The sequence below is a fragment of the Heterodontus francisci genome, chromosome 32 (genome assembly GCF_036365525.1).
Source record: "Heterodontus francisci isolate sHetFra1 chromosome 32, sHetFra1.hap1, whole genome shotgun sequence".
Taxonomy (NCBI): domain Eukaryota; kingdom Metazoa; phylum Chordata; class Chondrichthyes; order Heterodontiformes; family Heterodontidae; genus Heterodontus; species Heterodontus francisci.
In genome coordinates this window covers 52,358,483-52,430,571 of record NC_090402.1, presented here as the reverse complement: position 1 = coordinate 52,430,571, position 72,089 = coordinate 52,358,483, and the positions used below count along the sequence as shown (strand labels likewise).

The 72,089-nt window shown below is 44.3% G+C and overlaps 1 protein-coding gene and 1 non-coding gene across 3 annotated transcripts; both read left to right on the top strand.

The window, feature by feature from the left end:
* Positions 1–15,379: 15,379 nt before the first annotated feature.
* On the top strand, positions 15,380–40,168 carry LOC137347804 (uncharacterized). 2 transcript variants are annotated; one of them, XM_068012801.1, is made up of 3 exons: positions 15,380–15,422; positions 28,489–28,654; positions 32,171–40,168. In XM_068012801.1, the coding sequence occupies exon 3, from the start codon at positions 33,702–33,704 to the stop codon at positions 34,386–34,388; it is 687 nt and encodes a 228-aa protein (XP_067868902.1). In that variant the 5' UTR covers positions 15,380–15,422; positions 28,489–28,654; positions 32,171–33,701; the 3' UTR covers positions 34,389–40,168. The 2 variants fall into 2 exon arrangements, with proteins under 2 accessions (XP_067868902.1, XP_067868903.1); XM_068012802.1 differs by having other exon boundaries at positions 15,383–15,422; positions 28,539–28,654.
* LOC137347865 (small nucleolar RNA SNORA53) lies at positions 20,347–20,554 on the top strand. Its single transcript, XR_010969038.1, has one exon. It is a non-coding gene; the product is annotated as a small nucleolar RNA SNORA53 (small nucleolar RNA).
* Positions 40,169–72,089: the final 31,921 nt, after the last annotated feature.

Below are 72,089 nucleotides of genomic sequence, written 5' to 3'. Positions count from 1 at the left end.
AGTCGGCAGGCAGACCTGGGAGGAGGCGGATCCAGAGCGGGACCTATATAATAAAGAGTGGGGCACGAGGCCTACACCTACCTTGGACCGGAGTGGCGGCAGCAGTCGGCAGGCAGACCTGGGAGGATGCAGATCCAGAGCGGGACCTATATAATAAAGAGTGGGGCACGTGGCCCACACCTACCTTGGACCGGAATGGCGGCAGTCGGCTCTCTCTCTCTGTCTGAGTCTCCGCGCGCTGAGTTTCAAAGGAGGAAAAAAAGACTTAAAGTGACATCACGGGAAATCTGTAAGCTAATTGGTTGGTAAGTAACAGCCGTTAATGCCGAGAAATAGCTTAAAAAAATCAGGGGGAAGAAAGTTCTTTTTTAAAACAAAACCTCAAGACCTACCTTCTAAGTGATAAGGTTAGTACTACTAAGGGATGCTTCCTTTTTAAATTAGTGCAATTTATTTATAATTACTAGTAATTATAACTATTTTTTCATATATATAGTAAGTAGTGTTTTTTAGGGAATCAAGGTCCCTAGTGTAAATAATTTCAAATTTTTGAGTAATTTAAGGGAGTAAATTAAGGGTAAGTCATGGCAGGGCAGCTCGGCAGCATGGAGTGCTCTCCCTGTGCAATGTGGGAAATCAGGGACACTTATAGTGTTCAGGGCGAACATGTGTGCAGGAAGTGGCTCCAGCTGCAGCTACTTGAAATCCGCGTTTCAGATCTGGAGCAGCGGATGGGGACACTGTGGAGCATCCGCGAGGCTGAGATCATCGTGGATAGCACGTACAGGGAGGTGGTCGCACCGCAGGTAATGACTGCTCAGCTAGAAAGGGAATGGGTGACCGCCAGGCAGAGTAGAAGAACTAGGCAGGTTGCACTATTGCAGGAGTCCCCTGGGTCCATCTACCTATCTAACAGATTTTCCGCTTTGGTTACTGTTGGGGGAGATAGCTTCTCAGGGGAATGCAGCAAGAGCCATGTCTGTGGCACCACGGGTGGCTCAGCTGCACAGAAGAGGAGGAAAAAGAGTGGGAGAGCTATAGTGATAGGGGATTCTATCGCAAGGGGTACAGATAGGCATTTCTGTAGCCACAAATGTGACTCCAGGATGGTATGTTGCCTCCCTGGTACTCGGATCAAGGATGTCACGGAGCGGCTGCAGGACAGTCTGAAGGGGGAGGGTGAACAGTCAGAGGCCGTGGATGACATTGTTACCAACGACATAGGTAGAAAGAGGGATGAGGTCCTACAAAAAGAATTTAGGGAGCTAAATGGCAGATTAAAAAGCAGGACCTCAAAAGTTGTAATCTCTGGATTACTCCCGGTGCCGCGTGCTAGTGAGTATAGGAATAGGAGGATAGAGCAGATGAATGCGTGGCTGAAGACATGGTGCAGGAGGGAGGGCTTTAGTTTCCTGGATCACTGGGTCTGTTTATGGCAAAGGTGCGACCTGTCCAAGTTGGAGGGGTTGCACCTGAACCAGAGTGTGACCAACATTCGTGATGGAAGGTTTGCCAGTGTGCTGTTGGGGGGGTTTAAACTAATTTGGCAGGTGAATGGGATACAGAGTGGAGGTACAGTAGGGAGTGATGCACAGTCAAATATAGAAGAGAAATTAAGTCAGTCTAGAAGGCAGAGCAAATATAGACCTGTTAAGACACAAGCAAATAATGCAAGGCTGGATTGAATCTATTTTAACGCAAGGAGTTTTACAAGTAAGGCAGATGAATTGAGGGTGTTGATTAACACATAGGAATATGATATTATTCCTATCACAGAGACATGGTTGAGGGAAGGGCAGGACTGGCAGCTCAATATTCCAGGGTATAGAATCTACAGGCGTGAATGGGGGGGGGGGGTGTAAAAGAGGAGGTGACATTGCACTATTGATCAAGGAGTCAATTACTGCAGTAGGGAGGGATGATATCTAAGAAAGTTCCTCAAATGAGGCCATATGGGTAGAACTTAAAAACAAAAAGGCGGCCATCACTTGGCTGGGGGTGTACTACAAGCCTCCAAAAAGTCAGGGAGAGATACAGGAGCAGATCTGAGGCAAATCTCAGCGAGGTGTAAAAATAATAGGGTAATAATAGTAGGGAATTTCAACTTCCCCAATACTAACTGGGATAGTCAGATAAAAGGGCTTAAAGGGGACAGAATTCCTAAAGTGCAACCAGGAGAGCTTTTTGAGCCAACACGTAGAAAGTCCTACAAAAGAAGGGGCGGTACTGGACCTAATCCTAGGGAATGAAGCCGGACAGTGAGTTAGGCAGAAGGTTAAAAAGCAGGACCTCTAGGGTTGTAATCTCAGGATTACTCCCTGTGCCACGTGCTAGTGAGGGTAGGAATAGGAGGATTAGACAAATGAATGCGTGGCTGAAGAGCTGGTGTAGGCGGAAGGGCTCAGCTACTTGGATCATTGGGATCTCTTCTGCTGCAGAGGTGACCTGTACAAGAAGGACGAGTTGCATCTAAACTGCAGGGGAACCAATATCCTTGCGGGGAGGTTTGCTAGTACTACTCGGGAGGGTTTAAACTAGTCTTGCAGGGGGGTGGGACCCAAAGTAGTAGTCTCTCAGATGAGATAGTTGAGGCAAATGTCGAGGTTAAAGCAAGCAAGTCCAGTAGGCAGGCCAGGCAGGGGCAGGACAGGGAGCGTGGAAGGTCTGGTAGGCTAAACTGCATTTACTTTAATGCAAGAAGCCTTACAGGTAAGGCAGATGAACTCAGAGCATGGATCGGTACATGGGATTGTGATATTATAGCTATTACTGAAATGTGATTGAAGGATGGGCAGGACTGGCAGCTCAATGTTCCGGGGTACCGATCCTTACGGCGTGACAGAGGTGGAGGTAAGAGAGGAGGGGGAGTTGCACTATTGATTAGGCAGGACATTACGGCAGTACTTAGAGAGGATATCCCGGGGGGCATGTCCAGCGAGGCCATATGGGTAGAACCTAGAAATAAGAAAGGGATGATCATTTTGATGGGATTATACTATAGGCCCCCCAATAGTCAGAGGGAAGTGGAGGAGCATATATGTAGGGAAATCACAGGTATGTGTAGGAATTATAGGGTTGTAATAGTAGGTGATTTTAACTTCCCTAATATTGACTGGGACTGCCTTAGTGCTAAGGGATCAGATGGGGAAGAATTTGTTAAATGTGTCCAGGATAGTTTTTTGAAGCAGTATGTGTATGGCCCTAATAGAGAAGGGGCAACACTCAACCTCCTCTTAGGAAATTAGGATGGGCAGGTGGCTGATGTGTCAGTGGAGGAGCACTTTGGGACCAGTGACCATAACTCTATTAGCTTCAAGATAGTTATGGAAAAGGATAGGACTGGTCCTCAGGCTGAACTCCTAAATTGGGGGAAGGCTAATTTCGATGGCATCAGACAGGAACTCTCAAAAGTTGAATGGGAGAGGCTGTTTACAGGTAAAGCGACATCTGGCAAGTGTTTTAAAAGTGAGATAGGAAGAGTTCAGGGCTGGCATGTTCCTGTTAGATGGAAGGGAAAGGCTGGCAAGTTTAGGAAACCTTGGTTGACGAGGGATGTTGCGGGTCTGGTCAGGACAAAGAACGAGGCATATGTCAGGTATAGGCAGCTAGGATCGAGCGAGTCCCTCGAGGAATATAGGGGATGTAGGACTACACTTAAGAAGGAAATTAGGAGGGCGAAAAGGGGCCATGAGATTTCCCTGGCAGATAAGATAAAGGAGAATCCTAAAAGATTCTATAAGTATATTAAGAGTAAAAGGGTAGCCAGGGAGAGAGTAGGTCCCCTTAAGGATCAATGTGGCAATCTATGTGTGGAGCCACGGGAAATGGGCGAGGTCTTAAATAAATCTTTCTCGTCCATATTTACTGTGGAGAAGGTCATGGAAGCTAGTGAGTTCAAGGGAGGGAACACCGATATCCTGGAGCATATCAACATTACAAAGGAGGAAGTGTTGGAGATATTGAAGCACATTAAGGCAGATTAATCCCCAGGGCCTGACCAGGTGTAACCTAGGATGCTATGGGAAGCAAGGGAGGAGATTGCTGGGGCCCTGGCAGAGATTTTTGTATCATTGTTAGCCATGGGTGAGGTTCCAGAAGACTGGAGGGTAGCTAATGTTGTGCCATTATTTAAGAAGGGCAGCAGGGATAAGCCAGGGAACTACAGGCCGGTGAGTCTTACATCAGTGATGGGAAAGTTACTGGAAGGGATTCTGCGAGACAGGATTTATATGCATCTGGAAAGGCATGGTCTGATTAGGGATAGTCAGCATGGCTTTGTGCGCGGGAAATCATGTCTCACGAATTTGATTGAGTTTTTCGAGGAGATGACCAAGAGGATTGACGAGGGCAGGGCGATGGACGTTGTCTACATGGACTTTAGCAAGGCCTTTGACAAGGTCCCGCATGGTAGGCTGGTCCAGAAGGTTTGAAAACATGGGATCCAGGGTGAGCTAGCAAATTGGATACAAAATTGGCTTGGTGATAGGAGGCAGAGGGTGGTAGTGGAGGGTTGTTTTTCAGATTGGAGGCCGGTGGCCAGTGGTGTGCCGCAGGGATCAGTGCTGGGCCCTCTGTTGTTTGTCATATATATTAATGACTTAGATGTAAATGTAAGGAGCATGATTAGTAAGTTTGCAGATGACACCAAAATGGGTGGTATAGTGGACAGTGAAGAAGGTTGTCTAAGGTTACAACAGGATATAGATCAACTGCGAAAGTGGGCAAGGGACTGGCAAATGGAATTTAATGCAGACAAGTGTGAAGTGACGTATTTTGGGAAGTTAAACCGGGGCAGGACATATACAGTGAATGGCAGGGCCCTGGGGAGTGTTGTTGAGCAGAGAGACCTTGGGGTGCAAGTACATAGTTCCCTGAAAGTGGCAACACAGGTAGACAGGGTGGTGAAGAAGGCGTACGGCATGCTTGCCTTCATCGGCTGAGGCATTGAGTACAAGAGTTGGGACGTCATGTTACAGTTGTTCATAACGTTGGTTAGGTCGTATTTGGAGTACTGTGTGCAGTTCTGGTCGCCGCACTACAGGAAAGATGTGATTAAGCTAGAGAGGGTGCAGAAAAGATTGACAAGGATGTTGCCTGGTTTGGAGGGCTTGAGTGAAAGAGAGATTGGATAGGCTGGGTCTGTTTTCCCTGGAGCAAAGGGGGCTGAGAGCGGACATGATAGAGGTATATAAAATTATGAGAGGCATAGATAGGGTAGATAGCCAGAGTCTGTTTCCCATGGTAGGGGTGACTAAAACTAGAGGGCATAGATTTAAGGTGAGAGGGAGGAGGTTTAAAGGGGATCAAAGGGGTAAATTTTTCACACAAAGAATGGTGGGTACCTGGAATGACCCGCCAGAGGAGGTGCTGGAGGCAGGAACAGTAACGACATTTAAGAGGCATCTGGACAGGTACTTGAATGAGCAAGGCATAGAGGGATATGGAATTAATGCAGGCAGGTGGGATTAGTATGGATAGGCATTATGGTCGGCATGGACGCGGTGGGCCGAAGGGCCTGTTTCTATGCTGTACGACTCTATGACAAATGGTAGAAGTGTCAGTGGGAGCATTTCGGGGATAGTGATCATAACTCTAAGATTTAAGGTAGTTATGGAAAAGGACAAAGAAGGACCGGATGTAAAGGTATTGAATTGGAGGAAGGCCGATTTCAATATGATAAAACAGGATCTGGCCAAAGTGAACTGGGAGCAGCTACTTGTAGGAAAGTCTACATCAGATCAGTGGGAGTCATTCAAAAAGGAAATAGTGAGAGTTCAGGGTCAACATGTTCCTGTAAAGGTGAAGGGTAGGACCAGCAAGTCCAGGGAACCCTGGATGTCAAGGGATATAGAAGATTGGATAAGGAAAAAAGAAGAGGCTGATGGCAGATTCAGAGCACTGAGCAAGCGGAGGCCCTAGAGGAATATAGGAAGTGTGGGGGGGGGGTACTTAAAAAAGTAATTACAAGAGCGAAGAGGGGGCATGAAAAACACTGGCAGGCAAGATAAAGGAAAATCCCAAGGCATTTTATAAGTATATTAAGGGCAAGAGGATAACCAGGGAAAGAGTAGGGCCCATTCGGGACCAAAGTGGCAATCTGTGTGTGGAGCCGGAGGACATAGGTGAGGGTTTCAACGATTACTTTTCATCTGTGTTCATTATGGAGAAGAGGCCAGGGAGGGGGTTTGTGATATACTTGAACAAATTAGCATTGAAAGGGAGGAGGTATTAGCAGTTTTAGCGGGCTTAAAAGTGAATAAATCCCCAGGCCCAGATGAGATGTATCCCAGGCTGTTATGTGAGGCAAGGGAGGAGATATCAGGGGCTCTGACACAAATTTTCAAATCCTCTCTGGCCACTGGAGAAGTGCCAGAGGACTGGAGGATAGCGAATGTGGTACCATTATTCAAGAAAGGTAGCAGGTATAAACCAGGTAATTACAGGCCAATGAGTCTAATATCAGTGGTTGGGAAATTATTGGAAAAAATTTTGAGGGACAGGATTAATCTCCACTTGGAGAGGCAGGGATTAATCAAGGATAGTCAACATGGCTTTTTCAGGGGGAGATCAGGTCTAACAAACTTGATTGAATTTTTCGAGGAGGTGACGAACTGTGTAAATGAGGGTAAAGCAGTTGATGTAGTCTACATGGGCTTCAGGAAGGCTTTTGATAAGGTCCCGCATGGAAGATTGGTCAAGAAGGTAAGAGCCCATGGGATCCAGGGCAATTTTGCAAATTGGATCCAAAATTGGCTTAGCGGCAGGAGGCAGAGGGTGATGATCGAGGGTTGTTTTTGTGATTGGAAGCCTGTGATCAATGGTGTACCGCAGGGATAGGTGCTGGGACCCTTGCTGTTTGTAGTATACATTAATGATTTGGGGTGAATAGAGGAGGTATGATCAGTAAGTTCGCAGATGACATGAAAATTGGTAATGCAATAAATTGTGAGGAGGAAAGCCTTAGATTACAGGATGATATTGATGGGCTGTAAAATGGGTCAAGCTGTGGCAAATGGAATTTAATCCTGAGAAATGTGAGGTGATGCATTTTGGGAGGACTAACAAGGCAAGGGAATATACAGTGGATGGTAGGACCCTAGGAAGTACAGAGGGTCAGATGGACCTTGGTGTACTTGTCCATAGATCACTGAAGGCAGCAGCACAGGTAGATAAGGTGGTTCAGAAGGCATATGGGGTACTTGCCTTTATTAGCCGAGGCATAGAATATGAGCAGGGAGATTATGATGGAGCTGTATAAAATGCTAGTTGGGCCACAGCTGGAGTACTGTGTACAGTCCTAGTCGCCACAGTATAGGAAGGATGTGATTGCACTGCAGAGGGTGCAGAGGAGATTCACCAGGGATGTTGCCTGGGCTGGAGCATTTCAGCTTTGAAGAGACACTGGATAGGCTTGGGTTCCAAGTGCTGGAAAATGGAATTAGAATAGTTAGGTGCTTGATGGTCAGCACGGACACGATGGGCCAAAGGACCTATTTCTGTGCTGTATAACTCTATGACTCTAATGGACGTCCCTCCAGCATAAGGTCAGATGTGGGGATATTCGCTGTGATTGCACAGTTTTCAGTACCATTTGGAACTCCTCAGATACTGAATGCAGTCTGTGCCTACATGCAGCAAGACCTGGACAACATTCAGGCTTGGGCTTCTCAGTTGCAAGTGACATTCATGTCATACAAGTGCCAGGCAATGAACATCTCCAACGAGAGAGAGTCTTACTACATCCCCTTGACATTCAACAGCATTACCATCTCTGAATCCCCCACAATCAACCTGCTAGGGGTTACCATTGACCAGAAGCTTAACTGGACAAGCCATATAAATACTGTGGTACAAGAGCAGGTTAGAATTCTGCGAGTAACTCACCTCCTGACTCCCCAAATCCTGTCCACCTCTACAAGGCACTCGTCAGGAGTATGATGGAATACTCTCCACTTGCCTAAATGAGTGCAGCTCCAACAATGCGCAAGAAGCTCGACATCATCCAAAACAAAGCAACTTGCTTGATTGACACATCACCCACCACCTTAACATTCACTCCCTCCATCACTGGCGCATAGTGGAAGTAGTGTGTACCATCAACAAGATGCACTGCGGCAACTCACCAAAGCTCCTTCGACAGCACCTGCCAAACCCACGACCCATGATGATGGAGACCTCAGGAGGAGGCCAAGGTGGATCATCCACTCGACACTTCTGGCTGAAGATAGTTGCAAATGCTTCAGCCTTGTCTTTTGCACTGACATGCTGAACTCCCCCACCACTGAGGATGGGGATGTTTTTGGAGCCTCCTCCTCTGGTTAGTTGCTTCATTGTCCATCACTAGATGTGGCAGGACTTCCCATGCATGCACAGGAGATGCAGGACCTGCCCTTTTAACTCCTTCCTTCCCACGTGCATGGTCCCAAATGCTTTGTCCCAGGTGTACTTCTTTCAATTTAGTATTACTTATTGCTACTTACAATGCAGTCTTCTTTACAATGGGGTGAACAAATGCAGATTGGATGACCACTTTGTGGAACACCTCCATTCAGTGCATAAGCTTCCGGTCGCCTGTCATTTTAGGAACATGGGAACAGGAGCAGGTTATTTAACTGCTTGAGCCTGTTCCGCCATTCAATGAGACCATTGTTGATCTACGACCTAATTCCACATACCTACTTTTGCCCATATCCCCTCATACCTTTGATAACAAAAACCTATCAATCTCAGATTTAAAATTTGCGTTTGATCTAGTATCAATTGCTGTTTGCAGAAGTTCTAAACTTCTACCACCCTTTGTGTCCAGAAGTGTTTCCTAATTTCACTCCTGAAAGGTTTGGCTCTAATTTTTAGACTACTTTCTTAGTCCTAGACTCCACAACCAGCAGAAATAGTTTCTTTCTATCTACCCTATCTGTTCCCCTTACTATCTTGAAAACTTTGATCAAATCACCCCCTAACCATCTAAGTTCCAGGGAATACAAGTCTAGTTTGTGTACTCTCTCCTTGTAATTTAATTCTTGGAGTCCAGGTATCATTCTGGAAAACCCACGCTGCATTGCCTCCAAGGTCAATATATCCTTCCTAAGGTGTGGTGCCCAGAACTGCTCATAGAACTCCAGGTATGATCTAACAAGGGCTTTATATAGTTATAGACTTCTATCGCCTTGTATTCTAGTCCTTTATATATAGAAGCCAGCATTCCATTTGCCTTTTAGATTATTTTCTGGACCTGTTCATGATATTTTAATGATCTATGTACCAGGACACCCAAGTCTCATTGGATCTCCACTGTTTCTAGCTTTTCACCATTTAGAAAGTACTGTGTTTTGTTCTTTTTAGGTCCAAGGTGGATAACTTCACATTTTCTTTCACTAAAATCTATTTGCCACAGTTTTGCACATTCACTTACCCTTTCAACATTTCTTTATAATTTTATGATTCCATCTACAATGCTTACAATGCCATCTATCTTTGTGTCATCATTAAATTTGGATACAGGGTTCTCAATCCCATCAATTAAGTTGTTAATGAATATGGTGAATAGTTGAGGTTTCAACACTGGTCCTTGTAGGACACCATTCGTCGCATTCTGCCAATTACAGTACTTGCCCATGAACAGTACTCTCTGTCTCCTCTCTGCTCAGTCAATTTCCTAACCAGGCCAATAATTTGCCTTTAATTCCATGGGGTTGAACTTTAGCTGACAGTGTCGTATGAGGGACTTTCTTACATGTCTTCTGAAAGTTATTATAATTAACATGTGCAGACATTTCACTACTTTAATCATCTCTTCAAAAAATGTAATCAGGTTCATCAGGCATGACCTACCCTTTACACGCTCATTATGGCTCTCTGCAAATTTTCAAGCTGTTCAGTCACCTTACTCTTAATTATACATTCTAGTAATTTCTCGCCAACAGACGTTAGGTTAACCATTCTGAAATTCCTTGGTTTCTCTCTGTCGCTTTTCTTAAATAGCAGAGTGACATGTGCAATTTTCCAATCTAAAGGAACAGTTTCTGAATCAAGGGAACTTTGGAAGATGAGAGCAATTGTCAGGGGAGGTGGTGGCATAGTGGTATTATCACTGGACTAGTAACCCAGAGACCCAGGGTATTGCTCTGTGGATGTGGGTTCAAATCCCACCTCAGCAGAAGGTGCAATTTGAATTCAATTAATAAATCTGGAATTAAAAGCTAGTCTAATGATGGCCATGAAACCATTGTCGATTGTTGTTAAAAACCCATCTGGTTCACTAATGTCCTTTAGGGAAGGAAATCTGCTGTCCTTACCTGGTCTGGCCTACATGTGACTCCAGACCCACAGCAATGTGGTTGACTCTTACATGCCCTCTGAAATGGCCCAGCAAGCCACTCAGTTGTATCTAACCGCTACGAAGGCAATAAAAAGGAATTAAACCGGACGGACCACCTGGCATCGACCTAGGCACTGGAAACGACAACGGCAAACACAGCCCTGTCGACCCTGCAAAGTCATCCTTTACTAACATCTGGGGGAAGTCCTCCTTACTAACATCTGGGGGCTTGTACCAAAGTTGGGAGAGCTGTCCCACAGACTAATCAAGCAACAGCCTGACATAATCATACTCACGGAATCATACCTTACAGACAATGTCCCAGACACTACCATCACCATCCCCAGGTATGTCCTGTCCCACCGGCAGGACAGACCCACCAGAGGTGGTGGCACAGTGGTATATAGTAGGGAGGGAGTTGCTCTGGGAGTCCTCAACATCGACTCTGGACCCAATGAAGTCTCATGGCATCAGATCAAACATGGACAAGGAAACATCCTGCTGATTACCACCTACCGCCCTCCCTCAGCTGATGAGTCAGTACTCCTCCATATTGAACAGCACTTGGAGGAAGCACAGAGGGTGGCGAGGGCACAGAATGTACTCTGGGTGGGGGATTTCAATGTCCATCACCAAGAGTGGCTCGGTAGCACCACTATTGACCAAGCTGGCCATGTCCTAAAGGACATAACTGCTAGACTGGGTATGCGGCAGGGGGTGAGGGAACCAACAAGAGGGGAAAACATACTTGGCCTCATCCTCACCAATCTGCCTGCCGCAGATGCATCTGTCCATGATAGTATTGGCAGGAGTGACCACCACACAGTCCTTGTGGAGACGAAGTCCCGCCTTCACATTGAGGATACCCTCCATCGTGTTGTGTGGCACTACCACCGTGCTAAATGGGATAGATTTCGAACAGATCTAGCAATGCAAAACTGGGCATCCATGAGGCGCTGTGGGCCATCAGCAGCAGCAGAACTGTACTCAACCACAATCTGTAACCTCATGGCCCGGCATATCCCCCACTCTACCATTACCATCAAGGCAGGGGACCAACCCTGGTTCAATGAAGAGTGCAGGAGGGCATGCCAGGAGCAACACCAGACATACCTCAAAATGAGGTGTCAACCTGGTGAAGCTACAACACAGGACTATCTGCATGCCAAACTGCGTAAGCAGCATGCGATAGACAGAGCTAAGTGATCCCATAACCAACAGATCAGATCTAAGCTCTGCAGTCCTGCTACATCCAGCCGTGAATGGTGGTGGACAATTAAACAACTAAGTGGAGGAGGTGGCTCCACAAATATCCCCATCCTCAATGATGGGGGAGCCCAGAATATCAGTGCGAAAGCTAAGGCAGAAGCATTTGCAACAATCTTCAGCCAGAAGTGCCGAGTTGATGATCCATCTCGGCCCCCTCCTGAAGTCCCCAGCATCACAGATGCCAGACTTCAGCCAATTCGATTCACTCCGCGTGATATCAAGAAACGACTGAAGGTACTGGATACTGCAAAGGCTATGGGTCCTGACAATATTCCGGCAATAGTACTGAAGACCTGTGCTCCAGAACCTGCCCGCCCCTAGCCAAACTGTTCCAGTACAGCTACAACACTGGCATCTACCCTGCAATGTGGAAAATTGCCCAGGTATGTCCTGTACATAAAACGCAGGACAAGTCCAACCCGGACAATTACCGCCCCATCAGCCGACTCTCAATCATCAGTAAAGAGATGGAAGGTGTCATCAACAGTGCCATCAAGCAGCACTTGCATAGCAATAACCTGCTCAGTTACGCTCAGTTTGGGTTCCGCCAAGGCCACTCATTTCCTGACCTCATTACAGCCTTGGCTCAAACATGGACAAAAGAGCTGAACTCAAGAGGTGAGGTGAGAGTGACTGCCCTTGACATCAAGGCAGAATTTGACTGAGTATGGCATCAAGGAGCTCGAGCAAAACTGAGGTCAATGGGAATCAGGAGGAAGACCCTCCGTTGGCTGGAGTCATACCTAGTGCAGAGGAAGATCGTTGTGGTTGTTTGGAGGTCAATCATCTGAGCTCCAGGACATCACTGCAGGGGTTCCTCAGGGTAGTGTCCTAGGCCCAACCATCTTCAGCTGCTTCATCAATGACCTTCCTTCAATCATAAGTTCAGAAGTGGGGATGTTCGCTGATGATTGCACAATGTTCAGCACCATTCGTGACTCCTCAGATACTGAAGCAGTCCATGTAGAAATGCAGCAAGACCTGGACAATATCCAGGCTTGGGCTGATAAGTGGCAAGTAACATTCGTGCCACACAAGTGCCAGACAATGACCATCTCCAACAAGAGAGAATCTAACCATCTCCCCTTGACATTCAACAGTATTACCATCGCTGAATCCCCCACTATCAACATCCTAGGGGCTACCATTGACCAGAAACTGAACTGGGGTAGCCATATAAATACTGTGGCTACAAGAACAGGTCAGAGGCTAGGAATCCTGAGGAGAGTAACTCACCTCCTGACTCCCCAAAGCCTGTCCATCATCTACAAGGCACAAGTCAGGAGTGTGATGGAATACTCTCCACTTGCCTGGATGGGTGCAGCTCCAACAACACTCAAGAAGCTCGACACTATCCAGGACAAAGCAGCCCGCTTGATTGTCACCCCATCTACAAACATTCACTCCCTCCACCACCGACTCATAGTGACAGCAGTGTGTACCATCTATAAGATGCACTGCAACAATGCACCAAGGCTCCTTCGACAGCACCTTCCAAACCCGCGACCTCTACCAACTAGAAGGACAAGGGCAGCAAATGCATGGGAACACCACCACCTGCAAGTTCCCCTCCAAGTCACACACCATCCTGACTTGGAACTATATCGCAGTTCCTTCACTGTCGCTGGGTCAAAATCCTGGAACTCCCTTCCTATCAACACTGTGGGTGTACCTACCTCACATGGACTGCAGCGGTTCAAGAAGGCAGCTCACCACCACCTTCACAAGGGCAATTAGGGATGGGCAATAAATGCTGGCCTGGCCAGCGATGTCCACATCCCATGAATGAATGAAAAAAAACACCCCTACCTGCCAAGACTGAGGCACATATGATTTTGCCACAGGAACATTAAAACTTAAAATTGCAAACCCCTGACTGGAAAGACATTTGCATAGTTACTAGCAGAGTTGGAACAAGGGACAAAGGACTGACTCATTCAACCAACAATTGACATTTGATCACCAGACGTTCAAGGTGCGGGGACTAGTATTGCAGGTTGACTGCTGAGATAGCAGAATCCACAAACACAGAAGAAGTGGTCAGACCAGTTTTACTCACATGACTAGCTGGCTGTTGAGATTTGAACTTCCACCAAGGGATTTGAACTCAAAAAGCCGTGTGCTCCTGGAACTGAAACAGAACCCTCTCCTGTCTGCTCTCATCTCGCTCACACCAGCATCGGAAATCTCGTGAAAATACATGAACCTCAAAGAGAAAAAAGTCTCCTGCATGAACAAGGATTAAGAAGAACACTGGGCCCCAACGAGCAGCAAGACTACCTACAATCAAGTGAGCTCAAAGCACAGTAAACAAGAAACTATTCTGATATTGCCTCAAACCCATCTACTATATTTTGCTCTCCTCTTTTCTGTCCCTATTTGCATGTGTGTATCACGTGTGCATATTAGCATGTGCATGTTGTATATCTGTAGGCGTTATTGGTATTAGAGTTTAAGTTTAAGGTTTAACAAATTTCACTTTCCTTCTTTAAACCTGAGAAAGCCTGCTTATGCTAATTTCTTTACCTTATAATTGGAAAGCTGTGAACAAGGATTCACAAACGGGAAGCTCAAAACACAAAAAATCTGTTACAATAAGACCAGGTGAAGACTAAAAGGGACCCCTAGACACCTTTCTCACCTGCTCGGAACACAAATCATTCAAATTCTTCATTATACTCCATACGTTTGTATAAAGAATGCTTACTTGGGCCACACACTTGAACCTGTCCTTCAGCTCCAATGTTTTACTCATATGTTTCTTATTTCTCTCTTTCCTTTACCTGTCGTGCCCAAAGCACAATTTCTGACTGTTACTCTACTTCCTTTCTTTGCTTGTTTTGGAACTATTATTCATACTAACTTTTCCACCTGAAAGTTTATGGATGTAGCACTGGAGGTCCTGGTGGAGGAGGTTCAGAGGAGGAGGGATGTCGTGTACCCCCAGGGAGCAAGGTCGCCACCTTGCCCTCCTCACCGTCCTGTTCCTCTTTCCTGCAGCAGCTGGTGTCGCTCTGCTTCGTTCATGTCCTTCTCCCATTTCTTATCCAGACAAAGGAAGACCCAAGAAAGATGCCCATAACCAAGCACTCCCTTTCTCCTGGTGAATTGTATAAAGATGTCCAATAAGGTGAAGTAGCACAGCACTTACTCTTTTTAGATGAAATCCTCAGAGAACTTCTGGAATAAATGTTGTTTCAGTGTCGATGAAGTCTTGACAAAGTCTCCCAGAAAGTCTTTCGATGTGTTTCAGAGGTCCTTTCCACAGCCCCAGCAGCAAAAACCATGAAATGATATCTCCTCAGGTAGCCCATGAAATTGACATCAAGGCCATGTTTGCTCCCAAAAGCTGGTTGTTATTGAAGCGTTCACCATCAAAATGCTGTGCAGTCTCTTTAATGAGCACTAGCAGGCATTTTAAGTGGCAATCAGCCGTTTAACAAGCTTCTGGATGGCCAGTCCTAGTGATGGATTCATTTCCTTTACTAAGATGGCATCTTATGCCAAATATGGGCTGAACCAGAATTTCAGCTTAGGATTCCATCTTGTCCACTTCTTCACCTCCTTAGGGCTTTTAGTGTCAGAGGCTGGGTTCCCAGCACCAGGCTAAAATGACAGGGGGAACCAAGCCTCTGCATTTTCGCAACACCCCCGCCCTTCACCCCAGCTGGAGTGATCCTCCAGTCTTTTAAATCAAAGACAAGGATCCTGCCACCATGAGCTGCTGGGAAATCAGAGAGCTTGGCTCAGCAGCATCACTGGGAGTGGTGGCCACTGCCGGTACTGCAGAGGCCACAGACTCAGGCCCAGTGCTGGAACCCTGGCGAAGAAGCAGGTGAGGCGGGGTCACCGGGGCAAGTCCAGAAGGCCCTATGGGGGTGGGGGGAAGTTGTGAATTGTTTCCCAGTGGGGGTCCTCCATGGGCCATGAATTTCCCACGGAGGAGGGACCACCCCCAAGCCTGCAGGGAAATTGCTTCGTTTACAGGACAACCTCCCTGCATGGTGGAGGCCCCCCTCCAGCGCTGGTAAGAACCACTTAATGGCCTCAATTGGCCTCTGGGCAGCAAGGCTGTTGTCGGCCTATCCCACCCCTGGGAAGACCACTCCATCCTGCTGCTCCCCCCCCCCCCCCGCCACCATCCATCGTGACACTCCATGCACCCTCACCTCCTTCCCTGCCTGGGGTGGGGGCATAAAATCCTGGTTAAAGCTTTCAGTGAAAATTATGACCATAAAGAAGCAATGAAGTTATGCCAAACATTTATAAAAAATGGTTAGGCCTCAGCTGGGGTATTGCGACCAATTCTGGGCACCACACAAAACCCTTCAGTTATGTCAAGAGACCAGAGTATTTGGGGTTGTTCTCATGGAGCAGAGAAGGTTAAGGGTAGATTTCATGGAGGTGTTCAAAATTCTAAAACTTTTTGATAGATTAAGAAGAAACTGTTTCCACTGGTAAAAGAACTAGAATGGAGATGAGCAGAAATCATTTTCTCAAAATTGGCAGGACTCTGGGTAGAGAGCAGGAAAGTGGGACTGATTGCACAGCTTTTTTGATTTGGGGCCGCAGCTTATGTAGTGCAGGGAGAACTCTGGTTGTTGTTAGCAGGTGAATATCAGTGGGTTTCAGGCAGGCTATCAGGATGTTACTCTTACTACTACCAGTTATGTATAGACTATCCATGAGTTGTTTTATTACTGTTGGTTCGGAGTTCAATCTGTTACCAGTGTTACTATTAGTTATCTCATTGAGTTACTATAAGTTACTAGCAAATCAAAGTTTATCCCACCTTTGGTTTCCCTCCAAAAATCCTTGCTTGACCTTCAGTTTTCCCTTCGCCCACCCTTGCTTTGTCTCTCCTTCTCCCTGGGTAATCATCTTCAGCTGCTTATTGGTGGCCTCATGGAATGTCTCGCACACAGTAGCTGGTACGAAACCACCAGCAAAGATAAGGGACCCAACCTTGATAAAGTAAATGTGGTAACATTTGCAGACATCACATGATCAGATGCCACATGATAAAACCTCCTTCAACACAGTTAGCATCCCAACCTGTCAATGGGTAATCTAATAAAATTACTAGTTCGACACAGAATGTATCTACACCTTGCTTGATGGATTTGTGCAGAGCTGTTCAGCTTATGACAAGCAACCCAGTGATGTTGGTAAGACGAACAGCCACTGGCAGAGAAGTGCAGATGATCGAGGCAAACTGTAGGTTCATTTACGGATGTTGCTGATATCCCTGTGAGAGCTGCCTTTGTAAATGTAAACCCTGAGACTCCTGACTCCCAGGCTTCTGCCCCACAAGTTGCCTCTCCGCTGGCTCCAACAACCAGGTTCCCCAATCCTAGCTCCCACATTGGAAAATTATATGCTCAATATTGTGGGAACGAGGGAGCAAAGTGCAGGATCAGCATCACTGCATGAGCTATTCACAGGACAGTGTGAAACTGACCCACTGATCAACTACATGAGGAAGTGCTACTGGAGAAAGGACTGAGAAGTGAGAAAATAATCAAGAAACAAACAAGATAAAATATCTTACTATAAAATATCATCTTTGTTGCAAATACTAGAAATTAAAGTCAGTATTCTCAGACAAGAATTGCGTAGAAATTAGAACATGAAAAGTGATTCAATCACCATGTGATTTCCTCCACGTCCAGTATTCCTAATCCCATGTACCCATATCATAAATAACAACTTGTATTTATATAGTGCTTTTAACACAATAAAACACTCCAATGTGCTTTACAGGAGCATAATAAAGCAAAATTTGGCAACTAGCCAGATAAGTTGATATTAGGGCAGATGGCCAAAATGATGGCCAAAGTGGTAGGTTCGAAGGAACCTCTTAAAGGAAGAAAAAGAGGTAGAGAGGTGGAAACAATTAGGGAGGGAATTCCAGCAATTAGGGCCCTGGCTGTAGAAGCTGATATGGGTAGTATAATGGTTATGTTGCTGGGCTAGTAATCTAGAAGCCTGGACTAATGCTGTGGGACCATGAATTCAAATCCCACCAAGTCAGTTGGGGGTATTTAAATTCTACTAATTAAGTAAATCTGGAATAAAAAGCTAGTCTCAGTAATTGTGATCTTGAAACGACTGATTTTGATAAAAACCCATCTGCTTCACTAATGCCCTTTAGGAAAGGAAATCTTACCTGGTCTAGCCGACACATGACACCAGACCCATAGCAATGTGGCTGACTTTTAACTGTCCTCTGAAATGGCCAGTTTTTTTTAAAACACTGCTTAGATCCACCTTTGGGATGTATCAAAAAGAGGTGCAAAAATAACAGGGTAATAATAGTTGGGGATTTCAACTTCCCCAATATCAACTGGGATAGTCAGTGCAAAAGGCTTAAAGGGGGTGGAATTCTTAAAATGCATACAGGAGAGCTTTTTGAGCCTGTACATAGAAATTCCTACAAGAGAAGGGGTGGTACTGGACCTAATCCTAGGGAATGAAGCCAAACAAGTGATAGAAGTGTCAGTGGGGGAGCATTTCGGGAATAGTGATCATAATTCTGTAAGATTTAAGGCAGTTATGGAAAAGGACAAAGATGGACTGGAAATAAAGGTACTTAAGTGGGGGAAAGCCGATTTCAATATGATAAAAAAGGATCTGGCCAAAGTGGATGGGAGCAGCTACTTGTAGGAAAGTCTCCATCAGGCCAGTGGGAGTCATTCAAAGAGGAAATAGTGAGAGTTCAGAGCCAACATGTACCTGTTAAGGTGAAGGGTAGGACCAACAAGTCCAAGGAACCCTGGATGTCAAGTGAAATAGGGGATTGGATAAGGAAAATAAAAAAGGAAGCTAATGGCAGATTCAGAGCACTGAAAACAGTGGAGGCACTAAAAGAATATAGAAAGTGTGGGGGGGGGGGGTACTTAAATAAGCAATTAGGAGACCGAAGAGGGGACATGAAAAAACACTGGAGGGCAAGATAAAGGAAAATCCTAAGGCGTTTTATAGGTATATTAAGGGCAAGAAGATAACCAGGGAAAAAGTTGGGCCCATTAGGGACCAAAGTGGCAATCTGTGTGTGGAGCCGGAAGACAAAGGTGTGGCTTTAAATGATTACTTTTCATCTGTGTTCACTATGGAGAAGGATGATGTAGGTGTAGATATCAGGGAGGGGGAATTGCGATATACGTGAACAAATTAGCATTGAAAGGGAGGAGATATTAGCAGTTTTAGCAGGCTTTAAAGTGGATAACTCCCCAGGCCCAGATGAGATGTATCCCAGGCTGTTATGTGAGGCAAGGGAGGTGATTGCAGGGGCTCTGACACAAATTTTCAAATCCTCTCTGGCCACAGGAGAGGTATTAGAGGATTGGAGGACAGCGAATGTGGTACCATTATTCAAGAAGGGTATCAGGGATAATCCAGGTAATTACAAGCCAGTGAGTCTAACATCAGTGGTTGTGAAACTATTGGAAAAAATTCTGAGGGACAGGATTAATCTCCACTTGGAGAGGCAGGGATTAATCTGGGATAGTCAGCATGGCTTTGTCAGGGGGAGATCATGTCTAACTAACTTGATTGAATTTTTTGAGGTGGTGACTAGATGAGGGTAAAGCAGTTGATATAGTCTACATGGACTTCAGTAAGGCTTTTGATAAGGTCCCGCATGGAAGATTGGTTAAGAAGGTAAGAGCTCATGGGATCCAGGGCAATTTGGCAAATTGGATCCAAAATTGGCTTAGTGGCAGGAGGCAGCAGGTAATGGTCGAGGGTTGTTTTTGCGAGTGGAAGCCTGTGACCAGTGGTGTACCACTGGGATTGGTGCTGGGTCCCTTGCTGTTTGTAGTGTACATTAATGATTTAGACATGAATACAGGAGGTATGATCAGTAAGTTCGCAGATGACACGAAAATTGGTGGCGTCGTAAATAGTGAGGAGGAAAGCCTTAGATAACAGGACGATATAGATGGGCTGGTAAGATGGGCAGAGCAGTGGCAAAAGGAATTTAATCATGAGAAGTGTGAGGTGATGCATTTTGGGAAGACTAACAAGACAAGGGAATATACAATGGATGGTAGGACCCTAAGAAGTACAGAGGGTCAGAGGAACCTTGGTGTACCTTGTCCATAGATCACTGAAGGCAGCAGCATAGGTAGATAAGGTGGTTAGGAAGGCATATGGGATACTTGCCTTTATTAGCCGAGGCATAGAATATAAGAGCAGGGAGGTTATGATGGAGCTATATAAAATGCTAGTTAGGCCACAGCTGGAGTACTGTGTACAGTTCTGGGCACCACACTATAGGAAGGATGTGATTGCACTGGAGAAGGTGCAGAGAAGATTCACCAGGATGTTGCCTGGGCTGGAGAATTTCAGCTATGAAGAGAGACTGAAAAGGCTAGGGTTGTTTTCCTTAGAGTAGAGAAGGCTGAGGGAGATATGATTGAGGTGTACAAAATTATGAGGGGCATTGATAGGTTAGATAGGAAGAAACTTTTTCTCTTAGCGGATGGGTCAATAACCAGGGGCATAGATTTAAGGTAAGGGGCAGGATGTTTAGAGGGGATTTTAGGAAAAGTTTTTCACCCAGAGGGTGGTTGGAATCTGGAACACACTGCCTGAAGAGGTGGTAGAGGTAGGAATCCTCACAACATTTAAGAAATATTTAGATGAGCACTTGAAATGTCATAGCATATAAGGCCACGGGCCAAGTGCTGGAAACAGACACGATGGGCCAAAACGCCTGTTTCTGTGCTGCATAACTCTATCTGTTCTGCATTGCTGACAGATCTCTTTGCACCGTGGTGTTGGGTTCTCCAGTCTGCTGGCAGATAACAGTCATCAACTTTAGTGGTTGTACAGTCGAAGGTGCTTGAGTAATTGGTGTGTAAGAGTAATATACCTGCATGGTAGCCCCTCTGTTCTGATGTGAGACCTGTGTTATACCAGGCTATTTTTCTCCCATCAGGACTTTGCTGCTCTGTGGACATGTTTATTAAAATCAGTCTGGTTTAAATGTTGCAATAAAATGTGATGAAATGGCCGAACAAGCCACTCGGTTGTATCAAAAACTGCTCTGAAAAAGTCAAATAAGAATAAGATAGGACGGACCACCTGATTTTGACTCTGGCATAGGAATTGACAAAGGCTGGCCCAGCTCAATCAACCCTGCAAAGTCCTCCTCACTAACATTGGGGACTTGTGACAAAATTGTCCCACAGACTGGTCAAGAAAAAGCTTATCATAGTCATGCTTACAGAATCATACATTACAGCCAATGTCCCAGACTCCTCCATCACCATCCCTGGCTATGTCCTGTCTCACCAATAATACAGACCCACCATAGGTGATAGCGCTGTGGTATATAGTTGGGAGGGAGTGTCCTCAGGAATCCTCAACGTTGACTCCGGATCCCATGAAGTCTCATGACATCAGGTCAAAGGTGGGCAAGGAAACCTCCTGCTGATTACCACCTACTGCCCTCCCTCAACTCATGAATCAGTACCCCTACACTTAAAATACCACTTCGTAGAAGTACTGAGGATAGCATGGGCACAGAATGTAATTTAGCTGGGGAACTTCAATGCCCATCATCAAGAGTGGCTCAGTAGAACCACTACAGGCTGAGCTGGTCGAATCCTTTTTCTGCCTTTTCTTTCATGGGATGTGTCACTGGGAAAGCCAGCATTTATTGCCCATTCCTAATTGCCCTTCAGAAGATGATGGTGAGCTGCCTTCTTGAACGCTGCAGTCCGGGTGGTGTAGGTACACCCACAGTGCTGTTAGGGAGGGAGTTCCAGAATTTTGACCCAGCGACAGTGAAAGAACAGCAATATAGTTCCAATTCAGGATGGTGTGTGACTTGGAGGGGAACTTGCAGGTGGTGGTGTTCCCATGCATCTGCTGCCCTTCTAGGTGGTAGAAGTCATGGGTTTGGAAGGTGCTGTTGAAGGAGCTTTGGTGAGTTGCTGCAGTGCATCTTGTTGATGGTACATACTGCTGCAACTGTGCACCGGTCATAGATGGAGTGAATGCTAAAGGTGATGGATGATGTGCCAATCAAGCAGGCTGCTTTGTGTTGGATGGTGTCGAGCTACTTGAGTGTTGTTCGAGCTGTACTCATCCAGGCAAGCGGAGAGTATTCCATCACACTCCTGACTTGTGTCTTGCAGATGGTGGACAGGCTTTGGGGAGTCAGGAGGTAAGTTACTCACCGCAGAATTCCCAGCTTCTGACCTACTTTTGTAGCCACAGTATTTATATGGCTGGTCCAGTTAAGTTTCTGGCCAATGGTAAATCCTACGATGTTGATAGTGGGGGTTCAGTGATGGTAATGCCATTGAATGTCAAGGGGAGATGGTTAGATTCTCTCTTGTTATTCATCACTCAGCCTCTGACCTGATCTCATTTGTTGAAGCCAGTTATTGCCTGACATTTGAATGTGTGAATATTAATTGGCACTTACCCATCACCAAATTGGATTGCCTTGAAGCTAGCCACCTTTCTATAATCAAACATTTTAATGGGCACTTTGAGGGGAAGTCTTCTTAAACGGGTGGCTGGCTCTCCCATCAGTGTATTGCTCAGCCCACCTTGTATCCCTAAGGGATGAATGAGAAAGTAGTGAGTACCTACATAAAGGGGAGGCCAATCATCTCAGCCCTAGCACAGGAGCTCCTTAGGGTAGTTTTAGGCCCAACCATCTTTAGCTGCTTTATCAATGACCTTCACTCTAACAATGAGGTGTCAGGAAAACTCTCCACTTGCCAAGACTGAGGCACACATGATTTCGCCAAATGAACATTAAAACCTAAAATCGCAAGCCCCTGACTGGAAGGACAGTTGCATAGTATTAGCAGTGTTGGAACAAAAGGGACCTAGTCATTGCTTCCCCAATACACAGAAGAAGTGATCAGACCAGTCTTAATCACATGACTAGCTGGCTGTTGAGATTTGAACTTCCAACAAAAGATTCAAACTCGAACGGCGTGCGCTCCTGAAACTGAAGCAAGAATTACCTCCTCTCCTGTCTGCCTGCTTCCATCTCCTTCCCACAGAACTGAATCTTGTGAAAACACGAGAAACTCAAAGAGAGAAAAGTCTCTTGCGTGAACAACGTTTCAGAAGAATACTGGGCCTGGATGAAAGCAAGACTACTTACAAAAGGACTAAACCGTGAGCTTGAAGATATTGAAGATAACAAGATATTGCCTCAAACTGTTCCATCTTATCTTTTCTGTCCCTATCTGCATGTGTATATCGTGTGTGCATGCTAGCAGGAGCACATCGGATATCCGTAGGCGTGAACCATATTAGAGTTTAAGTTTAAGCTTGAGGTTTAATAAATTTCATTTTTTCTTCTTTAAACCTGAGAAAACCTGGTGTGCTCATTTCTTTGCCTTATAATTGAAAACTGTGAACAAGGATTCACAAAAAGTGAAGCTCAAAACACAGTATGTTTAAAATTAAACCCTGTTACAATAATACCAGCTGACGATAGTAATAGACCCCTTGACACATTTCTCACCTGGTCATAACAGAAATTGGGTACTAGCATCCGGAATCTTATCCATAGACAAGCAAGTGAAATTGGAAGTGGGAAGCCAAATTGTTACCAATCAAAAAGAACAAAATATAAATAAAGGTTTTCTTGCAGTTGTGTGTGATTGTATACTAACATATATGCAACTGAAGCGATTAGCTCTCCAAGCCAGGGTGAGGTAACTTGGGATAAGTTAAAAGCACTGTCTATGGAGGAGTTGAGAAAAATGGCTGACCAGTGTGCGGTCACTGTACATGGCAAGTTTAGAACGTCTGAACTCCTGAGGCTAGTGGCCAACTATTTTTCCCTTGAATCTGAAGAAGCAGAAGCAGTGTTAGAAGTAGACCCAGACAGGGTACTGCTAGCAAAGATACAATTGGAACAAAAGAAACTTGAAGTAGAAGGCAGGGAAAGAGAAAGGGAGAGACAGGAAAAAAGAGAGAGAGGCAGGAGAAGGAGAAAGAGAGAGCCTTCCAAAAGGAACGTGAAGAAAAAGAGACAGGAGAGGGAACGAGAGAGAGAGAGGAGAGAGGGAGAGAGAGAGAATATTCCAGAAAGAATGTGAACAAAGAGAGTTGAAGCGTCTTGAGTTAGCATGGGGGCGACAGTGTAACCCTAGTGAAAGCCTGGCCAATATGGAGGAGCACAATTCAGGACTGGGTACAAGATTGCCAAAACATGCTCAATTAATTCCAAAATTCAATGAGGAAGATTTGGAAGCGTTTTTTGTGTCTTTTGAGAAACTGGCAAAGCAGCTAAAATGGCCAGCTGAGACCTGGTCTCTTTTACTGCAAAGCAAACTAATCGGAAAAGCCCATGAGGTTTATTCCTTGTTGCCAGATGAGAGTTCATCAAATTATGAACTGACCAAAAATGCTATCCTCGGGGCATGTGAATTAGTACCTGAAGCCTATCGCCAAAAAATTATAACCCTCAAAAGACAAGCTAATCAAACTTATCTGGAGTTTGAAAGAAGCAAGCAGCTGGCTTTTGACCAGTGGCTGAGGGCTTTAAAAATATCTCTCAGCAATGAGACTCTCAGAGAAGTAATCCTGTTAGAGGAATTTAAAAACTCCCTCCCATTCTCAATAAAAACCCATGTCGAGGAGCAGCGGGTTCAGGGAGCCTGGCAGGCAGCCATTCTGGCCAATGAGTTTGCTTTAATTTATAAGTTGACTTCCCAGGGGAGAACCATTCCTGATCACCCTCACAAATCCAAAAAGGACAAAGGAAGGTGATAGAAGCCCAGGCAGTCCTGGAAGAGAAAGGAAAGAGAGAGACACAGGGGATCCTCCTCCAGCCAAAAAGAAAGGTTCTGTAAGCAAAATTGAGACCCGGAGACCATTGTAATAAAGCAGGGCATTTAAAATCTGGCTGCTGGAAACTAAAGGGGAAACCGATAGGGTTAGTCAGGCATACCCGCTCAGTGCAGATGGGACCCTGATGGAAAACACAGAATAAGTTGTGGCTTTAACTTCGGAGTGCAACCCAGGAAGCTTACTACAGCCTGTGCAGGAAAAGTTAATAGGATTCCTGAAGGTTATCAGGGTTTTGAATTTGAAGGGAAAGTAACCCCATATCCCTCGAGTGGGGCAAGCAAGCTTATAGTAATTCTCAGGGACACAGGGGCCACTAGATCCCTTTTTCTGGGAAAAGGCCTGACCTTTCCCCCAGAGAGTGCAGTGAACACCAGAATGGTGGTGAATAGTATTGGAGGGCAGTGTATGCCTGTACCTGTACACCAGGTGCACCTGGAGTGTGACCCAGTTTCGGGACCGGTGACTAGGGATTGTCCCTAGTTTGTCTGTGGATGGAGTTGATCTGCTGCTAGGTAATGATCTGGTGGGGGGTGAAGGTGGTAGCCCCCCCCCCCCCCCACCCAACCCCCAGTAGTAAAAGAAAGACCGCAGGAGGTCAGAGAGACCGGGCAGTGGCAGGAGACAGTCCCCTGCAGAGTCCCTGAATGTGTTTTGGGTCAGGCCCTGACCAAACCAGCTCCCCCAGAGGAGACTGCATTGCCACTGCAGGCAACTGACCATGAGGTCTGCCCATCCGAGACTTTCTTTGGAAAGTTAGGAGACCTAGGGAATGAATTAAATGGATTTTCCCAAGCTGAGGCTCAGTGAGCTGACCCAGTATTGCACAGGCTGCCCAGTCTGAAATGAAGCAGAGGGAGTCCCTGATTGCTACTATTTAAAGAATGAGGTACTGATGAGGAAATGGAGTTCCCCTCACAGACCTGAGGGCAAGGAGTGGACAGTAGTTCACCAGTTAGTGGTGCCATAGAGGTACCGGGGAGAAATATTAAGAAGGGCCCATGAGACTACAGTAGCTGTACGAGCTGGTATATAAAAGACCAAAGCCCGCATAAGACAGCAGTTTGATTAGCCAAAACTCCACAAGGATGTGGTGAAGTACTGCAAGAGTTGCCACAAGTGCCAGGTTGAGGGGAACCCCCCACCTACAGTGAAACCTGCATCCCTAAGTCCTGTACCGGTGTTAGGAGACCCTCCAGCAGAGGGCTGGTGAACAGGAGGGGACCCCCACTGAAAACAAAAGGGGACAGGCAGGCACAAGGCTGGCAAAAGTTTAGTAAGAGAAGGGGGAAAAGTGACCAAGAAGGCAGGTTAAAGGAAGTCCGGGAAGAATTCTGGATGAAAACCCCTACTGTCCGGTCAACCAACCCCGAAAAATGTGAAAAGTTAGACTCCACATTCTGCTATGTAAATGCAGACTCTAGAAGCACAGTTGCTAACAGCATTTACAGGAACCGGCAGAGAAAAGAGAGACCTCTAGGGGGCAGGGAAACTGTGAGGGTGATGCCTCACCTAGTCGAAGTGTCACAGGAGAATGCAGTTAAGTCTCTACAAATACCTGCAGGTAGGAGTGTCCCAGAGAACAAAGGGAAGAGTAACAAAGGATGCTCCCCCACAGTCAGAGGAAATGGCAACCACACCAAACCTGGTGTGCTCATTTCTTTGCCTTATAATAATCCCTGAAGTAAAAAGTCTTTGCATGACTTAGAGTTCAGGATAGACCCGCCCCCTACTAACTCTCCTGAGAAAAAAAAGAAAATTAAAGCAGCCCTGGCACGCAGAACAGACCAGTTTCAATAAGCTTTAAGATTGGTGAATGAATGGAAATGAATGAGAGAAATGCACGGTTTTCTTTCTGTATTTTCTATTTCTCTCAAACTCTGTAATGAAATGCACCATTTTTCTTCAAATCGCATTTCATTCCCTGGGTGTGGAGGAGTCAGGCAAGCCCCCCGCCTGCCAAGACTGAGGCACACATGATTTCGCCACATGAACATTAAAACTTAAAATTGCAAGCCCCTGACTGGGAAAACATTTGCATAGTATTAGCAGTGTTGGAACAAATGGGACCCAGTCGTTGCTTCCCCAATATGCAGAAGAAGTGGTCAGACCAGTTTTTGTCACATGACTAGCTGGCTGTTAAGATTTAAACTTCCAACAAAGGATTTGAACTCAGAATGCCGTATGTTCCTGGAACTGAAGCAAGAATTAACTCCCCTCCTGTCTGCCTGCATCCATCTCCTTCTGATGGAACTGAATTAGGCCCCGATGAAAGCAAGACTACTTACAAAAGGACTAAACCGTGAGCTCAAAGCACCATAACAAAATATTGCCGCAAACTGTTCCACCTTAACTTTTCTTCTCTTTTCTGTCCCTATCTGCATTTGTATATCGCGTGTGCATGCTTGCATGGGAGCGTCGTATATCCGTAGGCATGAACTGTATTAGAGTTTAAGTTTAAGCTTAAGGTTTAATAAATTTCATTTTTTCTTTTTAAACCTGAGAAAATCTGGTGTGCTCATTTCGTTGCCTTATAATTGAAAACTGTGAATAAGGATTCACAAAAAGTGGAGCTCAAAACACAGTGTGTTTAAAATTAAACCCTGTTACAATAAGATCAGGTGACGATAGTAACAGACCCCTAGACACATTTCTCACCTGGTCGTAACAGAGGTCAAAAATATGGATGTTCGCTATTGATTGCACAGTGTTCAGTTACATTCGTAACTCCTCATTCAGTGAAGCAGGCTGTGCCTGCATGCAGCGAGAGCTGGACAACATTCAGATTTGGGCTGAAAGGTGACAAATAACATTTGTGCCATTCTAGTCTCAGGCAATCTAACCATTACCCCTTGACATACAACCATCGCCCCTTGACATACAACAACATTGTCACTGCTGAATCCCCTACCATTAACATCCTGGAGGTTACTAATGACCCGAAACATAACTGGACCAGCTGCATAAATACTGTGGCTACAAGAGCAGGTCAGAGGCTGGGAATTCTGCAGCAAGTAACTCGGCTCCTGATTTCCAAAAGCCTGTCCACCATCTACAGGGCACAAGTTGGGAGTGTGATGGAGTATTCTCCACTTACCTGGATAAGTACAACTCCAACAACACTCGAGAAGCTCAAATCCAAGCAGGACAAAGCAGCCCGCTTGACTGGAACCCCATCCACCACCTTAAACATTCACTCCCTCCATCATCAGCACACAGCGACAGCAGTGTGTACCATTTACAAGATGCACTGCGGCAACTCCCCAAGACTCCTTCGACAACACCTTCCAAACCGCAATTTGTACCAGAGAAAAGAGTCAGGGGTAGTTGTTGCATCACAAGGTGATCCTAGAATAGTAAGCAGTTTTACCAAGCAAAAGCAGTACCTGATGGTAGTTTAAGAAGTCCAGCCAGATTTGGTGTTGAATGGCTAAAACAGTTGTCTGCCATATCCATTCATGTCTATATCCATTGGATTTAAGGGAGTGGAGATGAGGGTTGTACCATGGGGAATGGTTTGGGTGAGGGACCAATAATGGTTTTAGTGAGGACTATGGCATCAAAGGCGAAGGTGAAGGTGCAGTTGAGCAAATCAGTAGCTGCAGAAATGTGGTAAATGGAGGACCAAAGGCTGAATAGTTTGGATTTTGAAAGTGCAGTTGTAAGTCAATTGGTGGATAGTTTTTTCCAGGGAGAGACACAGAAGGAAGTAGGAGGAAGTATTTTTTACATATTTTTTTCAGATTATTTTATTTTATTTCATCTTAGTTTGTTCAGTTTGCTTACCCACTGTTTTTTTCATGTTTGTACTTGCGGCTGTTCAATTTTCAGTCTGTTAACACCCTTTCTGTACTAATGCTTTGTCTTTCAACACACCATTAACATATCTTTGCTCCATGACCTTCTGGTCAGCTATTCTGTGACCTTGTCCTAACTACACCTTCTCCTTTGTTATCTCTTGCCCCACCCCCACTTTACTTGCTTATAACCTTTTACATTTCTAATATTTGCCAGTTCTGAAGAAGGGTCACTGACCTGAAACGTTAACTCTGCTTCTCTCTCCACAGATGCTGCCTGACCTGCTGAGTGTTTCCAGCATTTCTTGTTTTTATTTCAGAAGGAAGTAGAGTTGGGATCGGGAAACGGGTTGTGGATGGAGAGTGATACAAGGAAGTGATCAGAGATGGCCTTATATGTGATTGATACGATGGGAGAAGCAAGGTCAATGTGATGGTAAGCTCATGGGGGTGGTTGTGAATATGAGTTGGGGAGTTTACATGGTGGGAGGGATAAAAGGACAGTGAACTCAGGGGAGAGAGAGCATGATGAGTTGAGATGGAGGTTGCAATCACTGAAGATGAGAAGTTGTTATCCCTTCACCCCCTTTTCTACAACCATCTACCTAATGTACTCTGAAACATTAGCACTGTCACTGCTTGCACAACCTCATAACCCTCTGTGGAAAAAAGTTTCTGCTACTTTCTGTCTCTTCTATTACTATCTCTTACATTTAATCTTATATCTATGTCCCTTCATTCTCATCCCCTCAACTACAAGAAGCAGTCTGTTTTATCCACTCTTCATAATTTTAAACCCGAACTAAAACTTTTGATAATCTAATGAATGCAGTCCCAATATTTCAAGTCTTTCTTTGCATTTGTATTTTGTCACTGAAAGCAAACCGGTTACTGCAGATGTTTAATTCTAAAGTTCACAGCACATTATGAAGACTGACTTCTCAACTAGAGGAGAAACTGGGAAAAGGGAGTGGAAAATGAGAAAGAAAGGTAGTAATATCTTACCCCTCTTGAGGAATATAATTGTCGGGTCTGAAAATAAAAATTATCATGAGAGTTAGGAACAAGTCACCTACTGAAATCAGTTTACAGGGAATAACAACACAAATTGCATTTATATAGCATCTTTACTGTAGTAAAAATGGCCCGAGGTGCTTCAAAGGAACATTATCAGATAACATTTGATACTGAGCCACATAAAGAGATTGTAGGACAGGTGACTAAAAGTTTGGTCAAAAGGTAGGTTTTAAGCAGCAACTTAAAGGAGGAGAGAAAGGTGGAGAGGATGAAAGGCTTAAGCCGAGTATTCCAGAGCTTAGGGTCGAGGCAACTGTAGGCACAGCCTCCAATGGTGCAGTGATGAAAGCTGGGGATGCGCAAGAGGCCAGAACTGGAGAAACACAGACATTTTAGGGTGTTGTATGACTGGGGAAGGTTACAAATAGGGTGAGGCGAGACCATGGAAGGATTTAAACTCGTCTCATTATAACATTACAACAAAGCCAATGGCAACCACCTTCGAACTTTGGGCAGCACAGTGGCGCAGTGGTTAGCACCGCAGCCTCACAGCTCCAGCAACCCGGGTTCAGTTCTGGGTACTGCCTGTGCGGAGTTTGCAAGTTCTCCCTGTGACCGCGTGGGTTTTCGCCGGGTGCTCCAGTTTCCTCCCACAGCCAAAGACTTGCAGGTTGATAGGTAAATTGGCTATTATAAATTGCCCCTAGTGTAGGTAGGTAGTAGGGGAATTGTGGGGATGTGGTAGGAATATGGGATTAATGTAGGATTAGTATAAATGGGTGGTTGATGGTTGGCACAGACTCGGTGGGCCGAAGGGCCTGTTTCAGTGCTGTATCTCTAAATAAAAATAAATAAATAAACTAACTCTGGAAAATAAAACACAAAGGTTTGGAGGCTTGCAACGTCCTGTGATGCTCAGCAAGCCCCAAAATTAGATGATCATGCACACAATGAGCTGAATTTTATGGGTTCCCTGGGGACGGGTTCGGAGGCAAGGGGGACCATAGAATTGTGACGGGGTGGGGGGGTGGGGGGGTGGGGGTTGCTGAGGTCCTGTCACCTTCTTGTTGCACCAGAATTTAGTCGGGTGTAGGACAGGCCAATGACGGCCTTTCCGCCCAGAGGCCAATTGAGCCACTTAAGTGGCTCATTACTGGCCATTTAAGGGCCTCTTCCTGCCACCGCTGGGATTTAACCAGAGGCACGGGGGTTGAGGGGGGGGGCCTCCGCCATGCAGGGAGGTCGCTCAGCAGGCTTAGTGAAGGCGGGGCCCTCCTCCATGGGCAAAACTGAACCTATATTAATCTCCCTCCTCCTGCACTAAACGCCCAGCCTGCCCCACCAGTGCCTGTCGGTCTGGGCCTAGCAACCCCGCCTCACTCACCTTGGATACAGGCTCCAGTGCTGGGCCTGGGTCGAAGGCCTCATACAGTACTGGCAGTGGCCACTACTCCCAATGGTACTGCCGATAATACTGAGCTGCTGACCCTCTGATTGGCTAGCAGCTCTTGGTGGTGGAATCACCATCTTAAAAGGGACAAGGATCTTGGTGCCGGGCAGTTCAGTGCCTGAGCACTGTTAGATTGTGCCAGGGGAGGCTCCGAAAGACCAAGGTGGGTTTCCCCTTGTCTTTTAGACTCAGCGCTGGGAGCCCCACGTGACAAAATCCAGCCCAATTTGTGTGCTTGGCTTATTAGGTTCCCAAAGTTTACTTAGATGAGTCAGGCAACGCATAATGCAACAAATGTGTCTCAGCACTACTCTAGTCACAGTGCCCATTGGAATGAGTAAGATAACTGATGTCACCATAAAATCTAGGCCCTGGTCCTTTACTCCCTGTGCCTACACTGTGACCTTCACCACATCGGAGGAAACTGCCCAAATACACAATAAGTAGCAACAGCCCTTCACAGGCTGCTGTCAGCTGATATAATGACTGCAAGCATACCCAGTGTGTTCACTGAATATTAAAGCACAGAAGGAGGCCAATTCTGCCCAGTTTGCCATGCCTTCTTCTTGAGGAACTTTACAATTAGTTCCCTGTTCTTTCCCCATAGCTCAGCAAATTTCTTCTTTTCAAGTATATATATCGAATTCCCTTTTGAAAGTTGCTACTGAGTCTGCTTCCATCACCCTTTCTGGATCATAACCATTTGCTATGTAAAAAGATTTCTTACCACTCAACTGGATTTTTTTGCCAATTATATTAAATCTGTGTGCTTTGGTTACTGACCTTCCACCAGTAGAAACAATTTCTCCCTATCAATTCTATAAAAATCACTCATAATTTTGAACATCTCTATTCCCCATTACTTTTCCTGCTCTAAGTGGAACAATCCAGTTTCTCTAGTCTTTCCACATAACTGAAGTCCTTCCTCCCTTGTACCATTTTTTAGTTTAGTATACATCATCACAGGAAGTGATGCAAGTTAACATGTGATACAATAGTTGGAACAGTGTTGGTTAGCAGGTAGCACATGTTTAGTTTAGTTTAGTTTAGAGATACAGCACTGAAACAGGCCCTTCGGCCCACCGAGTCTGTGCCGACCATCAACCACCCATTTATACTAATCCTACACTAATTCCCTATTCCTACCACATCCCCACCGTCCCTATATTTCCCTACCACCTACCTATACTAGGGGTAATTGCTAATGGCCAATTTACCTATCAACCTGCAAGTCTTTGGCATGTGGGAGGAAACCGGAGCACCCGGAGGAAACCCACACAGACACAGGGAGAACTTGCAAACTCCACACAGGCAGTACCCAGAATTGAACCCGGGTCGCTGGAGCTGTGAGGCTGCGGTGCTAACCACTGCACCACTGTGCCGCCCCTGTATTGAAGAGCTCTCCTAGAATCCTGTTACTTGTTAATAAAGAACCCTTAGTTTATTTTATTAATCATTGTCACAGTGTTTGTACTTTTGTGTTAGGAGCCAATAATAAAATATGGTGGAAGCGAAGTGAATGAGCACAATGTGTTAACAGTGGTGTTCGACATAGTGACAGTGATCACAAGCACAACATCGTGGACAATGGCCACTCCTGTTTGAAGCCTGGGACAACAGTGAAAATAGTTGGAAGGAGCAGTAGCAGCGAGATTTAGGACTGGATTTGAAATTCACCCTCAAGAATCGGTACTCCGAGAGAGTGACTAATTGAAAGGGGAATTTTGTCAGAATGGTAGTCGACCAGAAAGGCAGTGTTCTGGGTGAATCGGGTTTCAAAGAAAAAGAAAGTTGATCCGAATTGGATTGTGAGACTGCACTGCCATCAAGTGATGTGAAAGAAAAGAACTCCCTGGGATAAAGTCTCTCTGTGCAGGGGCTGAAAGCCCACGCTTCAGTCACAGAGCTCAGGTGTGGCGGAGGTCTAGTACTGCAGGCGCGTACTACAAAGAAAAATCATTAAAGGAAAAGTAGTTTAAAGGGAATGGTCTGGCAAAAAGAATTCTTGTGAAGCAAGAAATTTTGACACTCTGACAAGAAAATATCCAGTTATAAATTGGAAGGTTCCAGATGAGCTCCATGAATTCCAACTATTTTGGCAGCATATGGAGTTATGCTTTTTAGACTTTGCAGGCGCAGAACCCGATTAGCAAGCAATAAAAATAAAGACAGCGACTGGCAATGAAGGTCTCCATTGCATCAACACTTCTGGACTGTTAGAAGAAAACTAGAAAGACCCATCTAAACTCTGGACAATGCTGGAGGATCAGTTCAGAGTCAAGGTCAACTTTAGAATCCATCAACTCGAACTGATGGCCTTTGGGAACAGCCCAAAGAAACTATTGACCAGTTTGTTAGCAGATGTTGAGATAAAGGCAAAGATTGCAATTTCTCAGATGCAGAACTCTCTGAGAGAATAATGGAGCTGGTAATCGCATCGCATCGTGGCGATCCAAAAGGATCTACTTGATTAAAAAAAGGATATGACATCAACAGTCTACTTGAAGATGGCAGAAAATACAAAGTCATAGCTGCAAGCTGGCAATATATACAGCGCTTAGAGCAGCAACATCCATAGGTGAAGTGGCCAATGCACCTCGACAGGGCAAGGTGTGTGGCAAGTATGGTCTAATGCATCAGTCATGTAACTGTCCTGCATTCAGCAATACCTGCAAGGTGTGTGGTCTAAGGGGACCGGACAAGACTGTGTAGAAAATCTGGCAGCGAAGAAGTGGTCAGAAGGCACAGTAAGCCACAACCCAACAAAAAAACAAATGCTGCCTAGTGCCAAGGGTAAAAAGGAGTTCACCAAATACCATTTCAAGTACAGGCGCATCTACGAAATGGGCAGAGACCGGGACAGCAAGGAAAGCACTGAAAGAGGAAAACTCAAGTTCGAAAGTGCACAAGCTCTCCATACAGTGACAGTCACACAGCACATGGATGCAATCACACAACTGGAAGCTTTCACCACTGTTGAAATTATATGTCCTAACAAAAGTGGCAAGCACAAGTTATGACTGAAGTCAGATACTGGGGCAAGCACCAATATTTTACCACTGCGATACTCAATGACATGTACCTAGCAAAGTGGGAATCTATGTTACAGCCAAAAAGAGCTGGACTCATCACATATAATGAATCACCGAACTGCTGCGTGGGAGTATTGTCATTGAAGTGCAGATATGGAAGTTTTGCATGGTCGCCACAAGTCTTCTATGTTGTTGGCACCAGTGGTTCAGAAGTAGCAGGATTATCAACACGCAGTGAATTCCAGATCGTGACAATTCCTGAGATCAGTAAAATGCCAAAGCTAGATAATCAAGACAAGTGTGACCCTATTGAGTCTATTCAAGATTTGCAATTGAAATACCCGGATAAATCTGACACCGTGGGCAGTTTTATAGGAGATGATGTTCTTCACCTGAACGACAACACATTTTACGCCATAGATCCACCACTGAAGTGCAGTGTCCACATAAAGGACAAGTTAAAAGGAAAGTTTGACATGATGGAAAGACAAGGGATTATTCACCGTGTTCAGGAACACACCAATTGGTGCCGCTCTATTACCACTATGATTAAGAAAGATGGTACCATTAGAGTATGCTTGGATCCCAGAAGATTAAATCAAACACCCAAAAGGTGTCCTCACAAGATACCTACTTTAGAAGAGCTCAACCCAAGGTTTGCTGGAGCCTAGTTCTTTTCACAGTTGGATGTGAAACATGGATATTGGTCTGTGCACTTTTCCAAAGATTCACAGGAACTAACCTCATTCAGAACATCATTTGGGAGCTATTACTTTCTACGGTTACCATTTGGTCTGTCAGTGAGTCAGGACCTGTTCCAACAGCATGTAGATTGCATTACTGAGTGTGTTCCTGACTGTGTTTGCATTGTGGATGACATAGCGGTCATGGGAAGTACCAAGGAAGAGCATGAAAAAAATCTTCACGTTCTAAAGGAGATGGCAAGAAGAGAAGGTCTTGTTTTTAGTAGCAAAACTTGTGATATCAATGTGAGCCATGTTAATTACTTCCGTTCAATCTATTCTGATACTGGAATGTGACCAGATCCCAGTAAAATTAGGGATGTACAATCCATGCCTACTCCTCAAGATAAAGAAGATTTACAGCAGTGTTTGGGTCTGTTTAACTTCTTAACACTATATATTTCACATTTATCTGATAAGGCATCATCACTGAGTGAACCTCTCAAGAAAGATACACCATCCTAGTGGCATGAAGATCATCAGCACACATTCGATTCGTTAAAACAGTCACTTTCTGCAGAAGCCTGTTTACAATATTACAACCCGAGGAAAGAAACTACACTCAAAATAAATGCTTCATCAAAAAGTTCTCGAAGCATGTCTATTACAGGAAGGTAGACTAATTGGGTTTGGTTCGAAAAGTTTGTCACCCACTCAGGCAACTTATTCAAACATAGAATGGGAAACATTGGCATTAGTGTTTGCTATCATTGGATTGCATACGTATCTATTTGGCAATCACTTTGTTGTTGAGACTAATCACAAGCTGTTAGCAATGATTTGGCACAACCCACTCTCCAGCATGCCACCATGACTCCGAAGATTATTAATCAAGGTACAGGGGTACGATTGTGAGGTCTGATATAAACCTGGAAACCCCTGGAAACCTCATGGTTACGCCTGACACATTGAGCAGGCTACCCAACCCCAAGAAGACAGAAGATATGCCATTGTCCAAGTGGATGAAGTAGATGTGGAACTAGAAGATGTATACAACATTGTCCTAATGCGATTTGGACAGAATAAATGCAAAGAGGTCCAAAGACAGACTTCCAGAGATCCTGTCCTCAGGGCATATGGCAGCTTATCATCAGTGGATGGCCAGATATAATGCAAGATGTTCCCAATGACCTCAGAACATTTTGGCCATATCGTAATGAATTAGGGTTATCAAGTGGAGTCATTTTCAAGGGCAGACAAGTATTGATACCAAAAGTACTTCATCAAGCTATCCTTGCTCAACTACATATAGATCACATGGGCATTGAAAGATCAAGATAACATGCACATGAAACATGTCATTGTCCAGGGATCAAAAACAGCATAGAACAAGCGGTGAGGACGAGTGATGCATGTCAAGAGTATCAGTCGAGTCAACACAGAGAGTCACATTATCCTCTTGTAGACCAATTAGCTAGAAATATAAAAACAGATCGTAAGAGTTTCTATAGATATTTAAAAAAGAGTTAAAGTGAATGTTGGTCCTATAGAAAGTGAGTCTGGGGAATTAATAAGGTAAATAAGGAGATGGCAGATGAATTAAACAGGTATTTTGCATCGGTCTTCACCATACAGAATACAAGTAACATCCCAGATATAGCTGTAAATCAGGAAATGGAAGGGAGGGAGGAATTCAAGAAAATTAGAATCACCAGGGAAGTAGTACTGGGCAAATTGTTGGAGCTGTGGGCTGACAAGTCCCCAGGTCCTAATGGACTTCATCCTGGGGTCTTAGAAGAAGTAGCTAGTGAGATAGTTGATGCATTAGTTTTAATTTTCCAAAATTCCCAGATTCAGGGAAGGTTTCATTAAATTGGAAAATAGCGAATGTAACTCATTTATTCAAAAAGGGAGGTAGACAGAAAGCAGGAAACTACAGGCCGGTTAGCTTAACATCTGTCATAGGGAAAATATCAGAAGCTATTATTAAAGACGTTATGGAAGGGCAGTTAGAAAAATTCAAGGTAATCAGGCAGAGTCAAAATGGTTTTATGAAAGGGAAATTATGTTTAACTAATTTATTGGAGTTCTTGGAAGACGTAACATGTGCTGTGGATAAAGGGGAGCCAGTGGATGTACAGTACTTACATTTCCAGAAGGTATTTGATAAGGTGCCACATCAAAGGTTATTGCGGAAAGTAAAAGCTCATGGTGCAGGGGGTAACATATTGGCATGGATAGAAGATTGGCTAACTAACAGAAAACAAAGAGTAGGCATAAATGGGTCATTTTCTGGTTGGCAAGATGTAACGAGTGGTGTGCAGCAGGGATCAGTGCTGGGGCCTCAATCTTTTATAATTTATATAAATGACTTGGATAAAGGGACTGTCGGTATGGTTGCTAAATTTGCTGATGACACAAAGATAGGTAGGAAATTAAGTTGTAAAGAGTACATAAGGAGGCTACAAAGGGATATAGATAGGTTAAGTGAGTGGGCAAACACCTAGCAAATGGAGTATAATGTGGGAAAAGGTGAAATTGTCCATTTTGGCAGGAAGAATAAAAAAGAAGCATATTATCTAAATGGTGAGAGATTGCAGAGATCTGAGATGCAGAGGGATCTGGGTGTCCTAGTGCATGAATCACAAAAGATTAATATGCAGTAATTAGGAAAGTTCGTAGAATGTTATTGTTTATTGTGAGGGGAATTGAATACAAAAGTAGGGAGGTTATGCTTCAGTTATACAGGGCATTGGTGAGACCACATCTGCAGTACTGTGCACAGTATTGGTCTCCTTATTTAATGAAGGATGTAAATGCACTGGAAGCAGTTCAGTAGACTAATACCTGGAATGGGCATATTGTCTTATGAGGAAGGGTTGGACAGGCTAGGCTTGTATCCACTGGAGGTTAGAAGAGTAAGAGGTGACTTGATTGAAATGTATAAGATTTTGAGGGGTCTTGACAGGGTGGATGTGGAAAGGATGTTTCTTCGTGTGGGAGAATCTAGAACTAGGGGTCACTATTTAAAAATAAGGGGTCGCCCATTTAAGACAGAGATGAGGAGAAACTTTTTCTCTCAGAGGGTCGTGAGTGTTTGGAATTCTCTTCCTCAAAAGGTGATGGAAGCAGAGTCTTTGAATATTTTTAAGGCAGAGGTCGATAGATTCTTGTTAAACAAGGGGGTGAAAGATTATTGGGGGTATGTGGGAATGTGGAGTTGAGATTACAATCAGATCAGCCATGATCTTGTTGAATGGCGGAGAAGGCTCGAGGGGCCAAGTGGATTACTCCTGCTCCTAATTTGTATGTTCGTATGTAAAAACAACTCACCAGAATTTCACCTTGACTCCAAAGATTATTAATCAAAGTACAGGGTACGATTGTGAAGTTTGATACAAACATGGAAACTTCATGGTTACATCTCACACATTGAGCAGGCTACCCAATCCCAAGAAGATATAGGATATACCATTTGATGTCCAAGTGGACGAAGTAGATGTGGAACTAGAAGATGTGCACAACATTGACCTAATGCGATTTGGACAGAATAAATGCGAAGAGCTCCAAAGTGAGACTTTCAGAGATTCTGTCCTCACGACATTATGGCAGCTCATCATCAGTGGATGGCCAGACACAATGCAAGATGTTACCTCAGAACCTGTTGGCCATATCGTGATGAATTAGAGATATCAAGAGGGGTTATTTTCAAGGGCAGAGAAGTATTGATACCAAAAGCACTGCATCAAGATAACCTTACCCAACTACATCAAGGCCACATGGGCACTGAAAGATCAAGACTACTTGCGTGTGAGACAGTTTATTGGCCAGGGATCAATAACAACTTAGAACAAGCAGTGAGGTTGTGCGATGTATGTCAAGAGCATCAGTCCGGTCAACACAGAAAGTCACTTCATCCTCATGATGTTCCATCACATCCATGGTCAAGAATAGCTACTGACCTTATTTACTGTCAGAGGTGATGACTTCTTACTTATGTTACGACCAGGTGAGAAGGGTGTCTAGGGGTCCCTCTCAGCCTTCACCTGGTCTTACTGTAACAGGATTTAATTTTAAACACAGCGTGTTTTGAGCTCTCCCTTGGTGAATCCTTGTTCACCGCTTTCCAATTATAAGGCAAAGTAACGAGCACAAACAGGCTTTCTTAGGTTTAAAGAAGAAAAGTGAAATTTATTAAAACTTAAACTTACACACTAATTTGGTTAATGCCTACGGATACACGACATGCCCATGCAAGCATGCATACGTGATACACACATGCAGATAGGGATAGCAAAGAGCAGAAGAAAAATAAAGTAGAAAAGTTTGAGGTAATATCTGAAGAAAGTTTTTCGTTACTGTGCTTCGAGCTCACTGTATAGTCTTTGCTTGCAGGTAGATCTGGCTTCTCGTTGGGGCCCAGTATTCCTCTTAAATCTTGTTCACTGTAGGAGACTTTTCTCTCTTTGGCTTCACGTGTCTGCATTCGGTTTCAGTTCCGTGAGAAAGAGATGGGAGCAGACAGGAGGAGAGGTGGCCTTTTCCAGTCCAGGAGCAAAGAGCTTTCTGAGTTCACATTCTCTGTGGCAAGTTCAAAAAAATCTGCAACAGCCAGTCTGCAACAGCCAGTTAGTCATGTGACCAGTTCACCTAACCAGTCCTGGCCCTTTATTTATTTATTGATACAGCACTTAAACAGGCCCTTCGGCCCACCGAGTCTGTGCCGACCATCAACCACCCATTTATACTAATCCTACATTAATCCCATATTCTTACCACATCCCCACAATTCCCCTACCTATACTAGGGACAATTTATAATGGCCAATTTACTTATTAACCTGCAAGTCTTTGGCTGTAGGAAGAAACTGGAGCACCCGGCGAAAACCCACACAGTCACAGGAAAAACTTGCAAACTCCGCACAGGCAGTACCCAGAATTGAACCCAGGTCGCTGGAGCTGTGAGGCTGCGGTGCTAACCACTGCACCACTGTGCTGCCCCGTGGATTGTCTTGTCCTAGCAGGCCTTGGAATGTCTCCTCTACACACAATAGCTGGTGATCAAAGGTCCATTGTAGACTAAATTGGAGCAGGGAATAGCCCCTTTGTCCTTTCAAGTACTGTCTGTTAATATGCAAAAATGTCTTTCCAGCCAGTCTGGCAGCCCTTGTAATAGGTGTTCTCTTCTTCCCAGCAACAATTTAAAATTTAATGTCCATATGGCAAAATTAATGTGCCTCATTCTTGGCAGGTAGGGGCCTGCATGACACTTATTAGTGACTATTTCTCTAAATTTCCTATCATTTGCCAACTGAGGGATACATCAAGTGCATCGGTAGCAAACATGATGAGTGCAATTTTCAGTCTTTTTGGCTACCTGGAGGAAATATTGTTGGATAATGGTCCACAGGACACAGGTAAGCCATTCTAAGAGATGTGTGCAAAGTGGGCTGTAAATCACGTTATGTCATCTCCACAATATCCAACGTCAAATGGACTAGCAGAAAGGATGGTGTGGACGGTAAAGTCACTAATGTTGAAATGTAAGGAGACCAATCAAGACATTCAAATAGCAATGTTGCACCTATGAGCAGCACCATTACATACAGGATTACCTTCCCCAGCAGAGATCATGGATGAAAATTTACGTTGCGTTAGTGGCTCCACCCACTGACTGAATATTTCCAGCACTTTCTGTTTTTATTTCAGATTTCCAGCATTTGCAATATTTTGCTTTTATTTTCCTGTTCCTGTAAATACTGTTCACAATCATCCTGTTTCTTTATGTATATAGATTATAACTTATGTAATCATTCTATTTAAAGAAAGGGGGATGTTGTGATATTGCTTTAATACTAATTAACATACTACTGAATATGTAAATAGTTTAGTATACATCATCACAGGAAGTGATGCAAGTTAACATGTGATACATTCATTGGAACAGTGTATGTCAGCAGGAGCACGTGTATTGAAGAGCTCTCCTAGAATCCTGTTACTCTTTTATAAAGAGCCCTTTGTTTAGTTTACCAATCATTGTTACAGTGTTTGGTACGTTTGTGTTATGAGCCAATGACACACCACCTGCTAATTGAAAATATTTCAGAATCCCCACCTTCTGGCCACCCTTTGAAATATCGTGTTCTGGAGATAGCAGCACTCAGTGCTGCCCTCTGGGATCGCGATTTTCAAATCGCATCCGCACCCGCTCCTGCACCCACCGGCATTTGAAAATCCAGCCCTTTGTCTCTGAGGAGTCACACAGAGTGTTGTTCTGCCTTAAAAAGTGGTAGCATGGCAGGGTTCCTTAAAAAAATCATCACAGCTGTAGTACAGACAAAGGGTACCATATAACCTCCTCCTGTGCAGAGGTTTCTTTTATTCTACAAAAGCTTCTAGCTTCTTTAGTAACTCTGAGCCCAGGGAGTGGTTTAGAAATGTTGGTGCTGAGTTGTGTTCAGCATGATGTGCCACATGAGAAGTACCTCAAACATTGACTCAGCTGCCCTTTGTGCAAACTCTCGATTTAGTTCAGATCAGTCTGTGCTGCACAGTTTTTTTTATTCAGTCATGATATGTGAGCATTGCTGGCAAGGTCAGCATTTATTGCCCATTCCTGAGAAGGTGGTGGTGAGCCACCTTTTTGAACCATTGCAGTCCATGTGTTGTAGGGTACATCCACTGTGCTGTTAGGGAAGGAGTTCCAGGATCTTGGCCCAGTGAAGGAATGGCAATATAGTTCCAAGTCAGGATGGTATGTAACTTGGAGGGGAATTTGCAGGTGGTGGTGTTCTCCTGCCTCTGCTGCCCTTGTTCTTCTAGGTGCTACAGACCATGGGTTTGGAAGGTACAGTTGAAGGAGACTGGGTGAGTTGCTGCTGTGGATCTTGCAGATGGTACACACTGCTACCACTGTGCGCTGGTGGTGGATGGTGTGAATGTTTAAGGTAAAGGTTGGGGTGCCTATAAAGCAGGCTGCTTTGCCCCAGATGGCATTATGCTTCTTGAGTGTTGTTGGAGCTGCACTCATTCAGGTGTTACAAGAGTGCCTCTACTTTTTTGTAACATAATTTTTAAGGACTTAGAGTTGACTTATAGACACTGATCCATCAGGAATCTTGAAGAGATGCTGAACTATGCGTTTGGGATGTCAAACCAAAACCAAGGACAACTATTCTGCTTAAGTGCTTTTTTGCTTTATCACAGTGTTGTAAACAACAATCCCTTTTAATTTTCCGGTTCACCGGTATAGGTATGTATGTGTGTGTGTGCGCGTGTGTGTGAAGGGCTAAGATAAATAAGGGGCTTTAGTATTTCAATCTATATGTGTATGTTTTACTTCATTACTGGTTAAGACTTGTTTCATAATAAACTGATAATTTGGCTGTTTATTAAAGAAACCTGGTTGATGTGTTTTATTCTGGGAAAAATAGAGTATTAGACTGTATTGATAAGTGGAAAAATCTAAATATATGTTGTGACTAATGGAGAAGTGGACTAGAATGAACAGTGCACTCCTCCCGCCTCAGTCATAACATATAATTAGGGGTTCTTTGTGGGATAAACCCAACGCTGACAACGTACAATTGTAAGTGGGGTAATAATAATTGGAAAAGGAAAAATTAAAAAAAACAGATTTCTTGTGTAATAGAGTAAAGTCAACACCACTGGAATGTCTTTAACAGTTGCTGTGACTTTTCTGGGGAAGGAGGATATATCCCTGAGTGATTTGCAGTACCTAACCAAGGTTAAGCTAATAGCATTGGCAGCAAAATTGTGGTTAATTAAAACCAGGAGCTAAGAAAGCAGACATAATTAAATTAATAGCACAACATTTACAATTGGAAGAAGTAGAAAGCAAACCAGAGGGTAGTGCAGTTGAATTAGCGAAAATTTGGTTTCGAGATGAGGCAGCTTGAACTTGACAAGGAAAAATAAAAAGCATTAGAAATGGAAAAATTTAAGCTTCAACGGGAAAAAGAATTTTAAAAACTTGAGCTTCAAAAAGAATTGACAATGGAAAAACTTGAACTTGAGGAAAAGTAAAGGGAAAAAGAAAAGGAATTCGAATTAAAAAAGATAGAACTAAGACAAATGAGTGGTCTTGACTCCAGTAAAAATTCTGGTGAGGAAAGATCTGATTCCAGCCCAGGACCCAGCAGAGAGCTGTTTAAATTTGAGAAAAGAGACATCGAGGCATTTTTCATTTCTTTTGAAAAGATAGCCAAACAGATGAAGTGGCCAAAGGAAAGCTGGACACCGCTTATGCAAAGCAGGTAGATGGGCAGAGCTCTTGAAGTTTATGCCATGCTTTCTGAAAAGGCTTCTGCAGATTATGAGATGGCAAAAAAGGCTATTCTCGCTGCGTATGAGTTAGTCCCTGAAGCTTACCGACAGAAAATCCGGAACCGCCAGAGATAGTCTGGGCAGACTTAGATAGAATTTGAGAGGGTAAAGCAAATTAATTTTGATTGTTTGATACGGGCACTAAAGATGGAAGCCACCTATGAGAAGCTTAGGAAACTAATTCTCCTGGAAGAATTTAAAAATTCACTCCCTCCATTAGTAAGAACTCATGTAGAGAACCAGATGGCCAGATAGGCAATGAAAATTTTTGATGATTATGAGCTTGTGTACAAGCCCAAACCCTTTGTCTGTTACCCCCACAAACCGGAGAAGGATAGAAGATGGGAGGGTGAAAGGAAGGTAAGTAGCCAGGGACAAGAAGGGCCAGCTGGGAACACCACTGGATCTCTTCCTCAGGCCAGAAAGGAAGAGGCTAAGGTGGAAGTGAGGTCTGTAAGCCTAAGTGTTATCATTGTCACTAGGTGGGCCATCCTTGCGCAGAATGCTGGAAGCTGCAGGGTAAATCTATGGGACTTATTGGGGTACTCAAAGCCAATGCAGAGAAAAGGGCCTGACCGAGAGTACAGGGAATCAGGCTACAGCTCTGAATGCAGCTGTAAGGCCAAATACAACAACCGATATGAGGGCAGGAGTTGTGAATAAGATACCGGAGAGTTATAGGGAATTCTTGTCAAAAGGAAAAGTAACTCCTTATCCCTCAAGTGAGGCAGGCAAACCTATAGTTATACTTAGGGATACGGGAGCCACACAAACTCTTTTACTGGGGAAAGGCATAATATTTCCACGAGAGAGCGCATTGATTGCTAAAGTTTTAGTGAATGGTATTGGCGGGAAGTATATACATGTACCTTTGTATTGGGTGCACCTAGAGTGTGACCTAATGTCTGGAATGGTAACCTTAGGAATTATCCATAGTTTGCCAGTAGACAGAGTTGACCTACTCATGGGGAATGATTTTGCTAAAATGAAAGTAGTAGCTTCTCCTGTAGTCATGGAAAAACCAAGTGAAGTTAAAGAGACAGAACAGTTACAGGAAAAGGTTCCAGGAAATTTTTCTTCATGTGTAGTAACCCGAGCAATGGCTAAATAAGATCGGCAGTAAAATTGGCACCACAGAAAGATAGTCGAATATCTTAAACTTTGTTTGGGGATTTGGATAACCCAAAGGAAATGTTTAATAAATCTTTGATCATGGGCTCAGTAAGCTGATGCAGAGTTAAATAAAGTGGCGCAATCAGCTCTAACAGAAGCTCAGGAAAAAGGAGTTCCAGAAGGCTACTATATTAAAGATGGGGTTCTGATGAGGAAGTGGAGACCTCCTCACAGACCTGCAGATGAAGAATGGAAGGTAGTTCATCAGATAGTGGTACTGCCTAAATATTGCTGGGAACTATTAAGGATGGAGCATGAAATGCCTTTAGCGGGACATGTGGGGATCCGGAAGACCAAATCACGTATAAGTAGACATTTTTACTGGCCAGACCTTTCCATGGACACGGTGCAGTTTTGTAAAATGTGACATACATGCTAGTTTGTGGGAAAACCGCAACCTGCCATAAAACTGGCACCTCTAATTACCATATCAGTTTTTGGGGAACCATTTAGTAGGGTATTGGTAGACTGTGTAGGATCTTTACCAAAAACAAAGGAGGGACACCAATATATACTCACTATCATGGATTTGGCTACTCGGTTCCCAGAGGCCATTCCCTTGAGAACAATTTCTGTGAAGTGGTAGAGAAGTTAACCCAGTTCTTCACTAGATATGGATACCGATTGAGATTCCGTCAGATCAAGGTTCCAATTTTATGTCTAAAAATTTTTCAAGAAGTTATGGGTAATTTGGATATAATACAGTTAAAGTCTTCAGCATACCACCCACAGACACAGGGAGCTTTCGAAAGGTACCATCAGAACCTCAAAATGATGATCAGGGCATATTGTCATGAGTATCCCCATGATTGGGATAAAGGGCTAGAATTTCTTTTGTTTTCCACTAGGGATTCACCTAATGAGTCTACAGGTTTTAGTTCTTTTGAATTAGTTTACAGACACAAGATAAGAGGTCCTCTAAAACTAATTAAAGAAAGGTTTTTAGAACAGAGGAACAAATCTTCTGTACTAGATTATGTATCTGTGTTCCGAGAACGGTTCACAAGAGCTTGCAAATTGGCTCAGGAACACCTTAAAGCTTCCCAAAGGACTATGAAAAAATGGGCAGACAAGCATGCTAAGACCTGAACATTTCAACCAGGGGATGAAGTGTTAATATTACTGCCTTTGCAGGGTGAACCACTGAAAGCACGGTTCAGTGGTCCACTTAAAGTGGTCAAGAGAATTGGTGAAATATTTGATTGACACCCCAGATTGCCAGAAAAAGAATCGACTGTGTCATATCAATATGTTAAAACAATATTATCGCTGGGAGGAGAATAAGCAAGCACAGGTATCTCAGGTAGTGGGGACAGTGAAGAATGAAAGGGATAGTGAGGATGAGGCAGAAGGAGGCCTAGACAATTCTCAAATTGAACCTCCTACTAATACTGAATTGCTAGGGGGATTAGACACTATGCTTTCATATTTAGATGCAGAACAACGTGAAGACCTAACAAGGCTACTCACAGCATTTAAAAGAATCTGTAGGGATAAGCCAGGATGTGCAACCTTAGCCACACATGATGTGGATGTAGGGGAATCCTTTCTCATAAAACAGCATCCTTATTGCTTAAGTCCAGAGAAACAGGCCCAGGTAAAAGCAGAAATCCAATACTGGAGAACCACCTAATAGAACGCAGTCAAAGCAACTGGAGTTCACCAGTAGTATCAGTGCCTAAACCTGACAGTTGAAATAGACTTTGCATAGACTACAGAAACGTTAATGCAGTAACAAAGGCAGACTCCTACCCAATTCATCGCTTGGAAGACTGTATTGGCAGAGTGGGCAGTGTCACGTTTTTTACAAAAATAGATTTGTTAAAGGGATACTGGCAAGTTCCTTTAACATTTTGAGCTTAAGAAATATTGACATTTGTCACACCCGACGGTCTTTTCCAGTGTTGAGTGATCCATTCAGGCTAAAAATTGCCGTTGTAACCTTTCAGAGACTAATCAACCAAGAGGTTCAACCTAACAGTGTCATTTACCTTGATGTTGTGCTGATATACAGTGACACTTTGAACAACTAGAAGCTCTGTTTAGAAAATTATAATTGGTGTTTTAGTAATAAATCTTGCCAAAAGTGAATTTGTAAAAGTGAGCGTGAACTACCTCGGGCATATAGTAGGGCAAGGACAAGTGTTGCCACGAACAGTGAAACTACAAGCAATGGTGGAGTTCCCTACCCTGAAGACTAAGCAAGAATTCATGAGGTTTTTGGGCATGTGTGGTTTCTACCAAAAGTTTGTACCACATTTTAGCTCTATATCTGCTCCACTAACAGATTTGCTACAGAAAAAGAAAACCAAGGTAGTGCGGTCTGGGGAATGCCAAGCATCTTTTGAGAAGTTGAAGGCCATTTTGACTAATAAACCAGTGTTGGCTCTCCAAATTTCACTAAGCCCTTCAAGGTAGCAATTGATGCTAGTGACCTGGGCATAGGTGCAGTCCTGTTACAAGACGATGAATTGGGCATTGAAAGGCTAGTAGGATACTTTTCAAAAAAAGTAAATTGACACTAAAAAACATATTCAACCGTGGGAAGAAACCCTAGGTCTATTATTGGCTCTTAAGCATTTTGAAGTCTATGTCTGCCATGGTATATACCTGAGTGAGACCAGCACAGTTTAAAAGAGCAGCGGTGGGAAGGAGCGAGACTAATTGAGACCAGTACAGGGAGTGGAGAGCAGTCGGACCTGTGTGAGAGCAGTCCAGGTGCACAGGAGTTTTGAAAAAAAAGTGAACAGTGACATCACAGGAAAGTTGCAAGGTGATTGGTTGGTAAATAATGATGGGCGGCACAGTGGCGCAGTGGTTAGCACCGCAGCCTCACAGCTCCAGCGACCCGGGTTCAATTCTGGGTACTGCCTGTGTGGAGTTTGCAAGTTCTTCCTGTGTCTGCGTGGGTTTTCTCCGGGTGCTCCGGTTTCCTCCCACAGCCAAAAGACTTGCAGGTTGATAGGTAAATTGGCCATTAGCAATTACCCCTAGTATAGGTAGGTGGTAGGGGAACATAGGGACAGGTGAGGATGTGGTAGGAATATAGGATTAGTATAAATGGGTGGTTAATGGTCGGCACAGACTCGGTGGGCCGAAGGGCCTGTTTCAGTGCTGGATCTCTAAATAAAAATAAATAAATAACTGCTAATTTGAATTACCTATTCTAAGTTGATTTTAGATTAAAGGTGAATAGGAGAAATATTTTACAGATTAAAAACTAAAGACCAATTGGAAATTTAAAAAAACTAATTAAAATCTAATTAAATAAAAGAGATGCAGGGCCAGGAGATGTGTTGCACCTGCATGATGTGGGAGCTGGTGGACCCCATTGTGGTTCCTAGTGACCACATCTGTAGCAAGTGTTGGCTGCTCGAGGAACTCCGGCTCAGAGTTGATGAGCTGGAGTCTGAGCTTCGGACACTGCGACACATCAGGGAAGGGGAGAGTTACCTGGGCGCTCTGTTTCAGGAGACAGTCACAGGTGTGGCTATGAGTGAGGCAGGTAGAGGGATCCAGGAGGTACTGTTGCAGGAGCCTCAGCCCTTGTCTTTGTCCAACAGGTTCGAGATTCTTGCTCCCTGTGTGGACAAGAGCAGGGACTGTAGGGAGGATGAGCAAACTGACCATAGCACTGTAGTACAGGGAGCCATTCAAGTGACGGGAGAAAAGAGAAATGTAGTCGTAATCGGGGATAGTATAGTTAGGGACAAAGTCACTGTTCTCTGTGGCCAGGATCGAGAGTCCCAAAGGCTGTGTTGCCTACCTGGTGCCAGGGTTCAGGATATCTCATCTGGGCTGCAGAGGAACTTGGAGTGGGAGGGGAAAGATCCAGTTGTCGTGGTCCACATAGGTACCAATGATAGAGATAGAATGAGGATAGAGGTTCTGCTGAGGTAATATGAGCAGCTAGGAGCTAAAGTAAAAAGCAGAACCAATGGGACATTGGCACCAGTACTGGGGAAGGAGGGAGCTGTTCTGATGGGACGGGCTCCACCTGAATCATGCTGGGACCAGAGTCCTGGCGAATCACATAACATAGGGCTGTAGAGAGGGCTTTAAACTAAATAGCAGGGGGAGGGTTCAGTTGCATGGAAAATTAGGAAATCAAAGTTAAAGGAGAAGGTAGGAGTGCAGGTTAGTGATGAGGCTGATTGTTACCAGAAAATAAAAGATAGGGACTGAACGGGTGAACATCATATTGCACCAAGGAATCATACAAGAGTAGGGAAATTTGATAATAGAACAAACTTAAAGGCTGTGTATCTGAATGCACGAAGCATTCGGAATATAATTAATGAGTTAACAGCGCAAATTGAGACGACTGGGTATGAATTTAGTGGCGATTACTGAGACGTGGTTGCAGGGAAACCAGGTTTGGGAATTGAATATCCAAGGAAGGATAGGCAGGAAGGAAAAGGAGGTGGTGTAGCTTTGTTAGTAAAGGAAGAGATCAGTGTTGTAGTGAGAAATGATATAGGCACTGTAGATCAAGACGTAGAATCAGTCTGGGTAGAAATAAGAATAGCAAGGGAAAGAAGTCCCTGATGGGAGTAATCTATAGGTCCCCAAACAGCAGTTCCGCAGTGGGGCACAGTATAAACCAGGAAATACTGGGAGCTTGTCAGAAAGGTATGGCAATAATCATGGGTGATTTTAATATGCATACAGACTGGATTGGTCAAATTGGCAAGGGTAGCCTCGAGGGAGAGTTCATTGAATGTATTAGAGATTATTTTTTGGAGCAATATGTTGTGGAACCAATCCGGGAGCAGGCTATTCTAGATTTGGTATTATGCAATGAGGTGGGATTAATTAATGATCTCATAGTTAAGGATCCTGTCGGGAAGAGTGATCATAGCATGCTAGAATTTCAAATCCAGTTTGAGGGCGAGAAACTGGATTCCCACACTAGAGTTCTGGAGGTAATTACGTAAGCATGAGGATAGATTTGGCCATGGTGGACTGGGCAGGAAGACTAAAAGGTAGGACAATTGATGAGCAGTGGCAGATGTTTAAGGAGATATTCAATTCCTGCCAACTAAAATATATTTCAGAGAGGAAGAAAGATTGTAAGAGGGGGAAAAAACATCCATGGCTAAGCAAGGAAGTTAAGGATAAGATAAAGACAAAAACTAAGGCATATCATATTGCAAAGGCCAGTGGCAGGCTGGAAGATTGGGAAACTTTTAAAGATCAACAAAGGGTTACTAAAGAAGTAATAAAAAGAGCAAAGGTAAATTATGAAAGAAAACTAGCGCAAAATATAAAAATGGATAGCAAAAGCTTCTATAAGTATATAAAAGGGAAGAGAGTAGCTAAAGTGAATGTTGGTCCCTTGGAGGATGTGACTGGGGAGTTAATAGTGGGGAACACAGAGGTGGCGGAGACACTAAATCAGTATTTTGCCTCAGTTTTCACGATGGAGGACACTAGTACCATCCCAATAGTAACAGGTAATACTTTATTCCCTTCCTGAACTCCCCCCCCCCAACCTTCTAACATTTGGCCTCTAACCCCTTCCCACCATCCCCATATCCAATAAAAATTGATTTCCCCGCTCCTCCACCCCGCCTGCCCTGAAAATTTTATTCCTCCCCCCTCTTCACCAGGCTCTTGCTTTGGAACTCCATGCACGAACGGCGGCCGTAATATCAGCGTGGGATGGCCGCCGCCTGCAGGTACGTTTATTTACATATGATTAATGTTAATTTGAATATGCTGATGAAGGGCCCAGCGCCAGGTGGCGGGGGGGAGGGGGTGCCGCACCCAGGTCCCCCCGCCGCCAGTAATAAGTGGCGGGCCCTTCTCAACGTCGCAGGTCGGGGTAGGCTTCTCCCCGCAGAATTTTATCGGCCCCTGCGCCGCGATCCATGGTGTTGAGGGGCCAGTAAAATTCAGCCCATGGATGCAGTTACACAACGGAAGCCTTCATTACAATCAAAATTATATGCCCAAACAAGAGTGGCAAGCACAAGCTAGGGCTAAAGGGTTATACTGGGGCAAGCACCAACATTTTACCACTTCGGATACTAAAGGATATGCACCTTGTTAAATGGGATTCTATGCAACAGTCAACAAGAGCTAGATTCACTACATATAATGGTTCACCAATACACTGCATGGGAGCACTGACATTGGAGTGCAGATATGGAAATTCTGTATGGTCACCACAAGCCATCTATGTTGTTGACACCAATGGTCCAGCGGTAGCAGGATTAGCTGCATGCAGTGAACTTTGGATTATGATAATTCACAAGATCAGTAATGTGCCAGTCTAAACAATCAATGTAAATGTGACCCCATTGAGTCCATTCCAGGATTTACAACAGAAATACCTGGACAGATTTGATACCATGGACAGTTTTAGAGGAGATGCTGTTCTTCATTTGAAAGATGATGCAGTTCCCTCCAAAGATCCACCATGGAAGTACAGTGTCCACATCAAGAACAAGCTAAAAGCTGAGCTTGACACGATGGAACAGCAAGGGATGATTCACTGTCTTCAGCAACATACTGACTGGTGCAGTTCAAGAATCACCATGATCAAGAAAGATGGTACCATCACAGTATGTCTAGATCCAAGAAGGTTAAACTGAATACTCAAAAGCTGTCCCCACAAAATTCCTACTTTGGAAGAGTTCATTCCAAGATTTGTGAGAGCCAAGCTTTTCTCGAAGTTGGATGCAAAACATGGATACTGGTCAGTTCACAGGAACTAACAACTTTCAGAACACTATTTGGAAGATATTGCTTTTTATGCTTACCATTTGTTCTGTCAGTAAGTTAAGACCTGTTCCAACAGCAGTTGGATCACATCACTGAAAATGTTCCTGGATGTATTTGCATTGCAGATGACATAGCAGTCATGGGAAGTCCTAAGGAAGAGCATGACTAGAATCTTCTCATCTTAATGGAAACAGCCAGAAGAGAAAGTCTTGTGTTTAATAGTAAAAAATTATTGTAATGTAATGTATCAACTCTAATACAGGGATAAGACCTGATCCCAGTAAGGTTGAGGATATACAGTCACTGCCTACTCCCCAAGACAAGGGAGATTTACAGAAATGTTTAGGTTTATTCAACTTTTTAGCACCATATATCTCAAATTTTGTTGAAAAAGCATCATCACTGCATGCGCTTCTCAAGAAAGATACACCATTTTTGTAGCATGAGGATCATCAGTACACATTTGATTTGCTGTAACAGTCTCTTTCTCCAGAAGCATGTTTGTAATATTATGACCCAAGAAAAGAAACTACACTTGAGGTACACTTCAGATTTCCAGCATCTGCAGTATTTTGCTTTTATTATTATTACTACACTTGAGGTAGATGCTTCTCAAAAGGGTCTCAGCGTATGATTGAAGATAAGAAGATAACCAATTGCATTTAGTTCCAAATGTTTGTCATCCACTCAGGTGAACTACTCGAACATAGAACGAAAAACGCTAGCACTAGTATTCGGTATTACAAGGTTTTATACATACCTTTCTGGCAAACATTTTATTGTCAAGACAGATCACAAGCCGTTGGCAATGATTTGGCAAAAACCGCTCATCAGCACACCACCTTGACTACAAACGCTATAAATTAAGGTACAAGAGTACGATTGTGAGGTTCGATATAAACCTGGAAAGCTCACGGTTACGTCTGAAACATTCAGCAGATGACCCAACCCCAGGAAACGAAAAGACATACTGCTAGATGGCCAAGTAAATTACATCGATAAAGAGCTAGACGATGTGTACAATATTGATCTAATGCGATTTGGACAGATGAACCATGGAGAGCTCCAAGAAGAGACTTCTAAAGATCCTGTTCTAAAGGCATTATGGCAGCTTATTATTAGTGGATGGCCTGACTCAATGCAAGAGGTTTCTACAAATTCAGAAACATTTGGCCATACCATCATGAGTTAGGAATATCCAGTGGCGTTATTTTTAATGGAAAACAAGTGCTGATTCCAAAAAGGCTTCGTCAAGATATCCTTACACAATTGTATCAAGGTCACATGGGCATTGAAAAATCCAGACAACTTGCACGTAAGACAGTTTATTGATCAAGAATCAATGGTGATCTCAAGCAAGCAGTGAGGATATGCGATGCATGACAAGAGCATCAACTGAGTCAACACAGATATCCATGGTCATATGAAGCAACCAGCCTGAACAAAGCGACGTTGAGAAGGAATAGATGTCAGTTGAAAGTTATCCAACACATCAAACCTGACATTCCTGTCACATTGAGAACACCTTCACATTCAAGTCCTAGGAATGAAACTAAGAAAAATGACACGTACAATGCTCAAGTACAAGCTGATTGTCAGTCCAAACCACGAGTCAAGAGAAATGAATTGACAATTCCAGATCTCAGCAAAATTTCACAGTTACACGATCAGGTCGAGTCAGCAGACCACCTATATGTTTCAGAGACACTTGGTTAATGAACATGAGAGTCAATACATGTTCACAACTATCCTATTTCATTATGTACATAACTTATAATTTATAACATTTCTATTTAAGGAAAGGGGGATATTGTGATATTGCTTTAACTACTTGAGTATTAGTTAACATACTGTTGAATATGTAAATAGTTTAGCATACATCATCACAGGAAGTGATGTAAGCCAACATCTGATCTCACAGTTGGAGCAGTGTTAGTCAATAGTAAGCACCTGTATCTTAGCGCTCTCCTGTAATTCTGCTATTTTGTAATAAAGAACTGTTGATTCAACTTATCATTCTGCCTCAGATTGTTTGGTACATTTGTGTTGAGATATCAATAACACAATCGACACTATCCCTCTTCTCTCTCATGCAGGTCAAAGAGCAATCAGCTGCAGAGATCGGGGGACAGCGGTTCACCTCCGAGGAGGAGGCAGGAGCATCAGAGCATGCAAGTCACATCATTCCCCTCCACCTTCCACCAGCGCAGATACTTTCACATCGGTGGGTATGCATTTGAAAGTAGATTTGAAGTCCATCGAAAGGTTTGCAACCTCTATGGAGCCAGATTCCACTGATACACACGACCTGCAAATCCTCGCCTCGGCCTGAGCTGGACACAGCAGTGGCAAGATGAGAGAGGGACCAGGGGTCTGGAGCATGTTTCTACTCTGGTCCTTCTTGGGAGAGTAATGACGTTCTTATGAGCCTTGAGAGGGAGAAGGCGAGCCTGCGCTGCACATCCCCCCTCAGGGAAATTCCAGTGCGGACTCCTGGTTCCTCAGCCCCTCCGCTGGTGAGTCCAGCTCCAGCAGCCATGACGTTGGAGGACAGTCCTGCCCTGGTGCAGGGGGCCTTCTGGCAGTTGGGGCCCTCCAGACCTCAGGTGCCCAGAGGACGGCCGCTGAAGTCATCTAAAGCCAAAGGGCGTCCTGATCAGCAGCATGCCTCCAGTCAAGCTGCCAGCGCAGAAGCCGCACTATGAAGGAGCACCTGCAAAAAGACACCTAGACACAAATGGGGTTTCACGGGTGGCACACTTATGTATTAATCAATGTTAGTAAATGTGCTTTTCTAATATGTGTATTCTTTTTCCTGTGTGAATGACACATGCCAGCATGTACCGATTATGTGTCCTCTCATTACATCATTGGTCTGACAGAACTGCCAGTGTAAGGAATAACATCATTGCAATGCCAGTATGCATGATGTGGCACTGCATGGATGCAGTCACATGGTAATGGCTCAGTCAGCTGCTGCCAGTAATGCTGGAGAGTCAGATGCCACAGATGCAGAAGACTGCAGATGAGATAGAGGACAGTGATGTGTGTTGTGGGGAGCATGTGATGCACTTCAGGGATTGTGGAAGCACTCAGTGATCAGGCATTGTCATGCATTCCTTGCTCGCCTCTCGCCATGTGCATCCTCCATCGAAGTTCTCCATGCTCCCATGCGTGGCTGCTGCTGGATGATTTCTGTGGACCTCGATGGAGGAAGGCATACGCTCATATGCCTGGGACATGGCAGCTGTCATGGCCTGGATGGACTCCTTCACCATCCGCTCAAGGCTGCAGATAGTCTGTGGCATCTCTGCCAGATGTTGCCTAACTCTCCCTGAACTCCAGCATGCCCTGTGCTACTGACACCAGAGGATCATCTTCAGCTTGGGGCTCAGCATAGGCCTGACCATCCATAGTCCTCTGACTGTCAAAGGCATTGCCTTCCTCAGCCTCAGCCAGCTGTTTGGATGTGTGTGTGGTGCTCTCACCAGCTTGTGGCTCAGATTCTAAAGCCAAACTGATTCCCACCAAGGTGAGTGTATCTGCGCTGGTGGAAGGTGCGGGAGTGTCATGGGACGCTGCGTCCTCTGAAGTTATAACTTCCACAGAGGTGGTGGAAGTTTCCAGGGTCTCCAATGTTGAGTTGGAGTATTGCCCTGCGAGGTTCGATGTGAAGAACATACAGTTAGGTTTTGTGGTTCAAATGTCGCAATAATGACAGCATAGTCTCCAAATTTAAAATGCTATAAGGAATCATTGTGTTTGTAAAAAATCAGTCTGTTCACCTGGGACCCTCAGTAGTGGGCAAATTATTGGAATCTATTCTGAGAGACAGGATAAACTGTCACTTAGAAAGGCACGGAGTAATCAAGGATAGTCAGCATGGAGTTGTTAAGGGAAGATCTTGTTTGACCAACAATTTTTTGAAGAAGTAACAAGGAAGATAGATGAGGATTGTGCAGTTGACGTGGGCTACATGGATTTTAGCAAGGCTTTTGACAAGGTCCCACATGGCAGACTGATTAAAAAAATAAAATCCCATGGAATCCAGGGAATGCAGCAAGGTGGATACAAAACAAAGTGTAATTGTTGACGGGTGTTTTAGTGAGTGGAGGGCTGTTTCCAGTGGCGTTCTGCAGGGCTCAGTACTGGGTCCCTTGCTTTTTGTGGTATAAACGATTTGGATGTAAATGTAGGGGGCATGATCGAGAAGTTTGCAGATGACACAAAGATTGGCTGTGGTGGCAGATAGCGAGGAGGATAGCTGTAGGCTGCAGGAAGATATTGATGGTCTGGTCAGATGGGCAGAAAAGTGGCAAATAGAATTTAAACCTGAAAAAAAAGCTAAAAAGATCTATGACATGGAATAAGCTAAAAGGATACATGAAACAAAGAACAAGCTTTAAAAGACCCTGGATACATGAAATTGCTGAGACGGACAGAATCAGACAAGCAGAGGGGAGGTGTGGCTTTCTGATAACAAACTGGTGATCAACAGATGTGTGTGTTAGTCTCTAATTGGAGTATTTTTATCAGTAGGTACGTGCTGACCACCAAGGGGCCCCTCTAGCTACTTCATTATGATCATGGCGGCACAGTGGCGCAGTGGTTAGCACTGCAGCCTCACAGCTCCAGTGACCCGGTTCAATTCTGGGTACTGCCTGTGTGGAGTTTGCAAGTTCTCCCTGTGTCTGCGTGGGTTTCCTCCGGGTGCTCCGGTTTCCTCCCACAGTCAAAAGACTTGCAGGTTGATAGGTAAATTGGCCACTATAAATTGCCCCTTATATAGGTAGGGGAATATAGGGACAGGTGAGGATGTGGTAGGAATATGGGATTGGTGTAGGATTAGTATAAATGGGTGGTTGGTGGTCGGCACAGACTCGGTGGGCCGAAGGGCCTGTTTCAGTGCTGTATTTCTAAATCTAAATCTAAAAAAGTTAAATGTGGCACGGGGATGTACGAGTCGTGATTAGCTCATTTAATCACTCTGTATAATCTGATTGGTGTATGTAAACAATGTCTGATAAGTAATCCTATAAACATCTATGACCATTATGTTTTGGGGAGCTTGCACGTTTCGACTTGATTGGTGTAGCTCTCCTGCATGCTTGAATAAACCGGTGTTCAAACAAAGAAACTTGAGACTTGAGTCTTGCCTGGTAAATACTTGCACGTGGAAAGGGAGAACGAACTCTCACGGGTAGCAGAACAAGGGAGGGTGATTGAACTCCCAGAAGAGGCCACGGGAGGGTGACTGAACTCCCGAAAGGCAAGGGAGGGTGACTGAACTCCCACATGGGGAGGATGATTGAACTCCCCGCAACAAACCCAGAGAAGTGTGAGGTGATGCATTTGGGGAGGTCAAACAAGGCAAAGGAATACACGATTAATGGGAAAATACTGAGAAGTACAGAGGAAGTGAGGGACCTTGGAGTGACTGTCCACAGATCCCTGAAGGTAGCAGGACAGATCAATAAGGTGGTTAAGAAGGCATATGGAATCCCTTCCTTTATTAGCTGAGGTATAGAATATAAAAGCTGGGAGGTTATGCTGGAATTGTATAACTCATTTGTTAGGCCACAACTTGAGTACTGTGTGCAGTTCTGGTCACCTCATTGCAGAAAGGATGTAATTGCACTAGAGAGGGTACAGAGGAGATTTACGAGGATGTTGCCAGGACTGGAGAAAGGCAGCTTTGAGGAAAGATTGGATAGGCTGGGGTTGTTTTCCTTGGAACAGAGAAGGCTGAGGGGAGATGTGATTGAAATGTGTAAAATTTTGAGGGGCCTGGATAGAGTGGAGGTGAAGGGTCTATTCACCTTAGCAGAGAGGTCAATGATGAGGGGGCATAGATTTAAAGTGATTGGTAGAAAAAGTAGAGGGGAGGTGAGGAAAAACTTTTTCACCCAGAGGGTGGTGGGGCTCTGGAACTCACTGCCTGAAAGGGTAGTTGAGGCAGAGACTCTTAACTCATTCAAAAGGAGTCTGGATATGCATCTCGTGCTGTAATCTGCAGGGCTATGGACCAAGTGCTGGAAGGTGGGGTTGGAATAGGTGGATCATTTTTTCGGCCGGCACAGACACGATGGGCCAAGTGGCCTCTTTCTGTGCCTTAAATTTTTTATGATTCTATGATAAGACCCTAAGCGCCACGTCCAAAACGGCACATACTCCCTGGCTGCCAACTAGTGGGATGGTGGCGGGTTGGTGGGGCGGGGGGGGGGGAGAACCCGCCACCATCCTGCCTCCACTGAAATCTAATCTTAAGTGGGAAGGCCTGTGAAGACCCCGCTGCCAATTGAGGCTCTTAACTGGGTAATTAACCACAAATTAAGGCCTCCCCGCCGCAGCCGCAATTACCCATGTGGCGGGTGGGCCTGTCATTGCACGGGAAGCACAACACCAAATTCCGTGCGGGCTGCTTCCCAGCTCTGCGGGGCGGGGGGGTGGTGGGGGGGGGAGCGGGGGGGCGGTGGGCCCCTTGTTCAAAGGCACTCAGTACCTGAACATCTGAACTTGGCATCGGGAAGTTGAGGGGGGGGGGGGGGCCCGCTGAGGGCCACTCCCCTGCTCTTGCTGCTGACCCCCCTCCCCTGCAACCCCCACCCCACGACATCCCTCCCGCTCTGACCTACCTGAGGCCTGGATCCTGTGACGATCCTGGCCTCTAAGACGGTCACCTCCAGCAGCAGCCACCACCTCTGCAGTAACGCTGCAGCTGCAGGCCTCTGATTGGCTGGCAGCTCTTCAAGGGTGAGACTTACGGCAATCTGCTCCTAAATTCTACGGAAGGCCTGCCGCTGCCCACTTATGTGCCTGATTGGGACTAAATTCAGCAGGAGTCTGGAAAAGAGGCGATGCATGGATCTTGGCATCGGTTTCCCCGACATTGAGACCCCTGCCGCCAAGTTAAAACTCGCCCCCATGACTGATATATTCCGGTCACCCAAAAGTAGGAATGAACAGTCAGAAAACCATTCTGTCAGGATATCTAGAGATATAGCCACATTTCTGAGATTCCTCTACAGCATCAAAGTCAGCTGCAATTTCTTATCTTGTTTACCTATGTCCTGATGGATACAGGTAAAAAAGATGTTCACATAGTGTTGCTTTGATTTCCTGGGGGCAGACAGCCCTGTGGGCTGCTACTTGCACAGCTCACATGGCATTTCACCATTGATGTCATTGAAGAAACCCGTGCAGGTCTACCTAGTCTGCATGGCATCAGTTGATGTAGAATTACACAAACAAAATTCTCGCCCATAGTACCTACACTTGTGACTAATGACATAAAGTAGATTGAACACACTTTACATTCCCTCTGTAGCCTAGATATCAACCTATACTTTTCAATGTCCTGTTGCCAGATAATAGCATTGAATAATGCAGTTCACACTGCAGCTTCTGAGGGTTGTACATGTAAACACATAGTAAGGCCTGAACTTCTTAAAAAATATTTTGCCCAAACAAGGTTGGCAAGCACATCTTAATATCCTAGCAATGATCAGAGGCCTGTCCAGACCTTCAGCACCACATATATTTGGGTCCATTGTCCCTTTATTGTTAGTAACTATGGAATCTTAGGTAATGGTCATAAATTCAACACATTTACAAAGTTATTCCTTGAAAAGAGAAGCTGTACTTCAGACTTCTTACTATCCAAGATGTTGTTATAGAATCATAGAAGAAGGCCATTTGGCCCGCTGAGCCCATGCTGGCTCTCCGAAAGAGCAATTTAGCTAGTACGACTTCCCTTCCCTTTCACCTTAGTCCTGCAATTTTTTTACTTTCAGGTGCTTATCCAATTCCCTTTTGAATCTGCCTGGACCATCCTATCAGGCAGTGTATGTCAGATCCTAACCACTTGTTGTGTAAAATAGTGTTTCTTCATGACACCTTTGGTTCTTTTGCCAATTACTTTAAATCTGTGTCCTCTGGTTCTCAACTTCCCATGGGAACAGTTTCTCCCTATCTACTCTGTCCATACCTCTCAGGATTTTAAACACCTCTATCAAATCTCCTCTCAACCTTCTCTTCTCTGAAGAGAACAACCCCAGCTTCTCCAATCTATCTATGTAACTGAAGGTCTTCATCCCAGGAACCATTCTTATAAATCTTTTCTGCACCCTTGCTAAAGCCTTCACATCCTTACTAAAGTGCAGTGCCCAGAATTGGACACAATACTCCAGTTGAGGCCAAATCAGTACCTTGTAAACATTGATCATCATTACTTCTTTGCCTTTGTGCTTTCATACAAATTAAAGCAGAGGTTCGATCTTGGAAAAGAATTCTTGTGCTTCCATTATGGAGTAATCTCGAAGACAAATGACAATTGCAGTGTCCAGGTGAATACATGCATTACCGACACAGGTGACTGATGGCCTAAAGTAACCTGAACAAACTTCCCATCCTTTCTCTATCTCAGAACTCAATCTGGACATTTTGAGGTCCTGGCGTGAGATGACAGCCTTGAATGATGAAGTCCATGTCCAGGTTCTCAGTAGGGGCCTCTTAAGGATACCATGAATAGGGACACTAGCTATCCTCAGTGTAACACTGAGGTTGAAGCTGGCTTGCTGTCTGACCCAGCATTCTGCTGACAAATCTCCATGAACATGCACGAGAGAATAATGCACTTCATATTCTGTGTATGAGGGTGCAAGGGGGAAGAATCATAGAAATTACAGTACTCAAGAAAGCCACTGCTGCTAGTTCCCCACCAGACGAATCAATTTTAATTCAATATCCTGCTTTTTCCATATATTTTGCTTTGTGTTTAATTTCTGCTTAAGTGCCATTAAATATTCATATACCAACAATATGGCTGTATGGAAGCTGACCTACTGATCTCCTCTCCCAACTATGGGAGATACTGGAACTGAAACATAAAAACCAAAAATAAGGAACTAAGATAATAAATTAAATAAAACTTACGTTGCTGGATCTTCTTGCAGAGAAGTCCTGGAAATTAAAATCAGTATTGTCAAACAGAGGAAACCATTTACTGCAACTAGTTAACATGAAAATGCTAGCTATACAATTTGATGTATACAATATCTTCACTATGATATTTTACCATGCCGATAAACATTGCCCACTGTAACTATTTCTGACACACATAAGCCCCTTTATGAAATTATTGTTGGATTAATCCAAAACTCTGCTCCCTGTCCACAAACTCACATCAAGTCCCATTCACTCATCATCCCTGTGCTCACTGATCTATACTGGATCCTGGTCTGGCACAGCCTTGATTTTAAAACTCACATTCTTGTGTTCAAACCCCTTCATGGCCTCACGCACCCCTTGGGCTGGATTTTATGTACCCACCGCTGGGAACATGCACATGCGGTTCATGCGCCACTATCTTTCTCGCGGTGGCCTACAATAATATGCGGTTGTGCTGCCCTCCACCCCCAACCACATGGAGGGAGCAAGCTCTCTGACATCAGCAATGGCGTCAGCCGCCTGTGCGCGTGCACTGGTGCTACTTTTAAAGAGCAGCTGGCTAATTTTACATTTTTAAGGTTACACAACCCCCACCACCCCCCCCCCCCCCCCACCACCCCACACTGTTCTGATCAAAAATCTCAAACTGGTTTGAAAGGCGAGGAAGGGGAAGGATCCAATCATTGTAAAGGGAAAACTACAAGATGTAAAGTAGTTAAGCCAAGAGAGATAAGTAAGACATCTGAGTAAAATAATAGAGCAAGTTAGGGTGTGTGGTCCAAATAAGTGTTCTTTATAAAAAATGTCAAGAAAACTCTATATGCCAAATGAGAAATATTAATTTAATTGTTTGGAAACTTACATTATACTTTTAAAGGAGAAAATCTTACAGTTAACTTTTTTAAAAAACTGGCAGCCAAGATGGCCATCGCAATTTGCATCTGAAACACCTTTTCACATTCTAAGGCCACAACCGGAGCCAGAAGTATAACAAGAAGCCCAGCCAGCACAATGCTTTGGCTAACTGAGTAGATTATTCAGATCACCCTCATTAGCAGGACATTCAAAGTCATCCCCAAGGCATTCATAAGTGGAGACATCCCTCCAGGGTATAAACCCTGACAATACCACCAACGGAGGTTTTGGGTTTTAGACTTTAGACCTAATTAAAAACAAAGGGGATTGAGTGAACAATGTGACTGTCTGTCCATCTCTGAAAAACTAGGAGTTTTGTTGAAGAGAAAAGCAGGAACAGACTGCAGCAGCAGAGAAGGCTGTGTGCTACTCTTTCTTTCTTTCTCTCTCCCCAGAAAACATCAAGTTTGAAAACCCTCTGCAACTGTGGACCCTCCAAGCCTACAGACTGCTACAGCCAGAGACCAGGCGTAGAGAGCCGCCTACCAGTCTGCCTTCAAGAAAAGCAAAGCAGGCCAAAGCAGTCAAAACAGTCAAAGTGCACTTTGACTAACCAAGGACTTCAAGAATACAACACCAGCCCTAAGACCACTGAATCATCCAACCCCATCAATGGTGTATTTAACTTTTATTTATTCTGGACTTTAATCCAACCAAAACGCCTACTTTCCAATTTGTGATCTATTTGTCTTTGTGTGTGTGTGATCCTTGTGTGAATGTGTGCATGAATGTGTAGCATATTTTTTTATTATTTTTAAATCAGGTTTAGATTGTTAAGTATAATAAACTAACCTTTATCTTGTTTAAACTCAAGAAAACCTGTGCAATTAATTCTTTCACATTCACATTAAAGGAAAAAGGTAAAACACTCACAGAGGTGGTAAGCACAACCACTGTTTTTTTTTAAAAAGGAATAAACCGGTCAAATAAGAGGGAGGTCAAGAGGGGCGACTGTTATCCCCTCCTCACCTTAGCCGTAACAAAAGGCATGAAGTATAAAGAACGAATTGTAAACATTATGTGCAGCATAATTTCATTGTTTTATTTAGATTGTTAAGTATAATAAACTCACCTCTTTCTTGTTTAAACTCAAGAAAACCTGTCCGATTAGTTCTTTTACGATCACAACAAAGGGAACGAATTTTGCTGGTGTAAATTCTACTTGGAGGGCGTAACTTGGTAACCATTTACTGAGACATGGCTGCAAGACTGTTAGGACTGGGAGATAAATATACCAGGTTATAAGAAAAAATAGGGAAAATGGTACAGGGAGAGGAGTAGCCTTAATGATTAAGGATGAAATCATTTTGATGATAAGAGTGGATGTAACTAGAGGTAAGTAGACAGTGGCAAATTTATGAGTGCAGGGGGTGTGAATGAGGTACCTGAGAGTTTCAGGGAATTCTTGTCAAAAGGAAAAGTAACTGCTTATCCCTCAAGTGAGGCAGGTAAATCTCTTGTTGTACTTAGGGCTACAGCAGCCACCCAAAACTCTTTTGCTGGAGAAAGGCATAACATTTCCACCAGAGAGCATACTGAATGCCAAGGTTTTAGTGAATGGTATTGGCGGGGAGTATATACCCATACCTTTGTATTGAGTGCACCTCGAGTGTGACTTAATGTTTGGAACAGTAACTGTAGGAGTTGTCCATAGTTTGCCAGTAGACAGAGTTGACCTGGGGAATGATTTGGTGGGAGCGAAGGTAATAGCTTCTCCTGTAGTCACGGAAAAACCAAGTGAAGTTAAAGAGACAGAACAGTTACAGGAAAAGGTTCCAGGAAATTTTCCTTCATGTGTAGTAACCCGAGCAATAGCAAAAACAAGTTCCATTGCTGGAGGTAAATTTGGCACCACAGTCAGATAGTCAAATATTTGAAATTTTGTTTGGGGATTTGTATAATCTAAAGGAAATGTTTAATAAATCTTCTCTGATCACGGCTCAGCAAGCCGATCCAGAGTTATATAAAGTGGCATAATCAGCTCTAACTGAAGCTGAGGCAAAGGGAGTTCCAGAAGGCTATTATAGTAAAGATGGGATTCTGATGATGAAGTGAAGACCTCCTCACAGACCTGCAGATGAAGAATGGACAGTAGATCATCAGACAGTGGTACTGCCTAAATATTGCTGGGAACTATTAAGGATAGCACATGAAATTTCTAGTGGGATATGTGGGGATCCGGAAGACCAAATCACACATAAGTCAATATTTTAACTGGCCTGGTCTTTCCAAGGACATGGTGCAGTTTTGTAAAATGTGCCCTATGTGCCAGATTATGGGAAAACTGCAACCAGCCATAAAACTGGTACCTCTAATTCCCAAACCAGTTTTTGTGGAACCATTTAGTAGGGTGTTGATAGACTGTGTGTAGGACCTCAACAGCAAACAAAAGCGGGACACCAATATATACTCACTATCATGGATATGGCTACACAGTTCCCAGAGGCCATTCCCTTGAGAACAATTTCGGCTAAGGTAGTGGTAGAGAAGTTAACCCAGTTCTTCACTAGATATGGATTACTGATTAAGGTTCAATCGGATCCAGGTTCCAATTTTATGTCTAAAATCTTTCAAGAAGTTATGGGTAATTTGGGTATAATACAGTTAGTCTTCAGCATACCATCCACAGACACAGGGAGCTTTAGAAAGGTACCATCAGACCCTCAAAACTGTCATGAGTATCCCCATGATTAGGATAAAGGACTAGAATTTCTTTTGTTTGCCACTACGGATTCACCTAATGAGTCTACCAGTTTTAGTCCTTTTGAGTTAGTTTATGGACATGAGATAAGAGGTCCTCTAAAAATAATTAAAGAAAGGTTTTTAGAACAGAGGGACAAATCTTCTGCGCTAGATTATGTATCCGTGTTCCGGGAATGGCTCACGAGAGCCTGCAAAGTGACTCAGGAACACCTTAAAGCTTCCCAAACAACTATGAAGAAATGGGCAGACAAGCATGCCAAAACCCATACATTTCAACCAGGGGATGAGGTGTTACAGGGTGAACCACTGGAAGCACAGTTCAGTGGTCCATATAAAGTGGTCAAGAAAATTGGTAAGTTATTTGCTTGACACCCCAGATCACCGGAAAAAGAATCGGCTATGTCATATCAATATGTTGAAACAATATTATTGCCGAGAGGAGGATAAACAAGCATAGGTATGTCAGGCAGTAGGGTCAGTGAAGGATAAAAGGGATAGTGAGGATGAGGCAGAAGGAGGCCTAGACAATTCTCAAATTGTACCTCCTACTATCCGGTTAGCTAATACTGAACTGTTAGGGAGGTTGGACACTTCTTCTTTTGGGCCTCCTTATCTCGAGAGACAATGGATACGCGCCTGGAGGTGGTCAGTGGTTTGTGAAGCAGCGCCTGAAGTGGCTATAAAGGCCAATTCTGGAGTGACAGGCTCTTCCACAGGTGCTGCAGAGAAATTTGTTTGTTGGGGCTGTTGCACAGTTGGCTCTCCCCTTGCGCCTCTGTCTTTTTTCCTGCCAACTACTAAGTCTCTTCGACTCGCCACAATTTAGCCCTGTCTTTATGGCTGCCCGCCAGCTCTGGCGAATGCTGGCAACTGACTCCCACGACTTGTGATCAATGTCACACGATTTCATGTCACGTTTGCAGACGTTTTTATAACGGAGACATGGACGGCCGGTGGGTCTGATACCAGTGGCGAGCTCGCTGTACAATGTGTCTTTGGGGATCCTGCCATCTTCCATGCGGCTCACATGGCCAAGCCATCTCAAGCGCCGCTGACTCAGTAGTGTGTACAAGCTGGGGGTGTTGGCCGCTTCAAGGACTTCTGTGTTGGAGATATAGTCCTGCCACCTGATGCCAAGTATTCTCCGAAGGCAGCGAAGATGGAATGAATTGAGACGTCGCTCTTGGCTGGCATACGTTGTCCAGGCCTCGCTGCCGTAGAGCAAGGTACTGAGGACACAGGCCTGATACACTCGGACTTTTGTGTTCCGTGTCAGTGCGCCATTTTCCCACACTCTCTTGGCCAGTCTGGACATAGCAGTGGAACTATGGCATGGGTTGGACACTATGCTTTCATATTTAGATGCAGAACAACAAGAAGACCTTACAAGGCTACTCATAGCATTTACAAGAGTCTGTGGGGATAAGCCAGGATGTACAACCTTAGCCAAACATGATGTGGATGTAGGGGAATCTGTTCCTATAAAACAGCATCCTTACCACTTAAGTCCAGAGAAGCAGGCCCAAGTAAAAGCAGAAATCCAATACATGTTGGAAAACCACCTAATTCAACACAGTCAAAGCAGCTGGAGTTCCCCAGTGGTATTAGTGCCTAAACCTGATGGTCAACTAGACACTGTATAGATTACAGAAAAGTTAATGCAGTAACAAAGGCGGACTCCTACCCAATTCCTCGCTTGGAAGACTGTATTGACAGAGTAGGCAGTACCGCGTTTCTTACAAAAATAGATTTATTAAAAGGATACTGGCAAGTTCCTTTAACACCCTGAGCTAAAGAAATATCAGCCTTTGATTCACCAGATGGTCTTTTCCAATGCCGAGTGATGCCATTCGGGCTAGAAAAAATGCCCCTGCAACCTTTCAGAGACTAATGAACCAAGTGGTAGCCAGTGTTTCTAACTGTACAATTTACCTTGATGATGTGCTGGTATACAGTGACACTTGGAAGGATCATTGACATCTTGAGGCCTGAGAGACTGAAATTCCTAAATGCAATCTCATTAGAAGGTGCCGGAGAATATACTGAGGTAGTCATGTGGCCATCTGACCATCTCTGTGAAAGCTGGAAGTTTCCCTTGGACAAAGCAGACAAGGTAGCGACTCAAACTGTGCAGAAGCCAGAAGGACTGTCTCTCGCTCTCTCTCTCCAGAAGGCCTGGTGGGGCATGCAAAGCCTAGCTGCCGGTTGCTAGATCCAAGACAAAGACACCAGGGGAAGACAGCCAAATACATTACTGCCTCCAAGAAAACCCTAAACCAGGTGGGCCAGCCATAAAATGCACTTCTACCAGCCAAAGATTTCAAGAGCATAACTTCAGCTGGAAGACAACAGAATCATCCAACCCCACAGACTGTGTATTAATTTTTGTTTGTTCTGGCCTCTTATCCAACACAAATCTACACCTCATCACTCTGTAATCTATTTGTGTGTGTGTGATTCTCGTGTGAATGTGTGCTTGAATGTGCAGCATAATTTCATTGTTTTATTTAGATTGTTAAGTATAATAAACTCACCTCTTTCTTGTTTAAACTCAAGAAAACCTGTCCGATTAGTTCTTTTACGATCACAACAAAGGTAAAAGGTAAAATGCTTGCTGTAGCAGTAAGTACATCCACTGTTTAAAAAGGAATAAACCCTGCTGTGGTCAGATAAGAGGAAGGACATGAGCGGAGCCTTGTGACCCCTCCTCGCCTGGCCATAGCAACAGACAAAATGGAAAAGGAGAGGTAGGGGTGGAGGAGAACATAGGGACAGTAGTGAGGAAGGATCTTGGCTCAGCAGAACAGGAAGTAAAATCTGTATGGCTGGAAATAAAAAAATAACAAGGGTCAGAAAATGCTGTTAGGAGGAGTTTTATCCTCCCTAACAGTAGCTATACTGTTAGCATACTCATCAAGAAATAAGCAGAGCTTGTTACAAAGGCAATGCAATAATCATGAGGAACTTTAATCTTCATATAGACTAGATAAATCAAATTGGCAAAAGGTAGTTTGGAGGACGAGTTCATGGAATGCATTCGAGGCATTTTCAAAGAACAATACATTGTGGAACCAACCAGGGTTGTTTTGTGCAATGATACAGGGTTAATTAGTAATCTCAGAGAAAGAAATCCTCTGGGAAAGAGTGATCATATGATGGAATTTCACGTTGAGTTTGAGAGTGATACGTAAGTCCGAAACTAGAGTATTGAACTTAAATAAAGACAATTATTTAGGTGTGAGGGGCTCAAAAGGTATGATGGTAGATGAGCAATGGCTAACATTTAAAGAAATACTTTGTAATTCTCAGCAAATTCACATTTCATTGAAAAGTTAAAAACTCTTCAGATTGATCTGTGGTTAACTAAAGAGGTTAAGGATAGCATTAGCTTAAAAGAAGAGGCTTATAATATTGCCAAGAAGAACAGTAAGCCAGAAAATTGGGAGAGTTTTAGATACCAGCCAATCTACCATTCTATGATTCTATGACCAAAAAATTGATAAAGAGGGAGAAAATAGAGTGAGGGTAAACTTCAACAACTTATATAGTGCCTTTAACGATAATAAAACATCCCATGGTGCTTCACAGGAGAATTATTAAACAAAATATGATGCTGAGCCACATAAGGAGATATTAGGTCAGATAATCAAAAGCTTGGTTTAAGAGGTAAGTTTTAAGGTGTGTCTTAAAGGAGGAAAGTGAAGTAGAGAGCCAGAGAGGTATTGATGGAACTTCCAGAGTTTAGAGCCTAGGGAATTGAAAGCATGGTCACCAATGGTAGAGTGATTAAAATTGGGGATGCTCAAGAGGCCAGAATTAGATGAACATTGATATCTCAGAGGGTTGTGGGGCTGGAAGTGATTACAGAGGTAGGGAGGGTTGAGGGGATGGTGATTTAAAAACAAGGAGATGAATTTTAAAATCAAGACATTGCTTTACTGGGAACCACTGTAGGTCAGCGAGCACAAGGGATAGGTGAATGGGACTTGGTGTGAGTTAGGACACGGGCAACCGAGTTTTCAATGACCTCAAGTTTTAATTGGAGGAAATCTCCACTCATTCAGTATTGGATGTCAGTAAAGCAGACTGATAATTTAGCAACAATGGAGGAGTCGAGAGAAGTGGTGGTGAGCTAGAGCTGGGTGTCTTCAGTGTACATGTGAAAACTAACTGTGTGTTTTTGGATTATGTTGCTTAGGGGCAGCATGTAGATGAGAAGTGGGAGCGAGCCAAAGATAGATCCTTGGGAGATGCCAGAGCTAATGGTGTGAGAGCAGGAATCAAAGCCATTGCAAGTGATATTCTGACAAGGATTAGATAGATAAGAATGGAACCAGGTGAGAGCAATGCAACCTAGCTGGACTACTGTGGAGAGGCATTGGAGGAGAATGGTGTGGTCCAACTATGTCAAAGGCTGCAGACAGGTCGAGAAGGATGAGGAGGGATTGTGAACCTTTGTCACAGTCCATCTGTGATAAGAGCTGTTTCGCTGTCTCAGTACTGTAGCAGGGGTGGAAACCTGATTGAAGGAATTCAAACATGGAGTTCCAAGAAAGATAGTCACGGATTTGGGAGGTGCCAACATGTTCAAGGACTTTGTAAAGGAAGGGGATGAGACAGTAGTTTGCAAGGCCTTTGGGGTCAGGGATTGTTTTTTTGAGGACGGGTGATGAAGGCAGATTTAAAACAGAGAGGGACAACACCGGAAGAGAGAGAACTGTTAACAGTACCAGCTAACATGGGGACCAGGAGGGGAATTTGGGTGGACAGCAGTTTATTGGGAATAGGGTCGAAGGAGCAGGAGGCAGGTGAGCTAGAAGAGCGCATGAGAGGAGATAGGAGAGAAACTTGAGAAAGCTGCAAGTTCAGGGCTTGGGCAGGGGGAGCTTTAGAGGAGGTTTAGCCCAGTGGGGCTAGTGGAAGGCAGGGAAGGGCAGAGGCAGCTGATCAGATGGTCATGATCTTTGTATCAAAGTTCATGAGCTCTTCGCACTTACTGTTGGAGGTGAAGGTGGAGGAAATGAGGGAGAGGCGTTTAAGAAGACAGCCTGCAGTAGAGATAAGAAGCTGGGTGGAAACCTGATTGAAGGGATTCAAACATGGAGTTGCAGATGATCCTGGAATAATGAGCAGTTTTAGCAGGTGAGAGAAGGACCCACTAGTGCTTTATGTACTCCAGCTGGATCTGGCAGTGAATGGCTAAACCAGTTGGCTGCCATATCCATTCAAGTCTGTGCCCCTTGGACTTGAACAGAGGTGAGGCCATACCAGGAGAAGTAACCAGGGTAAGAGGGAAATTTTATTGGGGACAAGGGCATCAAAGTTGGAGCTGAAGGTACGGTTGAGTAAGTCAGTAGCTGGTGAATGGAGGGCCAAAGGCTAAACAGTTGAGATTTTGAAATTGCAGATGTGGTTAATTTGGAATGATTAACTAGCCAGAAATATAAAAGCAAATTGTATGAGCTTCAGTACATATGTAAAAAGAAAATAGCAAAAGTAAAGGTGAGTCCATTAGAGACTGAGACAGGAAAAATTATAATGTTGAATAAGGAAATGGCAGAGATGTTAAACGAAAAAATTATGTCTGTCTTCATAGAAGAAGGCATAAAACACATACCAGAATCAGTGGGGATCCAAGGGTCTAATGAGTATGAAGAACTTCAAGTAATTAATATTAGTAAAGCAGAAGTACTGGAGAAATTAATGGGACTGAAAGTCGACCAATCCCCTAGACCTGCTGGTCTACATCCTAGGATCCTAAAACAGGTGGCTGCTGAGACAGTGGATACACTGAATACCTTCTGAAATCCCCTAGATTCTGAAACAGTCCCAGTGGTTTGGAAGGTAGCAAATTTAACACCGCTATTCAAAAAAAGAAGCAGAGAAAACAGGGAATGACAGACCAGTTAGCTTGATACAGTCATTGGGAAAAAGCTGGAACCCATTATTAAGGAGATGGTAACAGCGCACTTAATAAATCAGAATATGATTGGAAGAGTCAACATGGTTTTATGAAAGGGAAATCATATTTGACAAATTTAAAATTTATCAGATTTTTTTGAACATCTATCTGCCAGGGTAGATAAAGAGGGACAAGTGAATACAGTATATTTGAATTTTCAAAAGGCATTCAATAAAGTGCCACACGAAAGGTTGTTGCACATAGTGGGCTGAATTTTGTTCAGCTCCCGACGTTGGTGTGGGGGCGGGGGGTGCGGGAAGATTGGAGCAGCAGTGGCCTGCCACGATTGCCAGGCCCGATCTTCCTGGTGGCGGTGAGACATCATGGCAGCACCTCCCCCATTCGGCAACAGGACCTGACTTTAAATATTTAAATGGGGTGTTTGCATGCATTAAAAGCTAACCCACAGCGATCTTACCGGCAGTTCCGGATCTTCAACGTGACAGGCGACACTCATGCGCCTTCACTTTCCTGTCCAGGAACACAGCATTTTTAGTGTAGTGGGGGAAGTAGGGGGAAATGGGTCAACTCTGCATTTATAATGTGGGGCGAGAAGGGGTGAACTCTGCACTTTGTGCAGTTGTGGAAGGGGGAAGGGGTGAACTTTGCACTTTGTGCAGTTGTGGATGGGGGAAGGGCTCAACTGTGCAATGTTAGTCTAGTGGGGGGGGGGGGGGGGGAGGGAACGGGGCAAACATTTATTTTCAGTGTACTGGGGAGGTACCTGGGGCAGCTCCACATTCTCTGAGCAGTGCTGGCAGCCCTTTAAAAATGGTGGCAGCACCTGTGCAGAGAGCTGACACCATTCACGGCGTTGCCGAGGCCTCCTCCACTGCTGCATGATTGGGGGGGAGTGGCCGCGCTGCATATTCTAATGAGCTGCCTGGCTCAAGATCACAGTGGCTTGGCGGTTTGTGGCTTATGCGTGGCAGCTGCCATTTTCTTTATCTGCTGCCGCTCCCGGTGGCGGGTAAACAAAATCCAGCCCAATAAGGACTCATGGGGTCGACATAATATATTAGCAAGGATAGAGGATTGGTTAAAGGACAGAGAGCAGGAATAAATGGAGCAAGAATAAATGGGTCATTTTCAAGTTGGCAGACTGCAATTAATAGGATGTTCCAAGGATTAGTGCTGGGGCCTCAGCTATTTACAATACTTATGAATGACTTGACTGAAGGAACCAAATGTAATGTATCCAAGTTTACTGACAATAGGAACATAGGAAGATAGGAACAGGAGTAGGCCCTTCAGCCCCTCGAGCCTGTCCCACCATTCAATGAGATCACGGCTGATCTGCGGCTTAACTCCATATACCTGCCTTTGGCCCATATCCCTTAATATCTTTGCCTAACAAAAATCTATCTATCTCAGATTTAAAATTAACAACTGTTCTAGCTTCAACTGCTGTTTGTGGGCGAGAGTTCCAAACCTCTACCACCCTTTGCGTGAAGAAGTGCTTCCTAACATCTCTCCTGAACGGTCTGGCCCTAATTTTTAGACTATGCCCCCTAGTTTTTGAATCTCCAACCAGTGGAAATAGTTTATCTTTATCTAGCCTGTCTTTTCCTGTTAATATCTTGAAGACTTCGATCAGATCACCCCTTAACCTTCTAAATTCCTGCGAAAACAGGCCTAATTTGTGTAATCTCTCCTCGTAACTTAACCCCTGTAGTCCAGGTATTCTTGTAAACCTACATTGCATGCCCTCCAAGGCCAATATATCCTTCCTAAGGTGTGGTGCCCAGAACTGTTCACAGTACATCAAGTGGGGTCTAACCAGGGTTTTGTACAGCTGCAGCATAACCTCTGTGTCTTTATACTCCAATCCTCTAGATATAAAGGCTAGCATTCCATTAGCCTTTTTGATTATTTTCTGCACTTGCTCGTGGCATTTTAAAGATCTATGCACTTGAACCCCCAGTCTCTTTGGATATCCACTTAATCTCTTCCCATTTAGAAAGTACCCTGCTCTATCCTTTTTTGGTCCAAAATGGATAATCTCTTTGCAATTTTACACTATCATCTAGACTGTCTACAATGACGCCTAACTTTGTATCATCAGCAAATTTGGATATATCACTTACTATGCCATCATCCAAGTCGTTAATGAATAATGTGAATAATTGAGGCCCCAACACACATCCCTGCAGGACACCACTAGTTACATCCTGCCAATCAGAGTACTTACCCATTATCCCCACAATAGATGGGAAAGTCCGTTTTGAGGCAGATCCAAGGGACAGAATTTTGTTAGCGCAGTGGAAACGGACTGGGAAATGGGAGGCATGACAAAATGGCAGTGGATGGCATCAGGAGGACAGATTGATGTCTTTACGCTGCTAGTGAATATTCCCAGAGGAGGCCGGGCTGTCGGGTGGAAGGTGGCGGGAAGGTAATGAAACCTGTTGAACAGGCAATTAGCAACAATTTTACCAGTGTTTTAGAATTTTTTGAGGAGCCCACGAGAACAACAGAGCTTTAGAGCCTCTCCAGATAAAAGGAGGCGAAGCTCAGCGGAAGGTCAGACTTGGCTGCAGTCAACAGCCATTGTGAGAAGTTGTGTGGGATTGTAGGGAGGGTGATAGTCAATAAATAGTACAGAAGCAATCTGGAGGCTTACCAAGCTTGGCAAGCACAGTGGAGGCATTCTGGCTGAATATCCTCTATGGCTTGCCACCTGTCTGTACGTAGTTAGGGCGGTTTGAGGCCTTCAGGAGTGAGTGCATCAATTTTCAATGAGGCTCATTCACTAAGGCTTTGAGACCTCCTGTGAGGAACAGCATCAGAGAGGGAGAGAATTGCAGCCTGGGAGTGGGAGTGGGGCTGCAGCACCCAGAGGGTCACCAGGATCATGAGACTGGAAGGGGGCAAGGGCGAGGAGGGTTAAAATGGAAATACAACCAGCATGCA

What these genes read in the sequence shown, in the direction of transcription:
- LOC137347804 (XM_068012801.1), top strand. Translation starts at nt 33,702, where the DNA reads ATGACTGAAGTCAGATACTGGGGCAAGCACCAATATTTTACCACTGCG.